At 33.5% G+C, this 72,089-nt stretch overlaps 2 pseudogenes; both read left to right on the top strand.

The window, feature by feature from the left end:
- Nucleotides 1-22,459: 22,459 nt before the first annotated feature.
- Nucleotides 22,460-26,955, top strand: LOC141700955 (potassium channel AKT2/3-like; annotated as a pseudogene).
- A 15,615-nt stretch (nucleotides 26,956-42,570) lies between these two features.
- LOC141700956 (potassium channel AKT2/3-like) lies at nucleotides 42,571-53,003 on the top strand (annotated as a pseudogene).
- The last annotated feature ends 19,086 nt before the right edge of the window (nucleotides 53,004-72,089 follow it).

Here is a 72,089-nt window from a genome sequence, read left to right on the forward strand (position 1 = left end):
GATTATGACATTTGGTCTCAAGAATGCAGGAGCCACTTACCAATGGTTGGTGAATAAGATTTTTAAGGATCTCATCGGAAAGATCATGGAGGTCTACGAAGATGACAATGTTAGTCAAGAGCCTTCTAAAGGTTGATCATATAGCCCATTTGAGGGAAACTTTTGAGGTTTTGAGATATCACAAGATGATGTTGAATTTCGCCAGGTGTTTCTTTTGGTGTAGGATCTGGAAAGTTTTAGGATTAATGGTCTCCAAGAGGGGAATTGAGGCCAATCCTAACATGATAAAGGCCATCCTGGATATGGAACATCCACGCTCTGTAAAGGACATTCAGAAACACAATGAAATGATTACTGCTTTGGGACGGTTCATCTCCAAGTCCGGAGACAAGTGCCAGCCATTCTTCAAATCTTTAAAGAAAGTAAAAGATTTTTCCTGGACCGATGAATGTCAGATGTCGTTTAAGGAATTATAGAAATACAAGGTTCAAGCCCCGTTGTTGGCCAAACCAGTTCAGAATGAAACTCTGTATTTGTACTTGGTTGTTTTTCAAAGAGCCTTGAGCGTTGTATTGGTAAAAAAGGAAGCCAAAACCCATAAACATATCTATTATGTCAACAAGATTCTACACGCAGCTGAGTTGAACTATTTAACTATAGTAAAGTTTGCTTTGGCCTTGGTCATGACTTTAAGAAAGTTACGTCCCTACTTCCAAGCACATAAAATCGAAGTGTTAAAATATAAGCCTTTGAGAAACATCATCCATAGTTCTAAGGTCAGTGGAAGGCTGATCAAATGGGCCATAGAGCTTGAAGAATTTGATATTAAGTATAAGCCTAGAACATCGATCATAGCTCAGGTCTTGACTGACTTCGTGGTTAAATGTACTATCGACAACCAAGAATTCGGGGGCAGGAAGATATAACTCAAGGCATGGATGGCCAAGATGGAGAAAAGATAGTTGAGAACAAAAAGTTCTGAGTGCTCTATTTAATGGGGCATTGAAAAAATTCAAGTGGAGCTGGGATGGTTTTACAAAGCCTCGATGATGTCTTGATTGAGTATAATATAAAGTAAGATTTTCCTACCACAAATAATAAGGCGGAATATGAAGCCCACATTGCAGGAGTTGGCTTAGCTGGAACCTTGAGGGTTAAAAACTTGAAGGTCTGTGGAGACTCGAAACTTGTGGTGTCCCAGGTCAATGGAGAATTTGAGGCGAGAGATGAGACCATGGCCATATATGTGCGACTTGTGAGAGCTGTGATGACTTAGTTTGATGAATGTCATATTTCTATGGGACAAGTAAAAAGCCAATCAACTAAAGCATGGTGGTAAAACTAGTTTTTATGGCACTTATCGGTATTTCTTGGAACCAGATAAACCGTTGAGAATGATTATAAAGTTTGGAAGAACTGAAGCACCTTTAGTTACATGTTGTTATTTAGGATCGCTAGTGTGGAGTCTTTGTGAGGATATGCAGTTTCCTCCTTCAGGAAAGACGTCTCAAACAAAATGGAAGAACTATGGTGTGACACATTTATATGTCTATCTCTGTAAAACACCTAATAGAATACCAGGAAAGTTGTTTATTGCCTTGAAGATATAGACTTAGTAAATTAGCTTCAAAGCTACGTCACAAATTTAACGCAAATAATTATTCAATATAAATTTACTATGGTTTATCTTTGTAAAACACCCGATGAACAAATAATTAGTTAAGAGTAAAATTTTATAATATGCCAGAGAACCTTTGTGTCTACTATATATGAATTTTTTTTAGTGAATTTAAAAAAAAGTACTTGCACATTTTTCAGAAGCAAGGAAGTTTTTATTTTTTTAATAGTAATCATATTTTGTACTTTAAATTTGTTCAAAACTTGTCGCTTTTATAAACTCGACCAACTCAAATGGAGTCATATTTATAATTTTGACCAAAAGTAACCTAGTCAAATTTATAAAATTGATTGATTTTAACTCGTTGGCCGACACATTTGTAACAACGGGCGGGAAATTCAATTTTTATCGAAATTTTTGATGACAAAAAGTCAAAATATAAAATTGACTGTTCGAAGGTCAATTTTAGTCTATCAAAATTGAAAAATTGAGCGTAAATATGAATTTTTACTTCTTATTTCACATGATTATATATATGAATTATTTTTTCACTTATTTTTAATTAACTTATGTTGATATTTTTATTTTATAAATGCGAACATGATAAAAAAATACAATGTACATTTAAGATCAATATAAGTTTGAAATTAATCACATATACTCATATAAGAATAACAATAATAATAATAATAATAATAATAATAATAAAATTTATGAATAATAGCAACAACAATAAAAACAACAACAAGAATTATAATGATAATAATAATAATAATAATAATAATAATAATAATAATAATAATAATAATAATAATAATAATAATAATAATTCTAAACTTCGTATATTATAGGATTACTAGTCATTTTTCTGCTCCAAGATAAGTACAACATTAGTTAGCCAACATTAGTTAGTCATTGACAACAAATGTTAGAGAAGTTTCTCTGGGCCTTGGCTACAAATGTAACATATTAGGTTTAATTAATTCAATATTATTTATGCTTGTAGGCTAATTTGAAAGAATGTCCAGAATACCCCATTTTCCAGCCCCAACTGCCAAAAATACCCAGATGCGCGCGGACTGCCCAAAATACCGACTGATTACGCTTTACATTACTGCGTATACAACCTTCAGTTTTTTTGTAAAGGACACGCATGTGGGCTATGCATACTCACTTTTTGGAAAAACAAGGAATACACATTTCACACATGCGTATTCCCTAAAAACAAAAAAATGAATACACATTTCGCATTTCACATATGTGTATCCTTTATAAATTTTAAAAAACGAAATTCGCATGTTGGACATGCGTATTCAACAGGTAATTTGGACACTCCGTCCCGCCAAATGGTATTTTGGGTACTAAGCCCCCAAATGGTGGGTATTTTGGTTTTTCACCCGGCTAATATTTCAAAAATATTTAGAGGATTAAAAATAAGAAGTATTTTTTAAAAAATCTAGTTTTCTAAAATATAATTTAATGATTCAACATAAAAGTTTGTAAATAGTGGTGACAAATAAAAATAAAAACTAATACTGTCATATTATTTTTTTAGTTATAGTCATTACTATAAGAATTTTGTTATGATTATGTATAATTGATTGCTATAAAAATAATAATAATTTGGATTTTATTCTTAATTCATTTTGTTTATTGAAAGTTAAATCTGCTTTTATTGTATGTAAATTTTAATCATGCTTTAGGAGTTTGATAGTCTCTTCCAATGTTCTAAAAATCGGTCTAGGTGACCGTCTAGGCGGTTCTTATGCCTTAGGCGGTAGTAAAATGCCCTGACTAGGACCTAGGTGGTGATTTATGCCTTTTTGCTGAAAATCGGGTCAAAATCAGAATTAGGCGGGCTAAGCGGTCATAGACGGTCTGGTTGAAAAATAATTAAAAATCATTGTTTTTTACCTTTTTATGATTTTAACTCATTAATTTGATAATTTTACACAATATCATGCCAATTTCTAATATAAAGTATTGGTAAAAAGTAATAAGTAATCTAACATATTTATTTTCCCACTTGAAATATAAAATGACATATTGTAATTAGCTTAGAAGTGTGAATTAAAATATTAGTTAATATGGTAAACTCAATAATTAGTAAATAACGAATGTCAAATGTGTAGATATTGTTTAATACCATTCTAATTTCTTTTGTCAAATAAATATCTGACATATTTATCATTTTATAATAATAAAAGTTAAAAATAATATTTATATTCTCCCTATTAATGTTCCGATTAATCAGTTCGATTAATGTTCCAATTAATGGCTCTCATTAATTTTTAGGGGCTCAAAATTTGAGTGTTGTGCACTACATAGTTGTGGTTTCTACTATCTAATCTAATTTGTAAGATTTCATAGCAGTTATTAGTGAACACTTTACTTTTGTTATATCTATCTATGTACTATTCCTTAAATAGAGACCACTGACTTCATCAAACCATAAACGTGGTTCCTTTTGTATATAAGGTTACCAAAATTTATTATATATTTTGGTTATCATTTCTTCCCTTACAATTTTTCCCATAAAATCAGATCATATGGTTGCTAGGTTTAAAACTCAAGCATTAAATTAATTGTTTTTGTAATAAAATAACGATCACTATTTCTTGATGAGATCATATGTTACAATTTTTTTTATTTATGTTAAAATGTAAATAATTGTAAAGACAACTAAAGTGTAATAATGTGTAAGGTATATTTCAAGTATTCTTCAACTAAAAGCAAATAATAATCACAAGAAGTGTTCTAAAAATCTCCAATTTAACCAATTAATTCACGATTAATCCCGCGCAAGGTATCCAACAGATTCAATTTTTGAAATCCGATTAGTCCTTAGAAATTTTTCTGTATTGGAGTATATATAATTATTTAATAAAATTAAAATTATTATATTCATTTAAATATGAATAAATATAAAAATTAAGATATAACAAATATATATTTGTTAATAAATAACTAATATAATCATAATAGTATATTAAATATAATTTAATATTATAATACATCCGTTTTTTACTACGATTAATCTCCTGTTTCAATTAATCCCAAATTGGTAGCACCACCGATCTTCCCCGATTCCCGATTTTTACAAATCACAAGTAACAAATTAAATTATTTATTGGAACTGATATTTTTTTTTGAACCGAGGAAGGCATTGACCATACTTATTGATATATATTATTTTAGTAAATTTAATTGACAATATTATATACTTTCTTATTTCATATTTCACATTCCAATAATTTTTTGATAATTAAATTGTAATTCACTTTTAATAGAACTTTAAATAAAATATATTGCTTCTTTTCTAATCAAATATCAATAATAAAATGTCTATTGTTTCAAAATAAGTAAACAAGATACTCAAATTTAATTTAACCATATGTTCTATAAGATTTTTCCTATCTAACAATTTGCTTGTAGGTGAACTTTTGGTATAGGTTGGAACATTTTTTCCAATACTCTAAGAGAAAATATTTTTACATTATATTTAATTTGTAATATATTGAATCCCTTTGTTTTTTTACCCCAATAATAACTCATTTAATAAAATTTTGGATTTAATTGTTAAATTACTCTAACAATGACTTTGGTAACATACATTATAAATTTATAGTTAAATACCTAAAATTACTACTTGGACAATACCCAAAATTAATTTTTTTTTCTGCTAAGGTTCACTTTCAGAGAAATAGAATTACCTTTACTTCTTGTAATTCTAAAGTCAATTTATCTCATTAATTTAGATGCAAAGTTAACAAGATTATTAAGATAGAAGGTAAGAAGCATGAATATTGTAAAAATTAGCTACAAACTTTCTGGTTTGAAATGATAACAAATCCTAGCAAATCAAGATCATCATTATCCCGATCTTAAAAGACTAAATTTCAAAAGTTGTTTAATTAATTATCTTAAATAACAAAGAGAAAATAAAATAAAATATAAAAGACTAAATTTAAGATATGACATAATCACCTTTGTGGGTGATAACTAAAAATGAAAAAAAATTAAAAGAGATTAAATTCTACATGTGACATAACCACCTTTTTTAGGAGATAAATAATTATAACATCTCAAGGATCACTTATCTTTTTTAGGAGATAAATAATTATAACATCTCAAGGATCACTTATCTAATGATTATGAAGATCATTCTGATCATTGAACCATCCACCCTCATTTGCTACGTCATTTCCCTGCAGCAGTGACATAAAGAACTCTGAATTATCAAACTCAATGCCAGGTAGCTCAGGAAGCCCAGCATTTTCTTGTGGCATTATATAAGATTCAGGAACAACAGTTGTTGGTACTACCCCCATGCCAGACTGAGCCATTCCAATATTTTGCTGAGGCACCATGTATGATCCATATGCTGGCACAAGATCAACCATTGTAGGAGAAACCATTCCCCTTGGGGACGGAACCCGCATTGTTGACCCCGTTAGCATGGTAGGTATAGGACGGTTCAGTGCAGGTCCCACAAAAGATTCATGTGAAGATGCCAAGCCACACATTAATGTTTGCACCAAGACAGGACCAGGAGGTGTCACAGTGAGGGTTGAAGTAGCACTTATTGGTGCAAAGGAGGATGGTGAAGACATGGGTAGACTCATAGTTGAAAAGGAGGATGGTAGAGACACGGGGAGACTTGGCTTCCAAGTAGCATTTACGGGTGCAAAGGAGGATGGTGGAGACATGGGGAGATTCATGGTCGAAGTATCAAAGGAGCACAGGGGAGATAGGGGGAGACTCATGGTTGAAGTAGCAAAGGAGGACAACGGAGACAGGGGGATACTCATGGTTGAAGTAGCACTTACAGGTGCAAAGGAGGATGGAGGAGACATGGGGAGACTCAGGGACCGTGTTGATTCAGGGACATCAGGCATTGATCCGGTACCTGGATAACGCCTGATAGCAAGCTCAGCTTCACGGAGAAGCCATTCAATGGTTTGCCCATCATTGTTGTGACCTAGTTCCTGTGTCAATTGAAAATTTTTTGCAGCTGTTATTATTGGAAGTCTGACTCTGGGTTCTCGGCCATACACCTTTTTGTGCCCAGAATTCTTAACCATCTTTGATTATTTTTAACCGACTTGGTGTTCAGAGTAAAGTGCTGGACTACAGAGGATCAGTAATACCATATTTATACAATATCAGTTATGTATTTATGAATTATGGTGAACTGTCTTCCACACCTAAATGTTTACTTAACAACCACTTACTAATACCAGTGAGCAGTGAAATTTTAATTATAATCATATAAAAGTACAAAATTTCACAAACGGTTATATATTTGATGCCAAATTTACATGCATATAGTTACTGGACTTTTAAATGTGCTCTGTCCTGTACATGTTTAATATGGATAAATTTAAAATAAAACATGTGTGGATAGTTATTTTTTACCATTTTTCTATCTTAAAAAATATTGTTAATTTTAATAAATTTTAGTTAGTCAATATTTTTTATTTGTTGCACAAATTTTGTACTAGGAGAAAGGGTACCGAGTGATATAAGATTTTAAATCTTAGATAATACATAAACATAAGCACTTTAAATTCAATTTATTATTGATGTAAAAATGTCCTATGTCAATAACCTCATATATTTTCTTTTTCAATTAATTTGCTGATAAAAGTCCTATGTTCTTTTTTTTCTTAAAAGACTTAATGGTTTCCTTACTTTTCTTTCTTTGAGTTTTTATCATTTACCAGTTCTTCTTGTGATACTGATGTTGAACCCTTTTCAAAAGTAGATTTGGGTTCATCAGCTTCTGATGAAATAACCTTAACAGGAGTTTTAAGGGAAATTTTATATTCAGTGTCAACATCCTTAATTCCATCTTTATAGCCTAGGCATTCTTTCCAGGTTTTCTTTGAGATCATCTCATGAACCTTTTTTCCTGAATCAGTCCAGGCTTTAATGGTTTTTCTCTCATTCTCTAGATTCTTTTCTAACATACTGTATCTAGCCTCAAGAATCTTAACTGTATGTTTAGCTCTCTTACATTCTTTCTTCAAATCTATCTGATGTATCAAGTCAGACTCTAACTGATCATTCCTAGATTTCAATGTCTTAATTTCAGTTATAAGTCTATCATTTTCTAAAGTCTTATTCTTAAAACTACCATGCAAAGATTTAAGAATAGATTTCAATTCAGATATATTTTCAGTATCAAAAGTGAAGAATGAGTTTTATACCTTAGGCTCAGAAGCAGCAGGATCATCAAGACTGTCCATCAGTGCATATCATGTATTTTCATCTTCAGAGTCAGAGGAGTCCACCCAATTCTTACTTGAAGTGATCAGGGCTTTGCTCTTCCCTTGATCATGCTTTGTTTTCTTGCACTCTGAGGCAAAGTGACCAGGTTCATCACAGTTGTAGCACTTGATCTTTGTCCTGTCTAGCTTCCCAGCTTTAGAGTCATTTCCATCTTTTCTCCCAATTGACTTCTTTTCACCTCCAATGAACTTCTTCCTGAAGCTTCTGTTGTTCCTAGACTTCCTGAATTGCATTCTCCTGAAGCCCTTAACCAGTAATGCAGCCATTTGCATGACATCAGAATTTGTCATGTTCTCATCAGTTTCAGAATCAGTATCATCATCAGGAATATGATGATGAATCATCAGTATCTAATTCTGGTAATTTGTTTCTTCTTTCGTACAGCTCCAACAAACTTTTCTTTGAAGCTTTATTATTAACTTTCAAGGCAACAGATTTCCCTTTGCTGCTTTCCTCTCTCTCCTTTGGTGAACCTCCAAATTATGAGTTCTTAGCATGCCATATACTTCATCCAGAGTAATTACGTCCAAATCATACTGATATCGTATGATTGAAGTCTGAGTCTCCCATTCTTCACTTAATGCTCTTAAAAACTTGGTGTTTGAATCCTCTCGATCATACACCTTTCCTACCAAAGACAGATTGTTGAGTAGAGTCATAAATCTGTCATAGATATCAGTGAGACTTTCATCAGGGTTTGGCCTCAAAGTGTTCATATTCTTGAATCAGAACATCCCTTTGTTCTTCTTGATGGCCATGGTTCCTTGACATTGAGTTTCAAGAGCATCTCATATTTCTTTGGCAGTCTTGTAGGCTATGACCCTATTTGACATCACAGAATTAAGACTGTTATGCAAACTGTTTCTTACCTTTGCATCTTTCAGCACAACTATTTCTCTTCTGGTGGTCCATGTCTGTCTTCTCCTTCAGTTGATAGTGTTCAGCAACCGAAGGAGTGCAGGCACCAGTTTTGTTGGCATGAAGGGTCCATCATTGATTACATCTAGATAATCTAGATCTGTAGCTTCCAGGTACATGAGCATCTTCACCTTCCATGTTGGATATTCAGTCTTTTAGAATGGGAATTTTAATACTTTCATACTTGTTCAGAGACATGTTTAGATCGTTTCTGATTATAAATTTATCAGGTGCTCTGATACCAATTGTTTCCCAGTAAAGATACAATTGTTCAAGGGGGGGGGGGTTTGATACAATTGTATAAATATTTCGAACAAGTAATAAAATATAACAGCTTTTATATTTATGATAAAAAACTGTTACAAAATCCTCTCAAGAAATATCGATGTTCTTGAGAGCTGCTAGGTCGAATGATCCTCGAGTGTTGTTCACTAGTGATGACCTAAACTGTGTTTATATACTACACAACTACAACATATTAATCTAAGATATACATTATCAAAAACTACCGAAACTGATACATATCTTAAACTAAACAGATAAAGGTCCTATCTCTCAGACGTAACAGATATCTGCTCCACATTATAAGGAACAGAACAAATACTCTAATGCTGACTGTCTTCAAATACTGATGTCATACAAATCCTGATGACATACCAAATCCGACGGTACATCAGATCCCGATGACATCTGAACAGCCAGATCCTGAGCTTCTCTGATCATTGAGAATTCAATATATAACAAGCCAACGAAAGATTTAATCCCAATTCCCTTGACTCCCAGCGACCTGAAAAAGATGACTTTTATTGGAGCTTCTTTAAAGGAACCCCTGACGTGATAAAGTTCTGACAAGAGAACAATGACATTTTTGCGTGGTCAGCAGTTGATATGCCGAGCATTGTTTTTGATTGATAACTCATAAGGCTAAATATCGACCCTAACCGACATACAGTGTAAAGCAAAAAGAAAATGAGTTTTGCTTTGAAAAGAAAAGGAGGCCATAAAACATGAGGTAAAGAAAGCTCTTAGCGGTGGGGTTCAATTGAAGGAAATACAATTCATGGAATAGGTTGGCTAATCCGGTGATGGTGAAAAAAGCTAATGGAAAGTGGAGGATGTATGTTGACTTCACTAACCTGAACGATGCATGTCCAAAGGATAATTTTCCTTTCCCACAGATAGACACTTTGATAGATTCCACTGGAGGGCATGAGATGCTGAGTTTCATGGATGGATTTAGCGGCTATAATCAAATCAAAATGCATAAAAATGACAATCCAAAAGGTATTATTCATCACCAACTTTGGTATTTTTTATTATCTTGATTATGGCATTTGGTCTCAAGAATGCAGGAGCCACTTACCAATGGTTGGTGAATAAGATATTTAAGGATCTTATTGGAAAGATCATGGAGGTCTACGAAGATGACATGTTAGTCAAGAGCCTTCTAAAGGTTGATCATATAGCCCATTTGAGGTTTTGAGATATCACAAGAATGTTGAATTTCGCCAGGTGTCTTTTGGTGTAGGATCTGGAAAGTTTTTAGGATTAATGGTCTCCAAGAGGGGAATTGAGGCCAATCCTAACATGATAAAGGCCATCCTGGATATGGAACATCCACGCTCTGTAAAGGACATTCAGAAACACAATGAAATGATTACTGCTTTGGGACGGTTCATCTCCAAGTCCGGAGACAAGTGCCAGCCATTCTTCAAATCTTTAAAGAAAGTAAAAGATTTTTCCTGGACCGATGAATGTCAGATGTCGTTTAAGGAATTAAAGAAATACAAGGTTCAAGCCCCGTTGTTGGCCAAACCAGTTCAGAATGAAACTCTGTATTTGTACTTGGTTGTTTTTGAAAGAGCCTTGAGCGTTGTATTGGTAAAAAAGGAAGCCAAAACCCATAAACATATCTATTATGTCAACAAGATTCTACACGCAGCTGAGTTGAACTATTTAACTATAGTAAAGTTTGCTTTGGCCTTGGTCATGACTTAAGAAAGTTACGTCCCTACTTCCAAGCACATAAAATCGAAGTGTTAAAAAAGCCTTTGAGAAACATCATCCATAGTTCTAAGGTCAGTGGAAGGCTGATCAAATGGGCCATAGAGCTTGAAGAATTTGACATTAAGTATAAACCTAGAACATCGATCATAGCTCAGGTCTTGACTGACTTCGTGGTTGAATGTACTATCGACAACCAAGAAGTCGGGGGCAGGAAGATATAACTCAAGGCATGGATGGCCAAGATGGAGAAAAGATAGTTGAGAACAAAGAGTTCTGAGTGCTCTATTTAATGGGGTATTGAAAAAATTCAAGTGGAGCTGGGATGGTTTTACAAAGCCTCGATGGTGTCTTGATTGAGTATAATATAAAGTAAGATTTTCCTACCACAAATAATGAGGCAGAATATGAAGCCCACATTGCAGGACTTGGCTTAGCTAGAACCTTGAGGGTTAAAAACTTGAAGGTCTGTGGAGACTCGAAACTTGTGGTGTCCCAGGTCAATGGAGAATTTGAGGCGAGAGATGAGACCATGGCCATATATGTGCGACTTGTGAGAGCTGTGATGACTTAGTTTGATGAATGTCATATTTGTATGGGACAAGTAAAAAGCCAATCAACTAAAGCATGGTGGTAAAACTAGTTTTTATGGCACTTATCGGTATTTCTTGGAACCAGATAAACCGTTGAGAATGATTATAAAGTTTGGAAGAACTGAAGCACATTCAGTTACATGTCGTTATTTAGGATCGCTAGTATGGAGTCTTTGTGAGGATATGCAATTTCCTCCTTCAGGAAAGACGTCTCAAAGAAAATGGAAGAACTATGGTGTGACACATTTATATGTCTATCTCTGTAAAACACCTAATAGAACACCAGGAAAGTTGTTTATTGCCTTGAAGATATAGACTTAGTAAATTAGCTTCAAAGCTACGTCACAAATTTAACACAAATAATTATTCAATAAATTTACTATGGTTTATCTTTGTAGAATACCTGATAAACAAATAATTAGTTAAGAGTAAAATTTTACAATATGCTAGAGAACATTTGTGTCTACTATGTATGAAATTTTTTTAGTGAATTTTAAAAAAAGTACTTGCACATTTTTCAGAAGCAAGGAACTTTTTATTTTTTTAATAGTAATCATATTTTGTACTTTAAATTTGATCAAAATTTGTCGCTTTTATAAACTCGACCAACTCAAATGGAGTCATATTTATAATTTTGACCAAAAGTAACCTAGTCAAATTTATAAAATTGATTGATTTTAACTCGTTGGCCGACATATCTGTAACAATAGGCGGGAAATTCAATTTTTATCAAAATTTTTGATGACAAAAGTCAAAATATAAAATTGACTATTCGAAGTCAATTTTAGTCTATCAAAATTGAAAAACTGAGCAATCATATTTAGTCCGTCAAATTTAACTAAATTTGACCTATTTAGCTAAATTTGACCGGCCTAGTACGTCAAATTTAATTAAATTTGACCTTTTTAGCTAAATTTGACCATCCTAATAATGACCGATACAATTCAGTCATATTTAACTTAATTTGACCACTGGCGGTCATTTTTGCTTAAATATGACCAAACATTTTGATCAAATTTAGCCAATATTTCTCCGTAACAATATAAAAGTTAAAGGAAGTTTAAAGATACAACGCTATTATTTTAGCTTTATTAAGCCTATTTAAAAATAGTAGTACTTTTTATTTTTATCTTAATGACACTATATGATTAATTGATAACTTTTCTTTAGTGTTAATATAGGAAATATGAAAATTTAGCTGAATATTGCTCTTTTCACTTTGATTACACCATACAAAATGTATAGAATAATATATTTATGGGTAAATATTGTATTTAGTGTATGTGTGTGAATTCGAATATATATGTACAAAAAGCATATTATATATACAGATTTCTATAATATTGTGCGTAAATATGAATTTTTACTTCTTATTTCACATGATTATATATATGAATTATTTTTTCACTTATTTTTTAGTTAACTTATGTTGATATTTTTATTTTATAAATGCGAACATGATAAAAAAAATACAATGTACATTTAAGATCAATATAGGTTTGAAATTAATCACATATACTCATATAAGAATAACAACAACAACAACAACAACAATAATAATAATAATAATAATAATAATAATAATAATAATAATAATAATAAAAATAATAATAATAATAATAACATTTAATAATTATAACAACAACAATAAAAACAACAACAAGAATTATAATGATAATGATAATGATAATAATAATAATAATAATAATAATAATAATAATAATAATAATAATAATAATAATAATAATAATAATAATAATAATAATAATAATAATAATAATAATAATAATAATAGTGGAAGTTTACTTAATTCTAAACTTCGTATATTATAGGATTACTAGTCATTTTTTTGCTCCAAGATAAGCACAACATTAGTTAGCCAACATTAGTTAGCCATTGGCAACAAATGTTAGAGAAGTTTCTATGGGCCTTGGCTACAAATGTAACATATCAGGTTTAATTAATTCAATATTATTTATGCTTGTAGGCTAATTTGAAAGAATGTCCAGAATACCCCATTTTCCAGCCCCAACTGCCAAAAATACCCAGATGCGCGGGGACTGCCCAAAATACCGACAGATTACGCATTACATTACTGCGTATACAACCTTCAGTTTTTTTGTAAAGGACACGCATGTGGGCTATGCGTACTCACTTTTTGAAAAACAAGGAATACGCATTTCACACATGCGTATTCCCTAAAAACAAAAAAATGAATACGCATTTCACATATGCGTATCCTTTATAAATTTTTAAAAAATGAAATTCGCATGTTGGACATGCGTATTCAATAGGTAATTTGGACACTCCGTCCCGCCAAATGGTATTTTGGGTACTAAGCCCCCAAATGGTGGGTATTTTGGTTTTTCACCCTGCTAATTTCAGGCCCATATTAGTTTGACTAAATGATAATATATATTTCAAAATATTTAGAGGATTAAAAATATGAAGTATTTAATAAAAACTTATTTTTCTAAAATACAATTTAATGATTCAACATAAAAGTTTGTAAATAGTGGTGACAAATAGAAATAAAAACTAATACTGTGATGTTATTTTTTTAGTTATAGTCATTACTATAAGAATTTTGTTATGATTGTGTATAATTGATTGCTACAAAAATAATAATAATTTGGATTTTATTCTTAATTCATTTTGTTTATTAATAGTTAAATCTGCTTATATTGTATGTAAATTTTAATCATGCTTTAGGAGTTTGATAGTCTCTTCTAATGTTCTAAAAATTGGTCTAGGTGACCGTGTAGGCGGTTCATAGGCGTTAGGCTGACTCGGACCTAGGTGGTGATTTAGGCCTTTTTGCTGAAAATCGGGTCAAAATCACAATTAGGCGGGCTAAGTGGTCATAGGTGGTCTCATCGAAAAATAATTAAAAATCATTGTTTTTTTTTACCTTTTTGATTTTAATTCATTAATTTGATAATTTTACAGAATATCATGCCAATTTCTAATATAAAGTATTGGAAAAAGTAATAAGTAATCTAACATATTTATTTTCCCACTTTAAATATAAAATGACATATTGTAATTAGTTTAGAAGTATAAATTAAAATATTAGTTAATATTGTAAACTCAATAATTAGTAAATAACGAATGTCAAATGTGTAGATATTGTTTAATACCATTCTAATTTCTTTTGTCAAATAAATATCTGACATATTTATCATTTTATAATAATAAAGTTGAAAATAATATTTATATTCTCCCTATTAATGTTCCGATTAATCAGTCCGATTAATCACTCCGATTAATGGCTCTCATTAATTTTTAGGGCGTGGGAAATTTGAGTGATGTGCACTACATAGTTGTGGTTTCTACTATCTATTCTAATTTGTCAGATTTCATAGCAGTTATTAGTGAACACTTTACTTTTGTTATATCTATCTATGTACTATTCCTTAAATACAAACCACTACTTCATCAAACCTTAAATCGTGGTTCCTTTTGTATATAAGGTTACCAAAATTAATTATATATTTTAGTTATCATTTCTTCCCTTATAATTTTCCCATAAAATCAGATCATATGTTGCTAGGTTTCAAACTCAAGCATTAAAGTAATTGTTTTTGTAATAAAATTACGATCACTATTTCTTTATGAGATCATATGTTACATTTTTTTTTTTATGTTAAAATGTAAATAATTAAAAGACAACTAAAGTGTAATAATGTGTAAGATTATTTCAAGTATTCTTCAACTAAAAGAAAATAATAATCACAAGATGTGTTCTAAAAATCTCCAATTTAACCAATTAATTCGCGATTAATCCACCGCAAGGTATCCAACAGATTCAATTTTTGAAATCCGATTAGTCCTTAGGAATTTTTCTGTATTGGAGTATATATAATTATTTAATAAAATTAAAATTATTATATTCATTTAAATATGAATAAATATAAAAATTAAGATATAATAAACATATATTTGTTAATAAATAACTAATATAATCATAATAATATATTCAATATAATTTAATATTATAATACATCCGTTTTTTACTACGATTAATCTCCTGTTTTTAAATTTTCAATTAATCCCAAATTGGTAGCACCACTCCCCGATTCCCGATTTTTACAAATCACAAGTAACTAAATTTAAATTATTTCTATTTTTTTGGTTTGAAAATTTAACAAATTAAATTATTTATTGGAACTGATAATTTTTTTGGACCGAGGAAGGCACTGACCATACTTATTGTATATATTATTTTAGTAAATTTAATTGAAAATATTATATACTTTCTTATTTCATATTTCACATTCCAATAATTTTTTGATAATTAAATTGTAATTCACTTTAAATAGAACTTTAAATAAAATATATGCATCTTTTCTTATCAAATATCAATAATAAGATGTCTATTGTTTCAAAATAGTAAACAAGACACTCAAATTTAATTTAACCATATGTTCTATAAGATTTTTCCCATCTAACAATTTGCTTGTAGGTGAACTTTTGGTATGGGTTGGAACATTTTTTCTATACTCTAAGAGAAAATATTTTTACATTATATTTAATTTGTAATATTATTGATCCCTTTGTGTTTTTTACCCCAATAATAACTCATTAATAAAATTGGGATTTAATTGTTAAATTACTCTAACAATGACTTTGGTAACATACATTATTAAATTATAGTTAATACCTAAAATTACTACTTGGACAATGTCCAAAATTAATTTTTTTTTATGCTAAAGTTCACTTTGAGAGAAATAGAATTACCTTTACTTCTTGTAATTCTAAAGTCAAATTATCTCATTAATTTAGATGCAACGTAACAAGATTATTAAGATAGAAACGTAAGAAGCATGAATATTGTAAAAATAAGCTACAAACTTTCTCGTTGAAATGATAACAAATCCTAAGAATTGCCAATCAAGCATCATTATCCAATCCTAAGGATCACTTATCTAATGATTATGAAGATCATTCTGATCATTGAACCATCCCCCCTCATTTGCTACTCATTTTCACTGCAGCAGGACATAAAGAACTCTGAATTATCAAACTCAATGCCAGGTAGCTCAGGAAGCCCAGCATTTTCTTGTGGCATTATATAAGATTCAGGAATAAAAGTTGTGGGTACTACCCCCATGCCAGACTGAGCCATTCCAATATTTTGCTGAGGCACCATGTATGATCCATATGCTGGCACAAGATCAACCACTGTAGGAGCAACCATTCCCCTTGTGGACGGAACCCGCATTGTTGACCCCGTTAGCATGGTAGGTATAGGACGGTTCAGTGCAGGTCCCACAAAAGATTCATGTGAAGATGCCAAGCCACACATTAATGTTTGCACCAAGACAGGACCAGGAGGTGTCACAGTGAGGGTTGAAGTAGCACTTATTGGTGCAAAGGAGGATGGTGAAGACATGGGTAGACTCATAGTTGAAAAGGAGGATGGTAGAGACACGGGGAGACTCGGCTTCCAAGTAGCATTTACGGGTGCAAAGGAGGATGGTGGAGACATGGGGAGATTCATGGTCGAAGTATCAAAGGAGCACAGGGGAGATAGGGGGAGACGCATGGTTGAAGTAAGCCAAGGAGAGACAACGAGAGACAGGGGGGATACTCATGGTTGAAGTAGCACTTACAGGTGCAAAGGGAGGATGGTGAGACATGGAGAGATTCATGGTCGAAGGTAATCAAAGGAGCCAGGGGAGATAGGAGGGAGAAACCTCATGGTTGAAGTAGCAAAGGAGGACAACGGAGAACAGGGGGATACTCAGGGTTGACGTAGGCACTATACAGTGCAAAGGAGGATGGTGGGAGACATGGGGAGACTCCAGGGACCGAGTTGATTCAGGGACATCAGGCATTGATCCGGTACCTGTATAACGCCTGATAGCAGGCTCAGCTTCACGGAGAGAAGCCATTCAATGGTTTGCCCATCATTGTTGTGACCTAGTTCCGTTGTCAATTGAAAAAAATCTTGGCAGCTGTTATTATTGGAAGTCTGACTCTGGGTTCTCGGCCATACACCTTTTTGTGCCCAGAATTCTTAACCATCTTTGATTATTTTTAACGGACTTGGTGTTCAGAGTAAAGTGATGGACTACAGAGGATCAGTAAGACCATATTTATACAATATCAGTTATGTATTTATGAATTATGGTGAACTGTCTTCCACACCTAAATGTTTACTTAACAACCACTTACCAATACCAGTGAGCAGTGAGCAGTGAGCAGTGAGATTTTAATGATAATCATATAAAAGTACAAAATTTCACAAACAGTTATATACTTGATGCCAAATTTACATGCATATAGTTACTGGACTTTTAAATGTGCTCTGTCGTGTACATGTTTAATATGGATAAATTTAAAATAAAACATGTGTGGATAGTTATTTTTTACCAATTTTTCTATCTTAAAAAATATTGTTAATTTTAATAAATTTTAATTAGTCAATATTTTTTATTTGTTGCACAAATTTTGTACTAGGAGAAAGGGTACCGAGTGATATAAGATTTTAAATCTTAGATAATACATAAACATAAACACTTTAAATTCAATTTATTATTGATGTAAAATGTATGGAAGAGGCTATCAAATTTATCTTCTCTTAAAACATGATTCAAATTTAGATAACAATAAAAGTAGATTAACTTTCAAAAAATAAAATGAAACTTTACTTACAACCACTTACTAGTCAGCGGTAATAAGACCTTAATTAGAATCATACAAAAGTACAAAATTTCACAAAGTGTATATTTGACTCCAAATTTACATGCATATACTTGCTGGACATTTTTAATATGCTATGTCCTCTGACTTTTGACCAATATAGTGGTCGGTTAACTGCATGGACATTTTATTCAAATGTGGGGTCACTGTGTACACGTGTTGCCACGTCACTAAGTCATAACCGACCATAGGTGGTCGGTTATGTTTGTTTTTAAAAAGTTGACTGAAACTCATGACCGACCGTGGTCAAAGTGTGCACATCGGTTAGTTTTATATCAGAAGCTAACTTAATGTCATAACCGACCGTCCTAAATGTCATATTCGGTTTTCTGGGTTTTGTAATGGTCAAAAGTGGTCGGTTATGCCTATTGTCGGTCGGTTTTAAGGTCTGATTTTAAAAAAAATTGCAGGTTTTTCTGCAGTCCCTATACAAAACCAAATCAAAACAATATTCACAACCAAACAATATTCACAACCAAATATCCAATCCAATCAATAACCTATACTACTCAAAATCATTCCACCAAACTAGTAAATTTAATGATTAAACAATAGTAATTAAATCCAACGAAATCATTTACAAACTCCGATAACCGGAGGATTAAACCATATCATTACATAATAACCAATCTTAAATAACCGACAAAGTATCAAACCATAACAACGTATTAAATTTACATCCCATAACCATAAAAGTAGCAAATTACAATAGTCATAAAACCGATCAAGCATTCTAACTTGCGACCAGGGAGCCTTGGAGTGAACTTTGCCTTAGCTAAATTCATGAGTTGCGATCTCTAGTCCCTTGTAGGGCTTACTTGCGACCTCTTCATGCTCTAGGGAGTGAATTTGCCTTAGTTTTATTCCGGAAAAACCTAAATGGCGACCACACCACCTAGGGGAAGTAGTTGCCTTAGAAAAAATCCTACGTTGCGATCCATCTCTCTAGTATAGATTTTACTTGCGACCAAGGTTCACTAGTACGCACTTTTGACTTAGTTTAAATCCCAAGTTGCGACCAAGGAAGCCTAGGGTCAAAACCAATTCCTGTACTTAGGGTATGAGTTATAATTCAATGTTCTTGCTCTTGCTAAGCAGTAAAATGATCTCAGTGACTCTTACTACAAGGTAGTGATCACTTTGACTTAGTTTCTGTAGAACGCTTTAACCCTTAAATGGTCCCGTCTTCAACTGGACTTCCTTTGTCCTGAAGAATCATTCTTCTTGGAATGTTGAACTTGTTGAGCAGTAGAAGCAATTTAAACATCTGTAACTGGATTATTCTTATCACCATCACCATCAATATCTTTATCCTTTGTCTGAATAGAATATGGTGTACATTTTGTAGCAACTATCTTCTCCCCCTTTTTGGCATCAGTATTTGAAAGAAGAGAAAACAGAGCATCCAGTTTGTCACTTATAGAACAAACCTTGTCTTCCAAGGAGGAAAATCTAGAGGCCATGCTGTCTGGAGATTTAACATCTTTGATGGTATTTTTCACACTTTTGATTTCAGCTGAGTTAGGTGTGTGAAGCACAAATCCATCAATTTTTCTCTTTGACACCAGCATGAGACTTCTTCATTTCATCAAGTTCAGAGTAAATTCCTTTAACAGAAAAAGTTGTGGCCTTAAGATGCAACTTCAGATCAGGAGTTTGAATTTCATCATAAGCACGATGAATATGTTACAGGCTAACAGCAGATGAGATAGAAGAATTTGCAAGTCTCCATTTGTAATTCCATTCTGTCTGTCTGAAATACTCAGCATCAGGATTGTAATAAGAAAGATTTTCAGTGAAGTGCGAAGAAGAACCAACATTTGACTTCTTAGATGCATCACTATCATTGTCAAAGTCAGACAAGCGAGCAGGAGAATGTGCAGAATCAAACAAAACTTCCTTCCCTTTATCCAGATTCTTTGCAAGAGATGTCTGTGGCTGATATGATCCTGAAACAGAAACATAGTAACACCTAAATCTCTATGTTCTTTTCAAGTGATCTCATCACTTCTCACACAATATATCACTTTTAAGAGTAATATTATTCTCATAGAAGAAACTTTATAAGTAAAGAAAAACTTATAAGATTCTTGTCTCAAAACTACCTCTCCTTTTACCAGTACAGGAGATTGCCACTCAAAATATTTTTCTCTCTTTTTTTATTATTATTTTCACACAGTCTCACAGAAAGGCTCCATCACACATATAGCAAAGAAATAAGAGATGGCTAAGAAGATTTTATGCTTGTCATATAAATAGAGGTAACCTCAAATAAGAGACTATTTATAATCATACAAATATGAGAATATATGAGAAATTAACAATACCTGAAGGTGATTCCTCAAGTGGAAGTGATGAAAGTGGAGGAACAAACAGTACAGCAGAATGCTTTTTCAAACTAGCAACTAGTAATGAATCATCAATTGTAGCTAGTTCAGTTGAATGATGATTCTCAGTAGGAGCTGATGCATCATCAGGATTTGATCTGTCAGGAGAAGTTGAAAGACCAGCATCAGTACTTTGAACTGATGGTTCTTGTGGAGTCTGAGGCATGTGAGCTGCTTCAGCAATGCTTGGTGAAGGTTCTTGTATGCTCTTCTCAAAAATAGGATCATCAATGATTGCATCAACTCGTGATAGTATCTCCTGATGAGTTTGCTTTTCCTGAAGTTGGTGAACAAAATCTGTAAGAAGATCACTTTGAGCAATATTAACAATGATTTGTGTAGCCTCAATGTCTGTATCTTCCCTTTGAGAAGATGGTTCTTGTGTGACTGGATGTGTTGCAGTTGTTAAATCTCTTTGAGACCTAGGTTCTTGTGTACTAACATCCTTGTCAAGAGGCTGAGTCTTCTTCTTCTTTCTGATATATCCAACTACTTCTTTACTTCTTCTTTTCAACTGACTCTTTGCAGTTCAACAGTTGCTTAAATTACTGGAAACTTGTCAAGCAGAGCACTAGCACCAGTAGTTGGCTCCTTGATTCCAGTAGTGTCAATCAAGTCATTAGGATTTTGATCAATTGACTTCTTGATTTTTGACAGGGACCCTATTGGCATCTGATCATCTAATTCAGAATCTTCTTGAATGATCAGTCTTATTTTCTTGATAGGAAAGCAGTCTTCTTTCTTCTCACTCTCACTCAGTGAGACTTGTTTAGCTTTCTGTCCAGATGTGACAGATTTCTTAAACAACCTTTTCTTTGTTACAACTGATGTCTTTTGAGAGACAACAGAGAAGGCTAATTTAGAGGCTTGTTGTATTTGCTGTTTGGAAGAAGAAATGCTTGGGTTAGAAACAAGATGGGTGATTTCTTGAGTCTTAGCATCAGGAACTGTGACAGAGGTGCCATAATCAGGATTTGCAGGCACTTGTGTAGGAGTAGGTCTATTTCTCAACAGAAATTGCCTAACCTCTCTAAGAAGAATGTGTGGTCCTGAAAATTATTCTTTTCATCCCTTTTGATATGATCAGTGATTGCATTTTCAGAAATTTGAAAAACAGGGAGTAATTCATCATCATCAAAAATATCATTAGGGGCATAGATAAGTGAAAATCAGTTGTAAAAATCTAGTATACCCTATTACTCCTGAAGCATCTGCTATCCTAGCAATTATGAACTGTAATATAGTATTACTATAATCAAAATTACCAGAGTTAAGAAGAGAGTACCCAATTCTCAGGGAGGTGGACGGAAGTGCATCAAAGTTTGTTGTCTTATTCAAGAAACATCTACTGATGCAGTCAAAGAAAAAGTTCCACTCTCTTTTCAGTTTGCATCTGACCAGTTTTCCAATGGTTGTGATTTCTCTTTGATAGCCTAAAGTCCTTAGCATATCAAACATCTGCTCATTGGTGTGAGTATCAAGAGCACCATCAAGAGCAGGCAATCTCAAGGCTTAAAGCAGAATGTCAACATCAACTTTATATCTTTGGTCCTTATACTCAAAAGAAAAACCAGTATGTGTTGAATTTACCACTGCTATATTCCAGACCTGCATGATAGCCCTGTATGACACCTTAACAAGATTTGTGAGAGCATATCCAATTGGACATAGAAAGAGAAAATCCCGAATATCATGAAAAGATGATGGTAGCTGCTGATGTGTGAGCAGACACTAGTACAAAAAGTACTTTCTGCAACGTAGTTTTAGCGTCGGTTCTTTAATGAACCGACGCCTAAAGGTATTTCCTGCGTCAGTTGCAAGATTGACCGACGCAAATAGGTATATGTGCACGACATTTGGTGTCGGTTATTAATTTAACCGACGCTAAAAGTGTTAATAGCGTCGGTTCTGTAAGTAACAGTCGCTTAAAAGTATTTATGGCGTCGCCGTTTATAACCGATGCTAAAAAGTATGCTTTGTGCTACGGGCTTCTAGTTGGTCGACGCTATAAATTTCTGCTTTATGCTACGGGCTTTAATTTAACCGACGCTAAAAGTATTAGAGTAAAAAATTAATTGGACCAGGGATGTCACGATACTGAAGGGGTTCTTTTAAATTTTTTTATTTTGTATAATTATTTTCTAATCACATATTTATCTATTTATCATATGTATCTCACAATCTTTTTTAATTTGAGTTATGATATATTTGCTAAAGTTAAAAGACTTCCAAAAATAATATTTTTTTTGTTTTTTTATATCGAAATGTTAAATAAAATAGAAGTAATAATATTTCTATGTTGTTGATATTCACACAATATTGAATTTTGTTTACTACGTTTCAAAAATAAATGTCCACTTTTATGAAAAAAAAATTGTTTCAAATTAGTTGACTACTTCAACTTTTCAATTAATTTTCGAACACTAATTACTCTTTTTCGTCGACAATTATATAACCGACGTATATAATATAGCCTTTTACATCGGTCCTTTTTTAACCGTCATATATTATACCCTTTTACATCAGTCTTATCTTGACCGTCGTATATATTATTATTAAAATCAAACCATCAATTTTTTACCTTATAAATCTATATGGCAGCTTTTATTAATTTAAAAAACATCAAATTAAAAAAACATACTCATTACATCATTTGGTTTACAATCCATCCTATAGTTAGTAGTTCATCCCCAAATTAGTTTCTCTCCACGGTGCCCTACATCTACATCTTCTCTATGATAGTTCCCGATTGAAGAGCTTGAAACTTCCGCACTCCTTCTCAGGTCTCTCTCTCCCGCACTCTCCCTCTCTCTCGCACTCTCCCTCTCTGGCACTCCCCTATATATACCTATATACACGCTCATATTACTTTTTTATTCATTTTCAGAGCCTATTTACCTAATTGAATTCGTATCTTCTCCTGTGTTAGCCCTGCTTCACGGTAATCGGTAATCTCCTCCCTCTCTCCCGGTCTGTCTCTCCTTCTTCTCTCCCTCTCATTTTTTATTTTCATTTTTTAATTTATTTATTTTCATTAACAATATAAATTTTGAGATTTGTTATTATTTTAGTTCAGCTTATTTTCTCTAAATATATTGCCATACATTTGTATAACATAATTAGATTAAATTTACTGTGTTTGCTAATCTTGGTTCACCAAGGATATTAATTTAATACATAAATTTGTTGGTTTATAAAATTTAAAGTACAAGTGTGGCCTAAATTGATTATATCTTCCTTTTACTTTTTGTGATATGTGTTAGCATTACTTGTGACTTTTTGTGTTGATCTTGATTAACACTGCTTTATTTCTGGTAGTAAAATGAGTTGCTCTATTATTTAGAATCAGTTGCTCTCTTAACCGGAAACATATATAAAGTTTTAAATTCTTCTTCATCTCAGTAGTTAAGTATGAATACTAAGAACAAGACAAACTTTATAATTTTATCTTCAATCAGCTTTGGGACATTGAAACTTGTAGCTAAGAGTGATGTTGATGCATCGAATTTAACAGCTTACATTATTGGCAAACACACACACATGTACACAATAATCAGCTGTGTACATGCTCATCAACCTTGGCTTAACAGCTTACATTATTGGTAATATGACAAATTTAGTCGTTGAAGGCACTAGTCGTACCATGGAATTTGTAAGCCTCCTTTTTATCTCTTCTATCTTGCATCGCAAGATGTTATGAGTCTAGTTGTCTAGGCTTAAATCAAGTTCAGAATTCAGGAAATTTTCTTGTGCTTGTTTTGTAGAGGAATAACATTGAAGCAACGTCAAACTTTGTGAGCAGAAACCACTTGCCGGTCAGACTCAGGGAGCAGATACTAGCTTATATGTGCTTGAGATTCAAGGCTGAGAGCTTGAACCAGCAGCAACTGATTGAACAACTACCAAAACCATTATCAAAAGCATTAGTCAGCATTTATTTATTCCAACCGTCAAGGGAAACTCTCTTGCTCTTGGTATGATCATCGACATATGCTTTTTCACGTGATTAAAAACATGCGCCTTTTACTAGCTTTACTTCATAAGTTTCCCAACCTCGGAAAGTTCAGAAATGACAGTCTCATTGGACTTCTTGATTCTCATGTGCATATGACACTATTTTTATCTGATTAAATAATTTAAAACTGTCTAACACAGGAAGTGTATATAATATAAGACAGGTATTTAATGTAATGACATTGTCTATTTTTCATCAGGCTGTGGATATGAAGGCTGAATATATACCACGTAGAGAGGATGTGATATTGCAGAATGAAGCACCTGATGATGTTTATATAATAGTGTGAGGGGAAGTGGAATTAATTGATCACTCTGAGATGGACTAGAAAGAGGAAATTGTTGGGATTTTGCAACCTGGAGATATGTTTTGAGAAATAGATGCACTGTGCTGCAGGCCACATGCTGTTACATATCGAACCAAGACTCTTTCATAGCTCTTAAAGATGAAAACTAGTGCTCTTATTGAAGAAATGCAAAGTAAACAAGAAGACTATGTTGCCATTCTCAAAAACTTCCTTCAGGTAATTATGTCATATGTTCAGCTTCAATGTTGTTTCAAACTCCTTCAGAGAGGAGAAAATTCTCTCAAATATATAATTGATCTTCTCCCATCCATCCTACAATGAATTAGATATTTAAGTAGTTCCTAAAGTAAGTGTTTGCAATTAAAATCATCACAGGTGAACATAAACTGCACCATATTAAAATGAATGACTTAGACTAAATTACTATGTGCGATTAATTTTCAGCATCATAAAAGGCTGAAGGAGTTTAATATAGGGGACTTGATAGTGGATAGTGGGAATCAAGAAGATGATAATCCTTATATGTCGATCAACTTATTAACAGTTGCCGGCACAGGAAATGCTGCTTTCCTTGACGAACTTCTCAAGGCAAGATTAGACCTCGACATAGGAGATTCAAAGGGAAGAACACCACTGGTAAAATACTTATACTTACTAGTTTATAACTATAGACTGCAAACACAATCCCAAGTAAGGATACACATATCTGCCATTCAAATATGAAATCTGTTTCGCTTTCTCTGTTGTGCATCAGCATATTGCAGCATCAAAGGGGCATGAAGAATGTGTATTGGTACTCCTCAAACATGCATGTAACATACACCTAAGAGGTAGATATTTTTAGCAGGCTTATAATTTTTGTTCATCTGTTAAGAGAAAATAACTTTTCTCAAGTTTCGGTGTCAATCATAGGTATCAAGATCACACTCTAATTATTGACTAGGTATCAACACAGTAAGCCAGGAGTAGCTAAAATGTTCACCAATCTAATTTTTCAAGAATGATATTATCATAATGGTTTAAGAGAACAAAGTGTCATTTTATTTTCTCAGTTTATTTGTAATCATAGTAACATTCATATATGCATGGCAGATGTAGAAGGTAACACTGCAATGTGGGATGCCATAGCAGCAAAATACCACTCCATATTCAGAATACTTTACCACTGGGCTTCCATCTCGGATCCATGCACTGCAGGGTACCTCTTAACCATAGCTGCAAGGAGGAATGATGTAGCTGTCATGAAAGAACTCCTGAAGCACGGTTTGATTGTAGATTCAAAAGATTGTCATGGATTAACATATATCCAAATCACGATGGAGGAAAACCATTCGGAAATGGGCGAGCTTCTTGTGATGAATGGTGCAGATGTCAACACTGAAGATGTACATAAATCTAATAACAAGTTTTTATCTTCTTTAAATCTGGATGAAATGTTGCAAAAAAGAGAAGTAGGCCATCAGATAAGCATGCTTGACAGCGTCGTGGACAAAAGGATTGTAAAGAAATTGGAGGATAAAGATCCAGCTGAAGAGATTAAGAAGCAAAAATCATCAAAAGGAATAATATGTTCTATTAGAGCTAGTATATATAGAGGACATCCTGTAAAGAGGAGAAAATTTTTGCACTGAAGCTGGCAGACTAATTACACTGCCTTTGTCACTAGAAGAACTCAAATCTATAGCAGGTACTTTGTTATATGTAGATAAAAGATGTTAGGACTTGTTTGTGCATTACTATTAGAATTACGAGCAAAATTACACGTTTCTTGAAATAATATTCTAAGAGATATGTTAGCAGTAAATCACATGTTTTTAAGTAGAAACTCATAGTTCTGTTTGTTGTAAACCTTTTTACAGGTAAGAAGTTTGGAAACATGTGTGTGTGTTTTTAAGCAGAAATATGTGTGTGTGTTTGTGATTTTGGCTCACCTTTCTTATGTCCAAACAGAGTGGAGAAGAAACAACCTGGGTGGTAATTATTTCTACAGAACAACTTTTATACACATTTTACTATTACAAGTCTACAATAGGTTTTGAAATCAACAAAATACTTCTACTTCTTCCTGACTTGTTGATCTTTATATTGTTGTAGGTAATTGCTATGGATAAAGATAATGCAGACTCCAGTTTCAAGAAAAGGACCAGAGGTCCCACATTGTGCAAAAAAATTAAAAGAGAGCTTGAGACCTACTTTAATTTCAATTTGATTCCTAGTTAATTTGATTATTCAGTTATATTTGTGGGAATGCTGGTATTTGTAAAAAGCAGGTTCAGGATATCAATAAAAACGTAAAGAATATTTATTTTTTTTACAGTACTTTAGGCGTCGGTGTTATTGAATAACCGACGCCTATAACATACACATATAGCGTCGGCTTTTTCAATGACCAACGCCTTTAACATAAACATATAGCGTCGGTAATTTTAACAACCGACGCCTTTAATATTAACTCTCAGCGTCGGTTTTTTGATAAACCGACGCATCTAATTACAACTTCTAGCGTCGGCACTTTATTGGACCGATACAATTGTCCAAGCAAGAGCGTCGGTTAATGGCAATTTTGAGTCGGTCATCTAACCGACGCTAAAAATGTTTAGTGTCGCCTAATTACCCGACACAAAAAGAATATACCTTTAGCGTCCCCTGCATATACAACGCTAAAAAACCGACGCTAAAGGCCTATTTTGACCGTGGCTAAAAGTCATTTTTGTACTAGTGAGAGCTAAGTAATTGTTAGTGCCAAATGTGTTTCCATGAATGATTGTGGTTTGACTGTAGATTGGTGAAACTTCAGAAGTTGTTATGATGTGAATAGCTTGTGCGAGAGAGTAAGTGTGAGATGTGTTCAGTGAAACTATGTGTATGATGAATTGTGTCACTATTCAGAAATATGTTTAATACACTTGTATGAAGAAGGTAACCTAGCGAATTTCACTTCGAACATGAAATAATATCTGAGTAATTGATTTTAATGTTGGAGGAAATTGTGGAAGTAAATACAAAATACATACAGTTATATCAAGACACAACTGTAGAAATTTGTTTATCTGATAATCCACCAATTATCATTAATTAAGTGGGACACTTAATTGAAACAATAAAGCTTACTCAGAGATTGATTAACACTAATAATCCAAATTAGAACATGCTGACCTGTTATCAGGATTTGAGACCTTTCTTCTGTCAGGATTTGACTAACTCAGGATATGTCGATTCAAATTCAACATTTGTTTGTCAAAGCATCATAAATTATTAGCAACCACAATGCTAATCAAAACATTCATCAAGAATTACAGTTCAAGTAGATGAAGTAAAGATTAACAAGCTTTAATAAGAACATTCACATACACATAATACGAGATAAACAAAGACTAAATCTTGCAATCAAAAGAAATTTTATTAATATATCAAAAGAGTACATTTTATGAAATTTGTAGATTACATGCAAAAGATTACAAGATAATCCTAGTCTAAGATGATAAACATCAACAGCTTTGGTCTAAGAAGCCTGACAAAGCTGATGAGAATGAGAAAGGGGGGAAAGGGAGATAAATCAGGAAGACAAAAGAATGGATGGATGTTCAGAGTCTTTTCTTCCTGTCTTCAACAAAGAGCACAACAAGACGAATAATTTGTTCTTGCTGACGGATGGCTTCCGAACGATCTTCTTCCATACGAACCAGATGGTGATAGTAATCTCTCCGGAAAATCAAGAGATCAGTGTAGATATCTTGTGGAACCCAACTCCAAATCTCATCAGGAATGGCAGAGATGTGCCACTCCTGTTCCCACTCATCGCAACAAAACTCGATTGTAAATGTCGGATAATCAAAGAACATGTTGAAGAAGCTCATGTTTTTGATAGAAAAAATATGATAAGGGATAGAGATTTAGAGAGTTTGTGTTTCAGAATATTGAGAAGTTGGTAATAACCAAATAGTTGGTAATAGAGAGGGACTCTAGGTTTCGGTAAAGAAAATTAACTCTTGAGTTAGCTTAAAACTTTAACCAAAGAATATCTTTTTAAGGCGCGTCTCCCTAGACCGATGTGTAATGATGACAGTGATATATTTATTCGGACAGACACAATTAACAAATAAAATCACTTAATTTTTCATGCATATAAAATAGAATACATCAAATATTTCTGGCTTAATATCACAGCATTTAGGACATATCAGGATTTGATCAATATACATCAAGATTTGATCAAATAGATAAAATAAAAATTTACTTATCCCAGTTAACCATACCAAGTTCATTCACAAGCTTTGTAAATGTTGCTTCAGGTAATGGCTTTATGAAGATATCAGCCAGCTGCTGTTCAGTAGGAACAAATAAAGCTCTATGGTTCCTTCCATGATATGCTCTCTTATGAAGTGATATCTGATACTGATGTGCTTTGTAAGAGAGTGTTGCACTGGATTTCCTGTCATATTAATAGCACTTTGATTATCACAATAAATAGAAATTTTTCAGAATGATAATCCATAGTTCATGAGTTGATTTCTCATCCATAACAACTGAGCACATCAACTCCCAGCTGCTATATATTCAGCCTCAATAGTTGAAGTAGAAATAGATTTCTGCTTCTTGCTGAACCTTGAGACTAATCTGCCTCCCAAGAACTGACAGCTTCCTGATGTACTTTTCCTGTCTATTTTGTATCTAGCAAAATCAGTATCTGAATAACCACATAATGCAAAATTAGCTTCTCTTGCATACCAAAGTCCAAGAGACATAGTACCCTTGAGGTATCTGAAAATTCTCTTTACTGCAATAAGATGTGGCTCCCTTGGATTTGCCTGAAATCTTGCACACAAACAAGTGGCAAACATAATGTCTGGCCTGCTAGCAGTTAGATATAACAGAGATCCAATCATACCTCTGTGGCTTGTCACATCAACTGCTGTACCTTCATTTGGATCAAGTTTTGTAGTAGGTTCCATAGGAGTACTTGCAGTTGCACTTTCTTGCATATTAAACCTCTTCAGTTGATTTCTTGTGTACTTGGACTGATTGATATAGATGCCATTATCAGTTTGTTTAATCTGCAAGCCTAGGAAGTAACTCATCTCGCCAATCATACTCATTTGATATCTTGATTGCATCAACTTTGAAAACTTATTACACAGTATTTGATTAGTTGATCAAAAAATGATATCATCAACATAAATTTGAACTAAAAACAAATCTTTACCTTTATTTAGATAAAACAGGGATTTATCTATTGTATCTCTTTTGAATGAACTTTCAAGTAGAAACTGAGCAAGGGTTTCATACCATGTTCTAGGTGTTTGCTTCAGTCCATAGAGTGCTTTATCAAGTTTGTAAATATAATCAGGATGTTTAGGATCGACAAATCCTGGTGGTTGTTCAACATAGACTTCTTCTTCAAGTTCTCCATTGAGAAATGCACTCTTGATATCCATCTGGAAGACTTTGAACTTCTTGTGAGTAGCATATGCCAAGAAGATTCTGATTGCTTCCAACCTAGCAACAGGAGCAAATGTCTCATCATAGTCAATACCTTCCTGTTGAGAATATCCTTTTTCCACCAATCTTTCCTTGTTTCTGATGATTGTTCCATCGAGATCAGTCTTATTTCTAAAGACCCACTTTGTGCCCAAAATTGACCTGTTCTTAGGTCTAGGTACCAGCTTCCACACTTCATTTCTTTTGAACTCATTCAATTCTTCTTGCATGGCCATGACCCAATCTGCATTCTTGAGTGCATCTTCTACTTTCTTTGGCTCTTTTTTTGAAAGTAGATTATGATATAAACATTCATTCTGAGTTGCACTTATTGTCTTTACACCATCATCAGGATTTCCAATGATCAGATCAGGAGTATGATTCTTAGTCCATTTTATGGCACTGGGAAGTATCCTTCTGGAACTAGATGCTCCCCCTGAATTGTATGCCTCATCAAATCCATTTGAGGCTCCCCCTGAATCTGTTGGGTTGTTTCCTGATGAATTATTGGGACTTGACTCATGTTCTTCTGATATTGAATCAACATTTTATTGAGAAGAACTTTGAGATGATTCTTCAGTGTTAGTATCATCAGCTGACCTTCGCTGTTGCTCCCCCTCAACTTGTGCAGGCTCATTAGCACAATGATTATCTTCAGAATCTGAAGGAGTGTCAGGATTTGGATCATCAGGATTTGACAGTTCATTAGAGTTTGATCCAGATTCCAACAATGCTTTTTCATTTGCAAATATTAGACTTTCATGAGTGTCTTCTTCAAAACCAGGAATCTTCTTATCATCAAAAAATATATTGATGGAGATTACTACAGTGTGTATTCTTAGATTGAACACTCTGTAAGCTTTTGATGGTGAATATCCAACAAAGATTCCTTCATCAGCCTTTGATTCAAACTTTCCAAGCTGTTCAATATGAGTTCTCAAAATAAAGCACTTACATCCAAATAAATGAAAATGTTTGAGACTGAGCTTCTTTTCTTTTAGCATTTGATAAGGATTAACACCATGTCTATTTATCAGAGTGACATTCTGAGTATACCATGCTGTGTTTACTGCTTCAGCCCAGAAGTAAGTGGGTAGTTTTGCTTCTTCTAGCAGAGTTCTGTCAGCTTCAATTAGGTTCTGTTTTTCCTCTCAACAACACCATTTTGTTGAGGTGTACCGGGAGCTGACAATTGTTGCTCTATGCATTTGTACTTGCAGAATTCCTCTATCTTTGAGTTTTTGAGTTTGCCATTCTCACTTCTCAGGATTCAGTGTCATTCTCACTTCTCACGATTTTCACTTTGTAGGTAGATCCATTTTCAATTTGCCTTATGTGATCCAGAAGAATTTCTGGAGCTTCATCTTTCCTATGTAGAAAATAGACCCATGTATATCTAGTGAAATCATCAACAATTACAAGTGTGTACCTTTTCTTGTTGATGGACATTATGTTTACTAGTCCAAAAAGGTCCAGGTGCAACATGTGATATGGCTCAGAGATAGAGAATTCTGTTTTGGTTTTGAAAGATACTCTTCTTTGTTTAGACTTTTGGCAAGCATTACAAAGACCATCACTTGAGTATAACATGTTTGGCAATCCTCTTACAAGCTCCTTCTTGGCAAGTTGATTGATTGAGTTGAAATTGAGATGTGAGAGCTTCTTATGCCAGTTCCAGCTCTCATCTACTGATGCCTTAGAGATAAGGCAAGTAGCTTCCTTTTCAAGACTTTCATGTAGCCTTGCTTCATAAATATTACCATGTCTGTATCCTATCAAGACAATTTTCTTTGACTTTTTATGAACAACTTCGTAGTGTGAGTCTTAGTATATAACATGCTAACCTTTGTCAGTGATTTGACTGATGCTCAGAACATTATGCTTCAGTCCTTCCACTAGAGCTACATTCTCTATTGCTACCTTTCCAATTATCAAGTTGCCATATCCCAGAGTATGTCCTACATTTCCATCTCCATAAGATACATCTGGGCCAACCTTCTTCTCAAATTCTGACAGCAGGGATTTATTTCCAGTCATGTGTCCTGAAAATCCACTATCCAAGATAAGTGTATTTTTCTTGTTACCCTGCAATCAGAAGAATAATCAATTAGAAGGACTTTTAAGGACCCACACTTGTTGGGCCCTCTTTTTGGACAACTTAAGCCTTTGTGTGTCAGGAGTACTTCTGACAGTCTTTCTATTTTCAGGATTTGTCTTGTCAGAAGCAAGTTTAGTAAAACTAACAGAATTAATCACACAAGCAACTTTATTAAACTTAGGCAAAGGTTCATAGTAATTGTGATATAACTTGTGATAAGAACTACAAGTATAAATCGAATGCCAACTACTACCACAATGAAAACAAAGATTTTGTGGTTTATAAAATACTGATCTACCCCTAACATCAGACTCAGGAATAGCAGTTTTTCTTTTCTTATTCCTCTTGTAATCAATAGCAAGATAATTAGTATTTCCACAGTTAAAACAAGTTTTCCTAGGAGCACTGGCAACAACCTTGTAAATTGAATCCTTAGAAATACCTTGCTTACCATTCCTGTTTCTCTTAAGACTTTTTGCTTGAGGTTTGTCAATAACCTCAGATATTATCTTTTTCAATTAATTTGCTGACAAAAGTCCTATGTTCTTTTTTTTCTTAACAGACTTAATGGTTTCCTTGCTTTTCTTTCTTTGAATTTTATCATTTACCAGTTCTTCTTGTGATACTGATGTTGAACCCTTTTCAAAAGTAGATTTGGGTTCATCAGCTTCTGATGAAATAAACTTAACAGGAATTTTAAGGGAAATTTTATTTTCAGTGTCAACATCCTTAATTCCATCTTTGTAGCCTAGGCATTCTTTCCAATTTTTCTTTGAGATCATCTCATGAACCTTTTTTCCTGAATCAGTCCAGGCTTTAAGGGTTTTTCGCTCATTCTCTAGATTCTTTTCTAACATACTGTATCTAGCCTCAAGGATCTTAACTGTATGTTTAGCTCTCTTACATTCTTTCTTCAAATCTATCTGATGTATCAAGTCAGACTCTAACTGATCATTCCTAAATTTCAATGTCTTAATTTCAGTTATAAGTCTATCATTTTCTAAAGTCTTATTCTTAAAACTACCATGCAAAGATTTAAGAATAGATTTCAATTCAGATATATTTTCAGTATCAAAAGTGAAGAAAGGAGTTTGTACCTTAGGCTCAGAAGTAGCAGGATCATCAAGACTGTCCATCAGTGCATATCATGTATTTTCATCTTCAGAGTCATAGGAGTCCACCCAATTCTTGCTTGAAGTGATCAGGGCTTTGCTCTTCCCATGATCATGCTTTGTTTTCTTGCACTCTGAGGCAAAGTGACCAGGTTCATCACAGTTGTAGCACTTGATCTTTGTCCTGTCTAGCTTCCCAGCTTTAGAGTCCTTTCCATCTTTTCTCCCAATTGACTTCTTTTCACCTCTGATGAACTTCTTCTTGAAGCTTCTGTTGTTCCTAGACTTCCTGAATTGCATTCCCCTGAAGCCCTTAACCAGTAATGCAACCATTTGCATGACATCAGAATTTATCATATTCTCATTAGTTTCAGAATCAGTATCATCATCAGGATATGATGATGAATCATCAGTATCTAATTCTGGAAATTTGTTCTTCTTTCATATAGCTCCAACAGACTTTTCTTTTGAAGCTTTATCATTAACTTTCAAAGCGACAGATTTCCCTTTGCTGCTTTTCCTCTCTCTCCTTTGCTGAACCTCCAAATTATGAGTTCTTAGCATGCCATAGACTTCATCCAGAGTAATTACGTCCAAATCATACTGATATCGTATGATTGAAGTCTGAGTCTCCCATTCTTCGCTTAATGCTCTTAAAAACTTGGTGTTTGAATCCTCTCGATCATACACCTTTCCTACCAAAGACAGATTGTTGAGTAGAGTCAGAAATCTGTCATAGATATCAGTGAGACTTTCATCAGGCTTGGCCTCAAAGTGTTCATATTCTTGAATCAGAACATCCCTTCTGTTCTTCTTGATGGCCATGGTTCCTTGACATTGAGTTTCAAGAGCATGCCATATTTCTTTGGCAGTCTTGTAGGCTATGACCCTATTTGACATCACAGAATTAAGACTGTTATACAAAATGTTTCTTATCTTTGCATCTTTCAGCACAACTACTTTCTCTTCTGGTGTCCATTCTGTCTTCTCCTTCAGTTGATAGTGTTCACAAACCGAAGGAGTTGCAGACACCAGTTTGTTGGCATGAAGGGTCCATCATTGATTACGTCTAGATAATCTGGATCTGTAGCTTCCAGGTACATGAGCATCTTCACCTTCCATGTTGGATATTCAGTCTTTTTCAGAATGGGAATTTTAATACTTTCATACTTGTTCAGAGACATGTTTAGATCGTTTCTGATTATAAATTTATCTGTGTGCTCTGATACCAATTGTTTCCCAGTAAAGATACAATTGTTCAAGGGGGGGTTGGATACAATTGTATAAATATTTTGAACAAGTAATAAAATATAACAGCTTTTTATATTTATGATAAAAACTGTTACAAAATCCTCTCAAGAAATACCGATGTTCTTGAGAGTTGCTAGGTCGAATGATCCTCGAGTGTTGTTCACTAAGTGATGACCTAAACTGTGTTTATATACTACACAGCTACAACAGATTAATCTAAGATATACATTATCAAAAACTAACTGAAACAGATACATATCTTAAACTAAACAGATAAAGTCCTTTCTCTCAGATGTAACAGATATCTGCTCCATATTATAAGGAACAAAACAAATCCTCTAAAGCTGACTATCTTCAAATACTGATGTCATACAAATCCTGATGACATACCAAAACCTGACGGTACATCAGATCCCGATGACATTTGAACAGCCATATCCTGAGCTTCTTTTGATCATTGAGAATTCAATATATAACAAAGCCAACGAAAGATTTAATCCCAATTCTCTTGACTCTCAGCGACCCGAAAAAGATGACTTTTATTGGAGCTTCTTTAAAGGAACCCCTGACGTTGATAAAGTTCTGACAAGAGAATAATGACATTTTTGTGTGGTCAGCAGTTGATATGCCGAGCATTGTTTTGAATTGATAACTCAAAAGCTAAATATCGACCCTAATCGAAATACAGTAAAGCAAAAGAAAATGAGTTTTGCTTTGAAAAGAAAAGAGGCCATAAAACATGAGGTAAAAAAGCTCTTAGAGGTTGGGTTCAATGAGGAAATACAATTCATGGAATGGTTGGCTAATGCGGTGATGGTGAAGTAAGCTAATAGAAAGTGGAGGATGTATGTTGACTTCACTAACCTGAACGATGCATGTCCAAAGGATAATTTTCCTTTCCCACAGATAGACACTTTGATAGATTCCACTGGAGGGCATGAGATGCTGAGTTTCATGGATGGATTTAGCGGCTATAATCAAATCAAAATTCATAAAAATGACAATCCAAAAGGTATTATTCATCACCAACTTTGGTATTTTTTATTATCTTGATTATGGCATTTGGTCTCAAGAATGCAGGAGCCACTTACCAATGGTTGGTGAATAAGATTTTTAAGGATCTTATTGGAAAGATCATGGAGGTATACGAAGGTGACATGTTAGTCAAGAGCCTTCTAAAGGTTGATCATTTAGCCCATTTGAGGTTTTGAGATATCACAAAATGTTGTTGAATTTCGCCAGGTGTTCTTTTGGTGTAGGATCTGGAAAGTTTTTAGGATTAATGGTCTCCAAGAGGGGAATTGAGGCCAATCCTAACATGATAAAGGCCATCCTGGATATGGAACATCCACGCTCTGTAAAGGACATTCAGAAACACAATGAAATGATTACTGCTTTGGGATGGTTCATCTCCAAGTCCGGAGACAAGTGCCAGCCATTCTTCAAATCTTTAAAGAAAGTAAAAGATTTTTCCTGGACCGATGAATGTCATATGTCGTTTAAGGAATTAAAGAAATACAAGGTTCAAGCCCCGTTGTTGGCCAAACCAGTTCAGAATGAAACTCTGTATTTGTACTTGGTTGTTTTTGAAAGAGCCTTGAGCGTTGTATTGGTAAAAAAGGAAGCCAAAACCCATAAACATATCTATTATGTCAACAAGATTCTACACGCAGATGAGTTGAACTATTTAACTATAGTAAAGTTTGCTTTGGCCTTGGTCATGACGTTAAAAAAGTTACGTCCCTACTTCCAAGCACATAAAATCGAAGTGTTAAAAAATAAGCCTTTGAGAAACATCATCCATAGTTCTAAGGTCAGTGGAAGACTGATCAAATGGGCCATAGAGCTTGAAGAATTTGACATTAAGTATAAACCTAGAACATCGATCATAGCTCAGGTCTTGACTGACTTCGTGGTTGAATGTACTATCGACAACCAAGAAGTCGGGGGCAGGAAGATATAGCTCAAGGCATGGATGGCCAAGATGGAGAAAAGATAGTTGAGAACAAAGAGTTCTAAGTGCTCTATTTAATGGGGCATTGAAAAAATTCAAGTGGAGCTGGGATGGTTTTACAAAGCCTCGATGGTGTCTTGATTGAGTATAATATAAAGTAAGATTTTCCTACCACGAATAATGAGGCGGAATATGAAGTCCACATTGCAGGACTTGGCTTAGCTGGAACCTTGAGGGTTAAAAACTTGAAGGTCTGTGGAGACTCGAAACTTGTGGTGTCCCAGGTCAATAGAGAATTTGAGGCGAGAGATGAGACCATGGCCATATATGTGCGACTTGTGAGAGCTGTGATGACTTAGTTTGATGAATGTCATATTTGTATAGGATAAGTAAAAAGCCAATCAACTAAAGCATGGTGGTAAAACTAGTTTTTATGGCACTTATCGGTATTTCTTGGAACCAGATAAACCGTTAAAAATGATTATAAAGTTTGGAAGAACTGAAGCACATTCAGTTACATGTCGTTATTTAGGATCGCTAGTATGGAGTCTTTGTGAGGATATGCAGTTTCCTCCTTCAGGAAAGACGTCTCAGAGAAAATGGAAGGACTATGGTGTGACACATTTATATGTCTATCTCTGTAAAACACCTAATAGAACACCAGGAAAGTTGTTTATTGCCTTGAAGATATAGACTTAGTAAATTAGCTTCAAAGCTACGTCACAAATTTAACACAAATAATTATTCAATATAAGTTTACTATGGTTTATCTTTGTAGAACACCTGATAAACAAATAATTAGTTAAGAGTAAAATTTTACAATATGCTAGAAAACCTTTGTGTCGACTATGTATGAAATTTTTTTAGTGAATTTTAAAAAAAGTACTTGCACATTTTTCAGCAGCAAGGAACTTTTTATTTTTTTAATAGTAATCATATTTGTACTTTAAATTTGATCAAAATTTGTCGCTTTTATAAACTCGACCAACTCAAATGGAGTCATATTTATAATTTTGACCAAAAGTAACCTAGTCAAATTTATAAAATTGATTGATTTTAACTCGTTGGCCGACACATCTGTAACAATAGGCGGGAAATTCAATTTTTATCAAAATTTTTGATGACAAAAGTCAAAATATAAAATTGACTGTTCGAAGTCAATTTTAGTCTATCAAAATTGAAAAACTGAGCAATCATATTTAGTCCGTCAAATTTAACTAAATTTGACCTATTTAGCTAAATTTGACCGGCCTAGTACGTCAAATTTAATTAAATTTGACCTTTTTAGCTAAATTTGACCATCCTAATAATGACCGATACAATTCAGTCATATTTAACTTAATTTGACCACTGGCGGTCATTTTTGCTTAAATATGACCAAAACATTTTGATCAAATTTAGCCAATATTTCTCCGTAACAATATAAAGTTAAAGGAAGTTTAAAGATACAACGCTATTATTTTAGCTTTATTAAGCCTATTTAAAAATAGTAGTACTTTTTATTTTTATCTTAATGACACTATATGATTAATTGATAACTTTTCTTGAGTGTTAATATAGGAAATATGAAAATTTAGCTGAATATTGCTCTTTTCACTTTGATTACACCATACAAAATGTATAGAATAATATATTTATGGGTAAATATTGTATTTAGTGTATGTGTGTGAATTCGAATATATATGTACAAAAAGCATATTATATATACAGATTTCTATAATATTGTGCGTAAATATGAATTTTTACTTCTTATTTCACTTGATTATATATATGAATTATTTTTTCACTTATTTTTTAGTTAACTTATGTTGATATTTTTATTTTATAAATGCGAACATGATAAAAAAAATACAATGTACATTTAAGATCAATATAGGTTTGAAATTAATCACATATACTCATATAAGAATAACAACAACAACAACAACAACAATAATAATAATAATAATAATAATAATAATAATAATAAAATAAAAATAATAATAATAACATTTAATAATTATAACAACAACAATAAAAACAACAACAACAAGAATTATAATGATAATGATAATGATAATAATAATAATAATAATAATAATAATAATAATAATAATAATAATAATAATAATAATAATAATAATAATAATAATAATAATAATAATAATAATAGTGGAAGTTTACTTAATTCTAAACTTCGTATATTATAGGATTACAAGTCATTTTTTTGCTCCAAGATAAGCACAACATTAGTTAGCCAACATTAGTTAGCCATTGGCAACAAATGTTAGAGAAGTTTGTGTGGGCCTTGGCTACAAACGTAACATATCAGGTTTAATTAATTCAATATTATTTATGCTTGTAGGCTAATTTGAAAGAATGTCCAGAATACCCCATTTTCCAGCCCTAACTGCCAAAAATACCCAGATGCGCGGGGACTGCCCAAAATACCGACAGATTACGCATTACATTACTGCGTATACAACCTTCAGTTTTTTTGTAAAGGACACGCATGTGGGCTATGCGTACTCACTTTTTTGAAAAACAAGGAATACGCATTTCACACATGCATATTCCCTAAAAACAAAAAATGAATACGCATTTCACATATGCGTATCCTTTATAAATTTTTTAAAAAATGAAATTCGCATGTTGGACATGCGTATTCAATAGGTAATTTGGACACTCCGTCCCGCCAAATGGTATTTTGGGTACTAAGCCCCCAAATGGTGGGTATTTTGGTTTTTCACCCTCCTAATTTCAGGCCCATATTAGTTTGACTAAATGATAATATATATTTCAAAAATATTTAGAGGATTAAAAATATGAAGTATTTAATAAAAAACTTATTTTTTTAAAATACAATTTAATGATTCAACATAAAAGTTTGTAAATAGTGGTGACAAATAGAAATAAAAACTAATACTGTCATGTTATTTTTTTAGTTATAGTCATTACTATAAGAATTTTGTTATGATTGTGTATAATTGATTGCTACAAAAATAATAATAATTTGGATTTTATTCTTAATTCATTTTGTTTATTAAAAGTTAAATCTGCTTATATTGTATGTAAATTTTAATAATGCTTTAGGAGTTTGATAGTCTCTTCCAATGTTCTAAAAATTGGTCTAGGTGACCGTGTAGGCGGTTCTTAGGGGTTAGGCGGTGGTAAAACGCCCTGACTCGGACCTAGGTGGTGATTTAGGCCTTTTTGCTGAAAATTGGGTCAAAATCACAATTAGGCGGGCTAAGCGGTCATAGGTGGTCTCGTCGAAAAATAATTAAAAATCATTGTTTTTTTTACCTTTTTATGATTTTAATTCATTAATTTGATAATTTTACAGAATATCATGCCAATTTCTAATATAAAGTATTGGTAAAAAGTAATAAGTAATCTAACATATTTATTTTCCCACTTTAAATATAAAATGACATATTGTAATTAGTTTAGAAGTATAAATTAAAATATTAGTTAATATTGTAAACTCAATAATTAGTAAATAACGAATGTCAAATGTGTAGATATTGTTTAATACCATTCTAATTTCTTTTGTCAAATAAATATCTGACATATTTATCATTTTATAATAATAAAAGTTGAAAATAATATTTATATTCTCCCTATTAATGTTCCGATTAATCAGTCCGATTAATCACTCCGATTAATGGCTCTCATTAATTTTTAGGGCCTGGGAAATTTGAGTGATGTGCACTACATAGTTGTGGTTTCTACTATCTATTCTAATTTGTCAGATTTCATAGCAGTTATTAGTGAACACTTTACTTTTGTTATATCTATCTATGTACTATTCCTTAAATACAAACCACTACTTCATCAAACCTTAAATCGTGGTTCCTTTTGTATATAAGGTTACCAAAATTAATTATATATTTTAGTTATCATTTCTTCCCTTATAATTTTCCCATAAAATCAGATCATATGGTTGCTAGGTTTCAAACTCAAGCATTAAAGTAATTGTTTTTGTAATAAAATTACGATCACTATTTCTTGATGAGATCATATGTTACATTTTTTTTTATTTATGTTAAAATGTAAATAATTATAAAGACAACTAAAGTGTAATAATGTGTAAGATATATTTCAAGTATTCTTCAACTAAAAGCAAATAATAATCACAAGATGTGTTCTAAAAATCTCCAATTTAACCAATTAATTCGCGATTAATCCACCGCAAGGTATCCAATAGATTCAATTTTTGAAATCCGATTAGTCCTTAGGAATTTTTCTGTATTGGAGTATATATAATTATTTAATAAAATTAAAATTATTATATTCATTTAAATATGAATAAATATAAAAATTAAGATATAATAAACATATATTTGTTAATAAATAACTAATATAATCATAATAATATATTCAATATAATTTAATATTATAATACATCCGTTTTTTACTACGATTAATCTCCTGTTTTTAAATTTTCAATTAATCCCAAATTGGCAGCACCACTCCCCGATTCCCGATTTTTACAAATCACAAGTAACTAAATTTAAATTATTTCTATTTTTTTGGTTTGAAAATTTAACAAATTAAATTATTTATTGGAACTGATAATTTTTTTTGGACCGAGGAAGGCACTGACCATACTTATTGATATATATTATTTTAGTAAATTTAATTGAAAATATTATATACTTTCTTATTTCATATTTCACATTCCAATAATTTTTTGATAATTAAATTGTAATTCACTTTAAATAGAACTTTAAATAAAATATATTGCATCTTTTCTTATCAAATATCAATAATAAGATGTCTATTGTTTCAAAATAAGTAAACAAGATACTCAAATTTAATTTAACCATATGTTCTATAAGATTTTTCCCATCTAACAATTTGCTTGTAGGTGAACTTTTGGTATGGGTTGGAACATTTTTTCTATACTCTAAGAGAAAATATTTTTACATTATATTTAATTTGTAATATATTGAATCCCTTTGTTTTTTTACCCCAATAATAACTCATTTAATAAAATTTGGGATTTAATTGTTAAATTACTCTAACAATGACTTTGGTAACATACATTATAAATTTATAGTTAAATACCTAAAATTACTACTTGGACAATGTCCAAAATTAATTTTTTTTATGCTAAAGTTCACTTTCAGAGAAATAGAATTACCTTTACTTCTTGTAATTCTAAAGTCAAATTATCTCATTAATTTAGATGCAAAGTTAACAAGATTATTAAGATAGAACGTAAGAAGCATGAATATTGTAAAAATTAGCTACAAACTTTCTCGTTTGAAATGATAACAAATCCTAAGAATTGCAAATCAAGATCATCATTATCCCAATCCTAAAAGATTAAATTTGAAAAGTTGTTTAATTAATTATCTTAAATAACAAAGAGAAAATAAAATAAAATGTAAAAGACTAAATTTAAGATATGACATAATCACCTTTGTGGGTGATAACTAAAAATGAAAAAAAATTAAAAGAGATTAAATTCTACATGTGACATAACCATCTTTTTAGGAGATAAATAATTATAACATCTCAAGGATCACTTATCTAATGATTATGAAGATCATTCTGATCATTGAACCATCCACCCTCATTTGCTACGTCATTTCCCTGCAGCAGTGACATAAAGAACTCTGAATTATCAAACTCAATGCCAGGTAGCTCAGGAAGCCCAGCATTTTCTTGTGGCATTATATAAGATTCAGGAACAACAGTTGTGGGTACTACCCCCATGCCAGACTGAGCCATTCCAATATTTTGCTGAGGCACCATGTATGATCCATATGCTGGCACAAGATCAACCATTGTAGGAGAAACCATTCCCCTTGTGGACGGAACCCGCATTGTTGACCCCGTTAGCATGGTAGGTATAGGACGGTTCAGTGCACGTCCCACAAAAGATTCATGTGAAGATGCCAAGCCACACATTAATGTTTGCACCAAGACAGGACCAGGAGGTGTCACAGTGAGGGTTGAAGTAGCACTTATTGGTGCAAAGGAGGATGGTGAAGACATGGGTAGACTCATAGTTGAAAAGGAGGATGGTAGAGACACGGGGAGACTCGGCTTCCAAGTAGCATTTACGGGTGCAAAGGAGGATGGTGGAGACATGGGGAGATTCATGGTCGAAGTATCAAAGGAGCACAGGGGAGATAGGGGGAGACTCATGGTTGAAGTAGCAAAGGAGGACAACGGAGACAGGGGGATACTCATGGTTGAAGTAGCACTTACAGGTGCAAAGGAGGATGGTGGAGACATGGAGAGATTCATGGTCGAAGTATCAAAGGAGCACAGGGGAGATAGGGGGAGACTCATGGTTGAAGTAGCAAAGGAGGACAACGGAGACAGGGGGATACTCATGGTTGAAGTAGCACTTACAGGTGCAAAGGAGGATGGTGGAGACATGGGGAGACTCAGGGACCGAGTTGATTCAGGGACATCAGGCATTGATCCGGTACCTGTATAACGCCTGATAGCAGGCTCAGCTTCACGGAGAAGCCATTCAATGGTTTGCCCATCATTGTTGTGACCTAGTTCCTGTGTCAATTGAAAAATTCTTGCAGCTGTTATTATTGGAAGTCTGACTCTGGGTTCTCGGCCATACACCTTTTTGTGCCCAGAATTCTTAACCATCTTTGATTATTTTTAACGGACTTGGTGTTCAGAGTAAAGTGATGGACTACAGAGGATCAGTAAGACCATATTTATAGAATATCAGTTATGTATTTATTAATTATGGTGAACTGTCTTCCACACCTAAATGTTTACTTAACAACCACTTACCAATACCAGTGAGCAGTGAGCAGTGAGATTTTAATGATAATCATATAAAAGTACAAAATTTCACAAACTGTTATATACTTGATGCCAAATTTACATGCATATAGTTACTGGACTTTTAAATGTGCTCTGTCGTGTACATGTTTAATATGGATAAATTTAAAATAAAACATGTGTGGATAGTTATTTTTTACCAATTTTTCTATCTTAAAAAATATTGTTAATTTTAATAAATTTTAATTAGTCAATATTTTTTATTTGTTGCACAAATTTTGTACCAGGAGAAAGGGTACCGAGTGATATAAGATTTTAAATCTTAGATAATACATAAACATAAGCACTTTAAATTCAATTTATTATTGATGTAAAAATGTATGGAAGAGGCTATCAAATTTATCTTCTCTTAAAACATGATTCAAATTTAGATAAGAATAAAAGCAGATTTAACTTTCAAAAAATAAAATGAAACTTTACTTAACAACCACTTACTAGTCAGCGGTAATAGGACCTTAATTAGAATCATACAAAAGTACAAAATTTCACAAAGTATATATTTGACTCCAAATTTACATGCATATACTTGCTGGACATTTTAATATGCTATGTCCTCTGACTTTTGGTCAGGTTTAACCCTCATAACCGACCAATATAGTGGTCGGTTAACTGCATGGATATTTTATTCAAATGTGGGGTCACTGTGTACACGTGTTGCCACGTCACTAAGTCATAACCGACCGTAGGTGGTCGGTTATGTTTGTTTTTAAAAAGTTGACTGAAACTCATGACCGACCGTGGTCAAAGTGTGCACATCGGTTAGTTTTATATCAGAAGCTAACTTAAATGTCATAACCGACCGTCCTAAATGTCATATTCGGTTTTCTGGGTTTTGTAATGGTCAAAAGTGGTCGGTTATGCCTATTGTCGGTCGGTTTTAAGGTTTGATTTTAAAAAAAATTGCAGGTTTTTCTGCAGTCCCTATACAAAACCAAATCAAACAACCAAACAACCAAACAATATTCACAACCAAGCAATATTCACAACCAAATATCCAATCCAATCAATAACCTATACTACTCAAAATCATTCCACCAAACTAGTAAATTTAATGATTAAACAATAGTAATTGAATCCAACGAAATCATTTACAAACTCCGATAACCGGAGGATTAAACCATATCATTACATAATAAGCAATCTTAAATAACCGACAAAGTATCAAACCATAACAACGTATTAAATTTACATCCCATAACCATCAAAGTAGCAAATTACAATAGTCATAAAACCGTCAAGCATTCTAACTTGTGACCAGGGAGCCTTGGAGTGAACTTTGCCTTAGCTAAATTCATGAGTTGCGATCTCTAGTCCCTTGTAGGGCTTACTTGCGACCTCTTCATGCTCTAGGGAGTGAATTTGCCTTAGTTGCATTCCGGAAAAACCTAAATGGCGACCACACCACCTAGGGGAAGTAGTTGCCTTAGAAAAAATCCTACGTTGCGATCCATCTCTCTAGTATAGATTTTACTTGCGACCAAGGTTCACTAGTATGCACTTTTGACTTAGTTTAAATCCCAAGTTGCGACCAAGGAAGCCTAGGGACCTTTACTTGTGACCCCTTCATCCTATTAAGGTATTTTGCCTTAGAAAAATCTCTCACTTGTGACTAGAGTGTAGAATAAACATTTCTTAATTAGTTTCTTTTCTCATTTCTTCCCTGTTGCTCCTACTAGGTCAAAACCAATTCCTGTACTTAGGTTATGAGCTATAATTCAATGTTCTTGCTCCTGCTAAGCAGTAAAATGATCTCAGTGACTCCTACTACAAGGTAGTGATCACTTTGACTTAGTTTCTGTAGAACGCTTTAACCCTTAAACGGTCCCGTCTTCAAGTGGACTTCCTTTGTCCTGAAGAATCATTCTTCTTGGAATGTTGAACTTGTTGAGCAGTAGAAGCAATTTGAACATCTGTAACTGGATTATTCTTATCACCATCACCATCAATATCTTTATCCTTTGTCTGAATAGAATATGGTGTACATTTTTTAGCAACTATCTTCTCCCCCTTTTTGGCATCAGTATTTGAAAGAAGAGAAAACAGAGCATCCAGTTTGTCACTTATAGAAGAAACCTTGTCTTCCAAGGAGGAAAATCTAGAGGCCATGCTGTCTAGAGATTTAACATCTTTGATGGTATTTTTCACACTTTTGATTTCAGCTGAGTTAGGTGTGTGAAGCAAAATTCCATCAATTTTTCTCTTTGACACCAGCATGAGACTTCTTCATTTCATCAAGTTCAGAGTTAATTCCTTTAACAGAAAGAGTTGTGGCCTTAAGATGCAACTTCAGATCAGGAGTTTGAATTTCATCATAAGCACGATGAATATATTACAGGCTAACAGCAGATGAGATAGAAGAATTTGCAAGTCTCCATTTGTAATTCCATTCTGTCTGTCTGAAATACTCAGCATCAGGATTGTAATAAGAAAGATTTCCAGTGAAGTGCGAAGAAGAACCAACATTTGACTTCTTAGATGCATCACTATCATTGTCAGAGTCAGACAAGCCAGCAGGAGAATGTGCAGAATCAAACAAAATTTCCTTGCCTTTATCCAGATTCTTTGCAAGAGATGTTTGTGGCTGATATGATCCTAAAACAGAAACATAGTAACACCTAAATCTCTATGTTCTTTTCAAGTGATCTCATCACTTCTCACACAATATATCACTTTTAAGAGTAATATTATTCTCATAGAAGAAACTTTATAAGTAAAGAAAAACTTATAAGATTCTTGTCTCAAAACTACCTCTCCTTTTTCCAGTACAGGAGACTGCCACTCAAAATATTTTTCTCTCTTTTTTATTATTATTTTCACACAGTCTCACAGAAAGGCTCCATCACACATATAGCAAAGAAATAAGAGATGGCTAAGAAGATTTTATGCTTGTCATATAAATAGAGGTAACCTCAAATAAGAGACTATTTATAATCATACAAATATGAGAATATATGAGAAATTAACAATACCTGAAGGTGATTCCTCAAGTGGAAGTGATGAAAGTGGAGGAACAAACAGCACATCAGAATGCTTTTTCAAACTAGCAACTAGTAATGAATCATCAATTGTAGCTAGTTCAGTTGAATGATGATTCTCAGTAGGAGCTGATGCATCATCAGGATTTGATCTGTCAGGAGAAGTTGAAAGACCAGCATCAGTACTTTGAACTGATGGTTCTTGTGGAGTCTGAGGCATGTGAGCTGCTTCGGCAATGCTTGGTGAAGGTTCTTGTATGCTCTTCTCAAAAATAGGATCAACAATGATTGTATCAACTCGTGATAGTATCTCCTGATGAGTTTGCTTTTCCTGAAGTTAGTGAACAAAATCTGTAAGAAGATCACTTTGAGCAATATTAACAACGATTTGTGCAGCCTCAATATCTGTATCTTCCCTTTGAGAAGATGGTTCTTGTGTGACCGGATGTGTTGCAGTTGTTAAATCTCTTTGAGACCTAGGTTCTTGTGTACTAACATCCTTGTCAAGAGGCTGAGTCTTCTTCTTCTTTCTGATATATCCAACTACTTCTTCACTTCTTCTTTTTAACTGACTCTTTGCAGTTCAACAGTTGCTTAAATTACTGGAAACTTGTCAAGCAGAGCACTAGCACCAGTAGTTGGCTCCTTGATTCCAGTAGTGTCAATCAAGTCATTAGGATTTTGATCAATGGACTTCTTGATTTTTGACAGGGACCCTATTGGCATCTGATCATCTGATTCAGAATCTTCTTGAATGATCAGTCTTGTTTTCTTGATAGGAAAGCAGTCTTCTTTCTTCTCACTCTCACTCAGTGAGACTTGTTTAGCTTTCTGTCCAGATGTGACAGATTTCTTAAACAACCTTTTCTTTGTTACAACTGATGTCTTTTGAGAGACAACAGAGGAGGCTAATTTAGAGGCTTGTTGTATTTGCTGTTTGGAAGAAGAAATGCTTGGGTTAGAAACAAGATGGGTGATTTCTTGAGTCTTAGCATCAGAAACTGTGACAGAGGTGCCATCATCAGGATTTGCAGGCACTTGTGTAGGAGTAGGTCTATTTCTCAACAGAAATTGCCTGACCTCTCTAAGAAGAAAGGGTGGTCCTGAAAATTATTCTTTTCATCCCTTTTGATATGATCAGTGATTGCATTTTCAGAAATCTGAAAAATAGGGAGTAATTCATCATCATCAAAAATATCATTAGGGGCATAGATAAGTGAAAATCAGTTGTAAAAATGTAGTATACCCTATTAGTCCTGAAGCATCTGCTATCCAAGCAATTATGAACTGTAATATAGTATTACTATAATCAAAATTACCAGAGTTAAGAAGAGAGTACCCAATTCTCAGGGAGGTGGATGGAAGTGCATCAAAGTTTGTTGTCTTATTCAAGAAACATCTACTAATACAGTCAAAGAAAAAGTTCCACTCTCTTTTCAGTTTGCATCTGACCAGTTTTCCAATGGTTGTGATTTCTCTTTGATAGCCTAAAGTCCTTAGCATATCAAACAGCTGCTCATTGGTGTGATTATCAAGAGCACCATCAAGAGCAGGCAATCTCAAGGCTTGAAGCAGAATGTCAACATCAACTTTATATCTTTGGTCCTTATACTCAAAAGAAAAACCAGTATGTGTTGAATTTACCACTGCTATATTCCAGACCTGCATGATAGCCCTGTATGACACCTTAACAGGATTTGTGAGAGCATATCCAATTGGACATAGAAAGAGAAAATCCCGAATATCATGAAAAGATGATGGTAGCTGCTGATGTGTGAGCAGACACTAGTACAAAAAGTACTTTCTGCAACGTAGTTTTAGCGTCGGTTCTTTAAAGAACCGACGCCTAAAGGTATTTCCTGCGTCAGTTGCAAGATTGACCGACGCAAATAGGTATATGTGCATGACATTTGGTGTCGGTTATTAATTTAACCGACGCTAAAAGTGTTAATAGCGTCGGTTCTGTAAGTAACAGTCGCTTAAAAGTACTTATGGCGTCGCCGTTTATAACCGATGCTAAAATGTATGCTTTGTGCTACGGGCTTCTAGTTGGCCGACGCTATAAATTTCTGCTTTATGCTACGGGCTTTAATTTAATCGACGCTAAAAGTATTAGAGTAAAAAATTAATTGGACCAGGGATGTCACGACACTGAAGGGGTTCTTTTAAATTTTTTATTTTTGTATAATTATTTTCTAATCACATATTTATCTATTTATCATATGTATCTCACAATCTTTTTTAATTTGAGTTATGATATATTTGCTAAAGTTAAAAGACTTCCAAAAATAATTTTTTTTTGTTTTTTTATATCGAAATGTTAAATAAAATAGAAGTAATAATATTTCTATGTTGTTGATATTCACACAATATTGAATTTTGTTTACTCCGTTTCAAAAATAAATGTCCACTTTTATGAAAAAAAAATTGTTTCAAATTAGTTGACTACTTCAAATTTTCAATTAATTTTCAAACACTATTTACTCTTTTTCGTCGACAATTATATACCCGACGTATATAATATAGCCTTTTACATCGGTCCTTTTTTAACCGTCATATATTATACCCTTTTACATCAGTCTTATCTTGACCGTCGTATATATTATTATTAAAATCAAACCATCAATTTTTTACCTTATAAATCTATATGGCAGCTTTTATTAATTTAAAAAACATCAAATTAAAAAAACATACTCATTACATCATTTGGTTTACAATCCATCCTATAGTTAGTAGTTCATCCCCAAATTAGTTTCTCTCCACGGTGCCCTACATCTACATCTTCTCTATGATAGTTCCCGATTGAAGAGCTTGAAACTTCCGCACTCCTTCTCAGGTCTCTCTCTCCCGCACTCTCCCTCTCTCTCGCACTCTCCCTCTCTGGCACTCCCCTATATATACCTATATACACGCTCATATTACTCTTTTGTTCATTTTCACAGCCTATTTACCTAATTGAATTCTTATATTCTCCTGTGTTAGCCCTGCTTCACGGTAATCGGTAATCTCCTCCCTCTCTCCCGGTATGTCTCTCCTTCTTCTCTCCCTCTCATTTTTTATTTTCATTTTTTAATTTATTTATTTTCATTAACAATATAAATTTTGAGATTTGTTATTATTTTAGTTCAGCTTATTTTCTCTAAATATATTGCCATACATTTGTATAACATAATTAGATTAAATTTACTGTGTTTGCTAATCTTGGTTCACCAAGGATATTAATTTAATACATAAATTTGTTGGTTTATAAAATTTAAAGTACAAGTGTGGCCTAAATTGATTATATCTTCCTTTTACTTTTTGTGATATGTGTTAGCATTACTTGTGACTTTTTGTGTTGATCTTGATTAACACTGCTTTATTTCTGGTAGTAAAATGAGTTGCTCTATTATTTAGAATCAGTTGCTCTCTTAACCGGAAACATATATAAAATTTTAAATTCTTCTTCATCTCAGTAGTTAAGTATGAATACTAAGAACAAGACAAACTTTATAATTTTATCTTCAATCAGCTTTGGGACATTGAAACTTGTAGCTAAGAGTGATGTTGATGCATCGAATTTAACAGCTTACATTATTGGTAAACACACACACATGTACACAATAATCAGTTGTGTACATGCTCATCAACCTTGGCTTAACAGCTTACATTATTGGTAATATGACAAATTTAGTCGTTGAAGGCACTAGTCGTACCACGGAATTTGTAAGCCTCCTTTTTATCTCTTCTATCTTGCATCGCAAGATGTTATGAGTCTAGTTGTCTAGGCTTAAATCAAGTTCAGAATTCAGGAAATTTTCTTGTGCTTGTTTTTTAGAGGAATAGCATTGAAGCAACGTCAAACTTTGTGAGCAGAAACCACTTGCCGGTTAGACTCAGGGAGCAGATACTAGCTTATATGTGCTTGAGATTCAAGGCTGAGAGCTTGAACCAGCAGCAACTGATTGAACAACTACCAAAACCATTATCAAAAGCATTAGTCATCATTTATTTATTCCAACCGTCTAGAGGGTCTATCTTTTCCAGAATGTATCAAGGGAAACTCTCTTGCTCTTGGTATGATCATCGACATATGCTTTTTCACGTGATTAAAAAAATGCGCCTTTTACTAGCTTTACTTCATAAGTTTCCCAACCTCGGAAAGTTCAGAAATGACAGTCTCATTGGACTTCTTGATTCTCATGTGCATATGACACTATTTTTATCTGATTAAATAATTTAAAACTGTCTAACACGGGAAGCGTATATAATATAAGACAGGTATTTAATGTAATGACATTGTCTATTTTTCATCAGGCTGTGGATATGAAGGCTGAATATATACCACGTAGAGAGGATGTGATATTGCAGAATGAAGCACCTGATGATGTTTATATAATAGTGTCAGGGGAAGTGGAATTAATTGATCACTCTGAGATGGACTAGAAAGAGGAAATTGTTGGGATTTTGCAACCTGGAGATATGTTTGGAGAAATAGATGCACTGTGCTACAGGCCACATGCTGTTACATATTGAACCAAGACTCTTTCACAGCTCTTAAAGATGAAAACTAGTGCTCTTATTGAAGAAATGCAAAGTAAACAAGAAGACTATGTTGCCATTCTCAAAAACTTCCTTCAGGTAATTTTGTCATATGTTCAGCTTCAATGTTGTTTCAAACTCCTTCAGAGAGGAGAAAATTCTCTCAAATATATAATTGATCTTCTCCCATCCATCCTACAATGAATTAGATATTTAAGTAGTTCCCAAACTAAGTGTTTGCAATTAAAATCATCACAGATGAACATAAACTGCACCATATTAAAATGAATGACTAAGACTAAATTACTATGTGCGATTAATTTTCAGCATCATAAAAGGCTGAAGGAGTTTAATATAGGGGACTTGATAGTGGATAGTGGGAATCAAGAAGATGATAATCCTTATATGTCGATCAACTTATTAACAGTTGCCGGCACATGAAATGCTGCTTTCCTTGACGAACTTCTCAAGGCAAGATTAGACCTCGACATAGGAGATTCAAAGGGAAGAACACCACTGGTAAAATACTTATACTTACTAGTTTATAACTATAGACTGCAAACACAATCCCAAGTAAGGATACACATATCTGCCATTCAAATATGAAATCTATTTCGCTTTCTCTGTTGTGCATCAGCATATTGCAGCATCAAAGGGGCATAAAGAATGTGTATTGGTACTCCTCAAACATGCATGTAACATACACCTAAGAGGTAGATATTTTTAGCAGGCTTATAATTTTTATTCATCTGTTAAGAGAAAATAACTTTTCTCAAGTTTCGGTGTCAATCATAGGTATCAAGATCACACTCTAATTATTGACTAGGTATCAACACAGTAAGCCAGGAGTAGCTAAAATGTTCACCAATCTAATTTTTCAAGAATGATATTATCATAATGGTTTAAGAGAACAAAGTGTCATTTTATTCATATATGCATGGCAGATGTAGAAAGTAACACTACAATGTGGGATGCCATAGCAGCAAAATACCACTCCATATTCAGAATACTTTACCACTGGGCTTCCATCTCGGATCCATGCACTGTAAGGTACCTCTTAACCATAGCTGCAAGGAGGAATGATGTAGCTGTCATGAAAGAACTCCTGAAGCACGGTTTGGTTGTAGATTCAAAAGATTGTCATGGATTAACACATATCCAAATCGCGATGGAGGAAAACCATTCGGAAATGGGCGAGCTTCTTGTGATGAATGGTGCAGATGTCAACACTGAAGATGTACATAAATCTAATAACAAGTTTTTATCTTCTTTAAATCTGGATGAAATTTTGCAAAAAAGAGAAGTAGGCCATCAGATAAGCATGCTTGACAGCGTCGTGGACAAAAGGATTGTAAAGAAATTGGAGGATGAAGATCCAGCTGAAGAGATTAAGAAGGAAAAATCATCAAAAGGAATAACATGTTCTATTAGAGCTAGTATATATAGAGGACATCCTGTAAAGAGGAGAAAATTTTTGCACTGAAGCTGGCAGACTAATTACACTGCCTTTGTCACTAGAAGAACTCAAATCTATAGCAGGTACTTTGTCATATGTAGATAAAAGATGTTAGGACTTGTTTGTGCATTACTATTAGAATTACGAGCAAAATTACATGTTTCTTGAAATAATATTCTAAGAGATATCTTAGCAGTAAATCACATGTTTTTAAGTAAAAACTCATAGTTCTGTTTGTTGTAAACCTTTTTACAGGTAAGAAGTTTGGAAACATGTGTGTGTGTTTTTAAGCAGAAATATGTGTGTGTGTTTGTGATTTTGGCTCACCTTTCTTATGTCTAAACAGAGTGGAGAAGAAACACCCTGGGTGGTAATTATTTCTACAGAACAACTTTTATACACATTTTACTGTTACAAGTCTACAATAGGTTTTGAAATCAACAAAATACTTGTACTTCTTCCTGACTTGTTGATCTTTATATTGTTGTAGGTAATTACTATGGATAAAGATAATGTAGACTCCAGTTCCAAGAAAAGGACCAGAGGTCCCACATTGTGCAAAAAATTTAAAAGAGAGCTTGAGACCTACTTTAATTTCAATTTGATTCCTAGTTAATTTGATTATTCAGTTATATTTGTGGGAATGCTGGTATTTGTAAAAAGCAGGTTCAGGATATCAATAAAAACGTAAAGAATATTTTTTTTTAAGTACTTTAGGCGTCGGTGTTATTGAACAACCGACGCCTATAACATACACATATAGCGTCGGCTTTTTTAACGACCAACGCCTTTAACATAAACATATAGCGTCGGCAATTTTAACAACCGACGCCTTTAATATTAACTCTCAGCGTCGGTTTTTTGATAAACCGACGCATCTAATTACAACTTCTAGCGTCGGCACTTTATTGGACCCATACAATTGTCCAAGCAAGAGCGTCGGTTAATGGCAATTTTGAGTCGGTCATCTAACCGATGCTAAAAATGTTTAGTGTCGCCTAATTACCCGACGCAAAAAGAATATACCTTTAGCGTCCCCTGCTTATACAATGCTAAAAAACCGACGCTAAAGGCCTATTTTGACCGTGGCTAAAAGTCATTTTTGTACTAGTGAGAGCTAAGTAATTGTTAGTGCCAAATGTGTTTCCATGAATGATTGTGGTTTGACTGAAGATTGGTGAAACTTCAGAAGTTGTCATGATGTGAATAGCTTGTGCGAGAGAGTAAGTGTGAGATGTGTTCAGTGAAACTATGTGTATGATGAATTGTGTCACTATTCAGAAATATGTTTAATACACTTGTATGAAGAAGGTAACCTAGCGAATTTGACTTCGAACATGAAATAATATCTGAGTAATTGATTTTAATGTTGGAGGAAATTACGGAAGTAAATACAAAATACATACAGTTATATCAAGACACAACTGTAGAAATTTGTTTATCTGATAATCCACCAATTATCATTAATTAAGTGGGACACTTAATTGAAATAATAAAGCTTACTCAGAGATTAATTAACACTAATAATCCAAATTAGAACATGCTGACCTGTTATCAGGATTTGAGACCTTTCTTCTGTCAGGATTTGACTAACTCAGGATATGTCGATTAAAATTCAACATTTGTTTGTCAAAACATCACAAATTATTAGCAACCACAATGCTAATCAAAACATTCATCAAGAATTACAGTTCAAGTAGATGAAGTAAAGATTAACAAGCTTTAATGAGAACATTCACATACACATAATACGAGATAAACAAAGACTAAATATTGCAATCAAAAGAAATTTTATTAATATATCAAAAGAGTACATTTTATGAAATTTGTAGATTACATGCAAAAGATTACAAGATAATCCTAGTCTAAGATGATAAACATCAACAGCCTTGGTCTAAGAAGCCTGACAAAGCTGATGATAATGAGAAAGGGGGGAAAGGGAGATAAATCAGGAAGACAAAAGAATGGATGGATGTTCAGAGTCTTTTCTTCCTGTCTTCAACAAAGAGCACAGCAAGACGAATAATTTGTTCTTGCTGATGGATGGCTTCCGAACGATCTTCTTCCATACGAACCAGATGGTGATAGTAATCTCTCCGGAAAATCAAGAGATCAGTGTAGATATCTTGTGGAACCCAACTCTAAATGGCAGAGATGTGCCACTCCTGTTCCCACTCATCGCAACAAAACTCGATTGTAAATGTTGGATAATCAAAGAACATGTTGAAGAAGCTCATGTTTTTGATAGAAAAAATATGATAAGAGATAGAGATTTAGAGAGTTTGTGTTTCAGAATATTGAGAAGTTGGTAATAACCAAATAGTTGGTAATAGAGAGGGACTCTAGGGTTCGGTAAAGAAAATTAACTCTTGAGTTAGCTTAAAACTTTAACCAAAGAATATCTTTTTAAGGCGCGTCTCCCTAGACTGATGTGTAATGATGACAGTGATATATTTATTCGGACAGACACAATTAACAAATAAAATCACTTAATTTTTCATGCATATAAAATAGAATACATCAAATATTTCTGGCTTAATATCACAGCATTTAGGACATATCAGGATTTGATCAATATACATCAAGATTTGATCAAATAGATAAAATAAAAATTTACTTATCCCAGTTAACCATACCAAGTTCATTCACAAGCTTTGTAAATGTTGCTTCAGGTAATGGCTTTATGAAGATATCAGCCAGCTGCTGTTCAGTAGGAACAAATAAAGCTCTATGGTTCCTTCCATGACATGCTCTCTTATGAAGTGATATCTGATACTGATGTGCTTTGTAAGAGTGTGTTGCACTGGATTTCCTGTCATAGAAATAGCACTTTGATTATCACAATAAATAGAAATTTTTGACAATGATAATCCATAGTTCATGAGGTGATTTCTCATCCATAACAACTGAGCACATCAACTCCCAGCTGCTATATATTCAGCCTCAACAGTTGAAGTAGAAATAGATTTCTGCTTCTTGCTGAACCTTGAGACTAATCTGCCTCCCAAGAACTGACAGCTTCCTGATGTACTTTTCCTGTCTATTTTGTATCTAGCAAAATCAGTATCTGAATAACCACATAATGCAAAATTAGCTTCTCTTGCATACCAAAGTCTAAGAGACATAGTACCCTTGAGGTATCTGAAAATTCTCTTTACTGCAATAAGATGTGGCTCCCTTGGATTTGCCTGAAATCTTGCACACAAACAAGTGGCAAACATAATGTCTGGCCTGCTAGGAGTTAGATATAACAGAGATCCAATCATACCTCTGTAGCTTTTCACATCAACTGCTGTACCTTCATTTGGATCAAGTTTTATAGTAGTTGCCATAGGAGTACTTGCAGTTGCACTTTCTTGCATATTAAACCTCTTCAGTAGATTTCTTGTGTACTTGGACTGATTGATATAGATGCCATTATCAGTTTGTTTAATCTGCAAGCCTAGGAAGTAACTCATCTCGCCAATCATACTCATTTGATATCTTGATTACATCAACTTTGAAAACTTATTACACAGTATTTGATTAGTTGATCAAAAAATGATATCATCAACATAAATTTGAACTAAAAACAAATCTTTACCTTTATTTAGATAAAACAGGGATTTATCTATTGTATCTCTTTTGAATGCACTTTCAAGTAGAAACTGAGCAAGGGTTTCATACCATGCTCTAGGTGCTTGCTTCAGTCCATAGAGTGCTTTATCAAGTCTGTAAATATAATCAGGATGTTTAGGATCGACATATCCTGGTGGTTGTTCAACATAGACTTCTTCTTCAAGTTCTCCATTGAGAAATGTACTCTTGATATCCATCTGGAAGACTTTGAACTTCTTGTGAGTAGCATATGCCAAGAAGATTCTGATTGCTTCCAACCTAGCAACAGGAGCAAATGTCTCATCATAGTTAATACCTTCCTGTTGAGAATATCCTTTTTCCACCAATCTTTCCTTGTTTCTGATGATTGTTCCATCGAGATCAGTCTTATTTCTAAAGACCCACTTTGTGCCCAAAATTGACATGTTCTTAGGTCTAGGTACCAGCTTCCACACTTCATTTCTTTCGAACTCATTCAATTCTTCTTGCATGGCCATGACCCAATCTGCATTCTTGAGTGCATCTTCTACTTTCTTTGGCTCTTTTTTTGAAAGTAGATTATGATATAAACATTCATTCTGAGTTGCACTTATTGTCTTTACACCATCATCAGGATTTCCAATGATCAGATCAGGAGTATGATTCTTAGTCCATTTTATGGCACTGGGAAATATCCTTCTGGAACTAGATGCTCCCCCTGAATTATATGCCTCATCAAATCCATTTGAGGCTCCCCCTGAATCTGTTGGGTTATTTCCTGATGAATTATTGGGACTTGACTCATGTTCTTCTGATACTGAATCAGCATTTTATTGAGAAGAACTTTGAGATGATTCTTCAGTGTTAGTATCATCAGCTGACCTTCGCTGTTGCTCCCCCTCAACTTGTGCAGGCTCATTAGCACAATGATTATCTTCAGAATCTAAAGGAGTGTCAGGATTTGGATCATCAAGATTTGACAGTTCATTAGAGTTTGATCCAGATTCCAACAATGCTTTTTTATTTGCAAATATTAGACTTTCATGAGTGTCTTCTTCAAAACCAGGAATCTTCTTATCATCAAAAAATATATTGATGGAGATTACTACAGTGTGTGTTCTTAGATTGAACACTCTGTAAGCTTTTGATGGTGAATATCCAACAAAGATTCCTTCATCAGCCTTTGATTCAAACTTTCCAAGTTGTTCAATATGAGTTCTCAAAATAAAGCACTTAACATCCAAATAAATGAAAATGTTTGAGACTGAGCTTCTTTTCTTTTAGCATTTGATAAGGATTAACACCATGTCTATTTATCAGAGTGACTTTCTGAGTATACCATGTTGTGTTTACTGCTTCAGCCCAGAAGTAAGTGGGTAGTTTTGCTTCTTCTAGCAGAGTTCTGTCAGCTTCAATTAGGTTCTATTTTTCCTCTCAACAACACCATTTTGTTGAGGTGTACCGGGAGCTGACAATTGTTGCTCTATGCATTTGTACTTGCATAATTCCTCTATCTTTGAGTTTTTGAGTTTGCCATTCTCACTTCTCAGGATTCAGTGTCATTCTCACTTCTCAAGATTTTCACTTTGTAGGTAGATCCATTTTCAATTTGCCTTATGTGATCCAGAAGAATTTCTGGAGCTTCATCTTTCCTATGTAGAAAATAGACCCATGTATATCTAGTGAAATCATCAACAATTACAAGTGTGTACCTTTTCTTGTTGATGGATATTATGTTTACTAGTCCAAAAAGGTCCAGGTGCAACATGTGATATGGCTCAGAGATAGAGAATTCTGTTTTGGTTTTGAAAGATACTCTTCTTTGTTTAGACTTTTGGCAAGCATTACAAAGACCATCACTTGAGTATAACATGTTTGGAAATCCTCTTACAAGCTCCTTCTTGGCAAGTTCATTGATTGAGTTGAAATTGAGATGTGAGAGCTTCTTATGCCAGTTCCAGCTCTCATCTACTGATGCTTTAGAGATAAGGCAAGTAGCTTCCTTTTCAAGACTTTCATGTAGCCTTGCTTCATAAATATTACCATGTTGGGCCCTCTTTTTGGACAACTTAAGCCTTTGTGTGTCAGGAGTACTTTTGACAGTCTTGCCTTTTTCAGGATTTGTCTTGTCAGAAGCAAGTTTAGTAAAACCAACAGAATTAATCACACAAGCAACTTTATTAAACTTAGGCAAAGGTTCATAGTAATTGTGATATAACTTGTGATAAGAACTACAAGTATAAATCGAATGCCAACTACTACCACAATGAAAACAAAGATTTTGTGGTTTATAAAATACTGATCTACCCCTAACATCAGACTCAGGAATATCAGTTTTCCTTTTCTTATTCCTCTTGTAATTAATAGCAAGATAATTAGTATTTCCACAGTTAAAACAAGTTTTCCTAGGAGCACTGGGAACAACCTTGTAAATTGAATCCTTAGAAATACCTTGCTTACCATTCCTGTTTCTCTTAGGACTTTTTGCTTGAGGTTTGCCAATAACCTCAGATATTATCTTTTTCAATTAATTTGCTGACAAAAGTCCTATGTTCTTTTTTTTCTTAACAGACTTAATGGTTTCCTTGCTTTTCTTTCTTTGAATTTTATCATTTACCAGTTCTTCTTGTGATACTGATGTTGAACCCTTTTCAAAAGTAGATTTGGGTTCATCAGCTTCTGATGAAATAAACTTAACAGGAATTTTAAGGGAAATTTTATTTTCAATGTCAACATCCTTAATTCCATCTTTATAGCCTAGGCATTCTTTCCAATTTTTCTTTGAGATCATCTCATGAACCTTTTTTCCTGAATCAGTCCAGGCTTTAAGGGTTTTTCACTCATTCTCTAGATTCTTTTCTAACATACTGTATCTAGCCTCAAGAATCTTAACTGTATGTTTAGCTCTCTTACATTCTTTCTTCAAATCTATCTGATGTATCAAGTCAGACTCTAACTGATCATTCCTAAATTTCAATGTCTTAATTTCAGTTATAAGTCTATCATTTTCTAAAGTCTTATTCTTAAAACTACCATGCAAAGATTTAAGAATAGATTTCAATTCAGATATATTTTCAGTATCAAAAGTGAAGAAAGGAGTTTGTACCTTAGGCTCAGAAGCAGCAGGATCATCAAGACTGTCCATCAGTGCATATCATGTATTTTCATCTTCAGAGTCAGAGGAGTCCACCCAATCCTTGCTTGAAGTGATCAGGGCTTTGCTCTTTCCATGATCATGCTTTGTTTTCTTGCACTCTGAGGCAAAGTGACCAGGTTCATCACAGTTGTAGCACTTGATCTTTGTCCTGTCTAGCTTCCCAGCTTTAGAGTCCTTTCCATCTTTTCTCCCAATTGACTTCTTTTCACCTCCAATGAACTTCTTCTTGAAGCTTATGTTGTTCCTAGACTTCCTGAATTGCATTCTCCTGAAGCCCTTAACCAGTAATGCAGCCATTTGCATGACATCAGAATTTATCATATTCTCATCAGTTTCAGAATCAGTATCATCATCAGGATATGATGATGAATCATCAGTATCTAATTCTGGAAATTTGTTCTTCTTTCATATAGCTCCAACAGACTTTTCTTTTGAAGCTTTATCATTAACTTTCAAAGCAACAGATTTCCCTTTGCTGCTTTTCCTCTCTCTTCTTTGCTGAACCTCCAAATTATGAGTTCTTAGCATGCCATAGACTTCATCTAGAGTAATTACGTCCAAATCATACTGATATCATATGATTGAAGTCTGAGTCTCCCATTCTTCACTTAATGCTCTTAAAAACTTGGTGTTTGAATCCTCTCGATCATACACCTTTCCTACCAAAGACAGATTGTTGAGTAGAGTCAGAAATCTGCCATAGATATCAGTGAAACTTTCATCAGGCTTGGCCTCAAAGTGTTCATATTCTTGAATCAGAACATCCCTTCTGTTCTTCTTGATGGCCATGGTTCCTTGACATTGAGTTTCAAGAGCATCCCATATTTCTTTGGCAGTCTTGTAGGCTATGACCCTATTTGACATCACAGAATTAAGACTGTTATGTAAAATGTTTCTTACCTTTGCATCTTTCAGCACAACTACTTTCTCTTCTGGTGTCCATTCTGTCTTCTCCTTCAGAGTATAGTGTTCACAAACCGAAGGAGTTGCAGGCACCAGTTTGTTGGCATGAAGGGTCCATCATTGATTACGTCTAGATAATCTGGATCTGTAGCTTCCAGGTATATGAGCATCTTCACCTTCCATGTTGGATATTCAGTCTTTTTCAGAATGGGAATTTTAATACTTTCATACTTGTTCAGAGACATGTTTAGATCGTTTCTGATTATAAATTTATCAGTGTGCTCTGATACCAATTGTTTCCCAGTAAAGATACAATTGTTCAAGGGGGTTAGATACAATTGTATAAATATTTTGAACAAGTAATAAAATATAACAACTTTTTATATTTATGATAAAAACTGTTACAAAATCCTCTCAAGAAATACCGATGTTCTTGAGAGCTGCTAGGTCGAATGATCCTCGAGTGTTGTTCACTAAGTGATGACCTAAATTGTGTTTATATACTACACAGCTACAACAGATTAATCTAAGATATACATTATCAAAAACTAACTGAAACAGATACATATCTTAAACTAAACACATAAAGTCCTATCTCTCAGATGTAACAGATATCTGCTCCACATTATAAGGAACAAAACAAATCCTCTAAAGCTGACTATCTTCAAATACTGATGTCATACAAATCCTGATGACATACCAAAACCTGACGGTACATCAGATCCCGATGACATCTGAACAGCCAGATCCTGAGCTTCTTTTGATCATTGAGAATTCAATATATAACAAAGCCAACGAAAGATTTAATCCCAATTCTCTTGACTCCCAGCGACCCGAAAAAGATGACTTTTATTGGAGCTTCTTTAAAGGAACCCCTGACGTTGATAAAGTTCTGACAAGAGAATAATGACATTTTTGCGTGGTCAGCAGTTGATATGCCGAGCATTGTTTTGAATTGATAACTCATAAGCTAAATATCGACCCTAATCGAATTACAGTAAAGCAAAAGAAAATGAGTTTTGCTTTGAAAAGAAAAGAGGCCATAAAATATGAGGTAAAAAAGCTCTTAGAGGTTGGGTTCAATAAGGAAATACAATTCATGGAATGGTTGGCTAATGCGGTGATGGTGAAGTAAGCTAATGGAAAGTGGAGGATGTATGTTGACTTCACTAACCTGAACGATGCATGTCCAAAGGATAATTTTCCTTTCCCACAGATAGACACTTTGATAGATTCCACTGGAGGGCATGAGATGCTGAGTTTCATGGATGGATTTAGCGGCTATAATCAAATAAAAATTCATAAAAATGACAATCCAAAAGGTATTATTCATCACCAACTTTGGTATTTTTTATTATCTTGATTATGGCATTTGGTCTCAAGAATGCAGGAGCCACTTACCAATGGTTGGTGAATAAGATTTTTAAGGATCTTATTGGAAAGATCATGAAGGTATACGAAGGTGACATGTTAGTCAAGAGCCTTCTAAAAGTTGATCATTTAGCCCATTTGAGGTTTTGAGATATCACAAAATGTTGTTGAATTTCGCCAGGTGTTCTTTTGGTGTAGGATCTGGAAAGTTTTTAGGATTAATGGTCTCCAAGAGGGGAATTGAGGCCAATCCTAACATGATAAAGGCCATCCTGGATATGGAACATCCACGCTCTGTAAAGGACATTCAGAAACACAATGAAATGATTACTGCTTTGGGACGGTTCATCTCCAAGTCCGGAGACAAGTGCCAGCCATTCTTCAAATCATTAAAGAAAGCAAATGATTTTTCCTGGACCGACGAATGTCATATGTCGTTTAAGGAATTAAAGAAATACAATGTTCAAGCCCCGTTGTTGGCCAAACCAGTTCAGAATGAAACTCTGTATTTGTACTTGGTTGTTTTTGAAAGAGCCTTGAGCGTTGTATTGGTAAAAAAGGAAGCCAAAACCCATAAACATATCTATTATGTCAACAAGATTCTACACGCAGATGAGTTGAACTATTTAACTATAGTAAAGTTTGCTTTGGCCTTGGTCATGACGTTAAAAAAGTTACGTCCCTACTTCCAAGCACATAAAATCGAAGTGTTAAAAAATAAGTCTTTGAGAAACATCATCCATAGTTCTAAGGTCAGTGGAAGGCTAATCAAATAGGCCATAGAGCTTGAAGAATTTGACATTAAGTATAAACCTAGAACATCGATCATAGCTCAGGTCTTGACTGACTTCGTGGTTGAATGTACTATCGACAACCAAGAAGTCGTGGGCAGGAAGATATAGCTCAAGGCATGGATGGCCAAGATGGAGAAAAGATAGTTGAGAATAAAGAGTTCTAAGTGCTCTATTTAATGGGGCATTGAAAAAATTCAAGTGGAGCTGGGATGGTTTTACAAAGCATCGATGGTCTCTTGATTGAGTATAATATAAAGTAAGATTTTCCTACCATAAATAATGAGGCGGAATATGAAGCCCACATTGCAGGACTTGGCTTAGCTGGAACCTTGAGGGTTAAAAACTTGAAGGTCTGTGGAGACTCGAAACTTGTGGTGTCCCAGATCAATAGAGAATTTGAGGCGAGAGATGAGACCATGGCCATATATGTGCGACTTGTGAGAGCTGTGATGACTTAGTTTGATGAATGTCATATTTGTATAGGACAAGTAAAAAGCCAATCAACTAAAGCATGGTGGTAAAACTAGTTTTTATGGCACTTATCGGTATTTCATGGAACCAGATAAACCGTTGAGAATGATTATAAAGTTTGGAAGAACTGAAGCACATTCAGTTACATGTCGTTATTTAGGATCGCTAGTATGGAGTCTTTGTGAGGATATGCAGTTTCCTCCTTCAGGAAAGACGTCTCAGAGAAAATGGAAGGACTATGGTGTGACACATTTATATGTCTATCTCTGTAAAACACCTAATAGAACAACAGGAAAGTTGTTTATTGCCTTGAAGATATAGACTTAGTAAATTAGCTTCAAAGCTACGTCACAAATTTAACACAAATAATTATTAACACAAATAATTATTCAATATAAGTTTACTATGGTTTATCTTTGTAGAACACCTGATAAACAAATAATTAGTTAAGACTAAAATTTTACAATATGCTAGAAAACCTTTGTGTCTACTATGTATGAAATTTTTTTAGTGAATTTTAAAAAAAGTACTTTCACATTTTTCAGAAGCAAGGAACTTTTTATTTTTTTAATAGTAATCATATTTTGTACTTTAAATTTGATCAAAATTTGTCGCTTTTATAAACTCGACCAACTCAAATGGAGTCATATTTATAATTTTGACCAAAAGTAACCTAGTCAAATTTATAAAATTGATTGATTTTAACTCGTTGGCCGACATATCTGTAACAATAGGCGGGAAATTCAATTTTTATCAAAATTTTTGATGACAAAAGTCAAAATATAAAATTGACTATTCGAAGTCAATTTTAGTCTATCAAAATTGAAAAACTGAGCAATCATATTTAGTCCGTCAAATTTAACTAAATTTGACCTATTTAGCTAAATTTGACCGGCCTAGTACGTCAAATTTAATTAAATTTGACCTTTTTAGCTAAATTTGACCATCCTAATAATGACCGATACAATTCAGTCATATTTAACTTAATTTGACCACTGGCGGTCATTTTTGCTTAAATATGACCAAAACCTTTTGATCAAATTTAGCCAATATTTCTCCGTAACAATATAAAAGTTAAAGGAAGTTTAAAGATACAACGCTATTATTTTAGCTTTATTAAGCCTATTTAAAAATAGTAGTACTTTTTATTTTTATCTTAATGACACTATATGATTAATTGATAACTTTTCTTTAGTGTTAATATAGGAAATATGAAAATTTAGCTGAATATTGCTCTTTTCACTTTGATTACACCATACAAAATGTATAGAATAATATATTTATGGGTAAATATTGTATTTAGTGTATGTGTGTGAATTCGAATATATATGTACAAAAAACATATTATATATACAGATTTCTATAATATTGTGCGTAAATATGAATTTTTACTTCTTATTTCACATGATTATATATATGAATTATTTTTTCACTTATTTTTTAGTTAACTTATGTTGATATTTTTATTTTATAAATGCGAACATGATAAAAAAAATACAATGTACATTTAAGATCAATATAGGTTTGAAATTAATCACATATACTCATATAAGAATAACAACAACAACAACAACAATAATAATAATAATAATAATAATAATAATAATAATAATAATAATAATAAAAATAATAATAATAATAACATTTAATAATTATAACAGCAACAATAAAAACAACAACAACAAGAATTATAATGATAATGATAATGATAATAATAATAATAATAATAATAATAATAATAATAATAATAATAATAATAATAATAATAATAATAATAATAATAATAATAATAGTGGAAGTTTACTTAATTCTAAACTTCGTATATTATAGGATTACTAGTCATTTTTTTGCTCCAAGATAAGCACAACATTAGTTAGCCAACATTAGTTAGCCATTGGCAACAAATGTTAGAGAAGTTTCTATGGGCCTTGGCTACAAATGTAACATATCAGGTTTAATTAATTCAATATTATTTATGCTTGTAGGCTAATTTGAAAGAATGTCCAGAATACCCCATTTTCCAGCCCCAACTGCCAAAAATACCCAGATGCGCGGGGACTGCCCAAAATACCGACAGATTACGCATTACATTACTGCGTATACAACCTTCAGTTTTTTTGTAAAGGACACGCATGTGGGCTATGCGTACTCACTTTTTTGAAAAACAAGGAATACGCATTTCACACATGCGTATTCCCTAAAAACAAAAAAATGAATACGCATTTCACATATGCGTATCCTTTATAAATTTTTAAAAAATGAAATTCGCATGCTGGACATGCGTATTCAATAGGTAATTTGGACACTCCGTCCCGCCAAATGGTATTTTGGGTACTAAGCCCCCAAATGGTGGGTATTTTGGTTTTTCACCCTGCTAATTTCAGGCCCATATTAGTTTGACTAAATGATAATATATATTTCAAAAATATTTAGAGGATTAAAAATATGAAGTATTTAATAAAAAACTTATTTTTCTAAAATACAATTTAATGATTCAACATAAAAGTTTGTAAATAGTGGTGACAAATAGAAATAAAAACTAATACTGTCATGTTATTTTTTTAGTTATAGTCATTACTATAAGAATTTTGTTATGATTGTGTATAATTGATTGCTACAAAAATAATAATAATTTGGATTTTATTCTTAATTCATTTTGTTTATTAATAGTTAAATCTGCTTATATTGTATGTAAATTTTAATCATGCTTTAGGAGTTTGATAGTCTCTTCTAATGTTCTAAAAATTGGTCTAGGTGACCGTGTAGGCGGTTCATAGGCGTTAGGCCTGACTCGGACCTAGGTGGTGATTTAGGCCTTTTTGCTGAAAATCGGGTCAAAATCACAATTAGGCCGGCTAAGCGGTCATAGGTGGTCTCATCGAAAAATAATTAAAAATCATTGTTTTTTTTACCTTTTTATGATTTTAATTCATTAATTTGATAATTTTACAGAATATCATGCCAATTTCTAATATAAAGTATTGGTAAAAAGTAATAAGTAATCTAACATATTTATTTTCCCACTTGAAATATAAAATGATATATTGTAATTAGTTTAGAAGTATGAATTAAAATATTAGTTAATATTGTAAACTCAATAATTAGTAAATAACGAATGTCAAATGTGTAGATATTGTTTAATACCATTCTAATTTCTTTTGTCAAATAAATATCTGACATATTTATCATTTTATAATAATAAAAGTTAAAAATAATATTTATATTCTCCCTATTAATGTTTCGATTAATCAGTCCAATTAATCAGTCCGATTAATGGCTCTCATTAATTTTTAGGGCCTGGGAAATTTGAGTGATGTGCACTACATAGTTGTGGTTTCTACTATCTATTCTAATTTGTCAGATTTCATAGCAGTTATTAGTGAACACTTTACTTTTGTTATATCTATCTATGTACTATTCCTTAAATACAAACCACTACTTCATCAAACCTTAAATCGTGGTTCCTTTTGTATATAAGGTTACCAAAATTAATTATATATTTTAGTTATCATTTCTTCCCTTATAATTCTCCCATAAAATCAGATCATATGGTTGCTAGGTTTCAAACTCAAGCATTAAAGTAATTGTTTTTGTAATAAAATTACGATCACTATTTCTTGATGAGATCATATGTTACATTTTTTTTTATTTATGTTAAAATGCAAATAATTATAAAGACAACTAAAGTGTAATAATGTGTAAGGTATATTTCAAGTATTCTTCAACTAAAAGCAAATAATAATCACAAGATGTGTTCTAAAAATCTCCAATTTAACCAATTAATTCGCGATTAATCCACCGCAAAGTATCCAACAGATTCAATTTTTGAAATCCGATTAGTCCTTAGGAATTTTTCTGTATTGGAGTATATATAATTATTTAATAAAATTAAAATTATTATATTCATTTAAATATGAATAAATATAAAAATTAAGATATAATAAACATATATTTGTTAATAAATAACTAATATAATCATAATAATATATTAAATATAATTTAATATTATAATACATCCGTTTTTACTACGATTAATCTCCTATTTTTAAATTTTCAATTAATCCCAAATTGGCAGCACCACTCCCCGATTCCCGATTTTTACAAATCACAAGTAACTAAATTTAAATTATTTCTATTTTTTGGTTTGAAAATTTAACGAATTAAATTATTTATTGGAACTGATAATTTTTTTTGGACCGAGGAAGGCATTGACCATACTTATTGATATATATTATTTTAGTAAATTTAATTGAAAATATTATATACTTTCTTATTTCATATTTCACATTCCAATAATTTTTTGATAATTAAATTGTAATTCACTTTAAATAGAACTTTAAATAAAATATATTGCATCTTTTCTTATCAAATATCAATAATAAAATGTCTATTGTTTCAAAATAAGTAAACAAAATACTCAAATTTAATTTAACCATATGTTCTATAAGATTTTTCCCATCTAACAATTTGCTTGTAGGTGAACTTTTTGTATAGGTTGGAACATTTTTTCTATACTCTAAGAGAAAATATTTTTACATTATATTTAATTTGTAATATATTGAATCCCTTTGTTTTTTTACCCCAATAATAACTCATTTAATAAAATTTTGGATTTAATTCTTAAATTACTCTAACAAAGACTTTGGTAACATACATTATAAATTTATAGTTAAATACCTATAATTACTACTTGAACAATGCCCAAAATTAATTTTTTTTATGCTAAAGTTCACTTTCAGAGAAATAGAATTACCTTTACTTCTTGTAATTCTAAAGTCAAATTATCTCATTAATTTAGATACAAAGTTAACAAGATTATTAAGATAGAAGGTAAGAAGCATGAATATTGTAAAAATTAGCTACAAACTTTCTGGTTTGAAATGATAACAAATCCTAAGAATTGCAAATCAAGATCATCATTATCCGGATCTTAAAAGATTAAATTTGAAAAGTTGTTTAATTAATTATCTTAAATAACAAAGAGAAAATAAAATAAAATGTAAAAGACTAAATTTAAGATATGACATAATCACCTTTGTGGGTGATAACTTAAAATGAAACAAAATTAAAAGAGATTAAATTCTACATGTGACATAACCATCTTTTTAGGAGATAAATAATTATAACATCTCAAGGATCACTTATCTAATGATTATGAAGATCATTCTGATCATTGAACCATCCACCCTCATTTGCTACGTCATTTCCCTGCAGCATTGACATAAAGAACTCTGAATTATCAAACTCAATGCCAGGTAGCTCAGGAAGCCCAGCATTTTCTTGTGGCATTATATAAGATTCAGGAACAACAGTTGTGGGTACTACCCCCATGCCAGACTGAGCCATTCCAATATTTTGTTGAGGCACCATGTATGATCCATATGCTGGCACAAGATCAACCATTGTAGGAGCAACCATTCCCCTTGTGGACGGAACCCGCATTGTTGACCCCGTTAGCATGGTAGGTATAGGACGGTTCAGTGCAGGTCCCACAAAAGATTCATGTGAAGATGCCAAGCCACACATTAATGTTTGCACCAAGACAGGACCAGGAGGTGTCACAGTGAGGGTTGAAGTAGCACTTATTGGTGCAAAGGAGGATGGTGAAGACATGGGTAGACTCATAGTTGAAAAGGAGGATGGTAGAGACACGGGGAGACACGGCTTCCAAGTAGCATTTACGGGTGCAAAGGAGGATGGTGGAGACATGGGGAGATTCATGGTCGAAGTATCAAAGGAGCACAGGGGAGATAGGGGGAGACTCATGGTTGAAGTAGCAAAGGAGGACAATGGAGACAGGGGATACTCATGGTTGAAGTAGCACTTACAGGTGCAAAGTGTTGTAAATCTCACTAACAAATATAGCAACATAGAAGCAAGTGTATAAAGAATTTAGCAAGTTTAGGCCAAGACCACAGTTAACAAAACAAAACATGCAGGTAAACAAAATCAGTAACTGAAATAACGAGGAGAGAAAGAAAGATGTACCCGAAACCATAGCTTTTAACAATGACTGAAATAAAGGTTCACAGATACAAAATGCCAAGAAAAATGATCACAGCTGAGTCACCAGGCCTTGCTCGAAGTCCTGGCTGCTCTTGAAGAGAATATTGCCCCTACCTGCTGTATTTGGGATGCGCATAATATCTCCAGCAGGATAAAACAACTCGGAGTTTATGTTAACAGCAGCAACAAAAGCTCCACTTCAACCAGCACCTCAGTCGCTGGAAAATATCAGTACTTCAGGACTTTTGGGAGAGAAATGCAGAGAGGTTGAAGAGAAGAGAAGAGAATGTAGTGTGTATATTACTTATACATTCAGTTTAGCCTCTATTTATAGGAGAGGAAAAATGAAACTGTCAACACACTTAATGTCTGAATTAAACTGCTTCATTAATGAAAAAATCAAAACTGGTCAGATTTTGAATTTAAATTATTTGTAACAGCTTTTCACATTAACACCCACATTATTATCAGAACTTAAGTTAAGTTCTGATGTGATTCATCAGTACTTAAGTTTTGATTCTGATATCAGAACTTGTTAAGTTCTGATTTTATTCATCAGTTCTTAAGTTCTGATTCTGATATCAAAACTTATTACAGATCAGATTATTTGCAGGTTCAATTTAGACTAAGCCCACTAACAAAGTGACTTAGCCTATTTCAGTACCCAGCCCAATAATCCAGTCACCGATAAATAAATTCGAATTAAAATAATTCTCAAATAAATAAAATCCTCGCCCAGGTCGCCTCGCGTACGCGAGACGTCGAGACATTCTCCCAAATCACCCTTCGACCCGGTCCGGTCAGGTGCGGTGCGGTGCGTGGCGTGGCGGGGCGGGGCGCGCGGGTGTGTGTGTGTGCGCGTGAAGCACACAACAACACAATGGACCATCACACACCTTAGTAGTTGTATACTACTCATGTGGGTAATACCATATAAAGCACACAACCCCCTTTATTTATTTTAATGTGGGACAAACATTCTCAAGTTTTCCAAGCTTTTCCAAGCTACTTTCAACTCTCAATTCATATGGATTTCATTAAGAAAATTCTTAAAACCATACATGAAAATTTAAGTTCAAATATCGTTGAACAATTTCCAATCATTAGATTTTAGGATTAACATCAAGAACATAATTAAATTAAGCTCTAAAATCCTAATTTTCTAACAATCCCCCACAAATCCATACAGAAATGCGATCAATTTCCCATCATGACTTGTTTTTCAGAGTCGGTACCCTTCCGGGTTTGAACCCTCCTAATTCCTCTACTTCAATGGCTATCGGACTCAGATGGAATGTTTCACCTTGAATCTTAATCCGTTTAGTATAACCATATTCCATAGACGACGACAAGTCAAAGGTTATGGTGCCAATCTACGACTTTGAGACATTAATGGTCATGTCTTGATCCTGTTCGTCGAATGCTTCAAGGATTAACGCTATCCTCTAATTGCGACCACACAATTACATTCGCTTAGCTGGGCATCTCCAGAGATATACTGCCTCTATCTCGTCAAATGACTTGATCCCATTCAGAGTTTTAACACTCTTGCTTTTCTGGCAGTGTTAGTACCTTCTAGGTTTACAGGGGATAGACTCAGATACTATAGTATCATCTATGTAGCAAAGGTACTACCAACTCATCCTTACAGCTTGTTATTACCCATTGAATACACTTCGAGGGATCTCCTCTCATGTGTATTGGGTTCCCACTGTTGATGAATTATGATGGGTTGACAGTCCCATCCCCAACCTTGACTTAAGGACCACTGCAGGTTCCAGTCCTTTAGTAAGAGGATCAGCTATATTATTCTGAGTTCCTATGAACTCTATAGCTATGATCCTATCAGTCACTAAACCCCTTATAGACTTGAATCTAACTTGGATGTGTCTCTTAGTTTTAGCATTATGCTTTTTACTGCTAATCTTGTCGATAGTTGTTCGACTATCACAGTGAATAGCAAGAGCAGGAAGCGGTCTGCTTACTACAGGTATTGCAGACATAAGTCCGTGTAACCATTCAGCCTCCGTCCCTGTGGCGTTAAGTGCACACAACTCAGCCTCAAAAGTAGACCGAGTAACAATAGTCTGTCTGCTTGACTTCCAGGATATTGCTCCACCAGCCAAGGTGAACACGTATCCAGTCACTCCATTGGAACCAGACTTCTTAGCTATCACCAGGAAATCTCCTGTAGTGTAAACTAAGGTACATTGTGCCTTTTAGATATCTAAGTACTCTATCAAGAGCATCCCAATGAGTTCTGTTTGGACAGCTTGTATATCTAGCCAATTTAGACACAGAATATGAAATATCTGGTCTAGTACAGTTAGCAAGATACTGCAAGCTCCCAATAATCTGAGAATACCTTAACTGAGACGCAGGCACTCCTGAAGTATTCTTGACAAGGGAAACTTTCGAATCATAAGGTGTACTAGCGATTCTACACTGTGAATAACCATATTTCTCAAGTATAGATTTCTCTATATAATGAGATTGAGTCAAGGTTATTCCTTCAGTGGACTGAATCAGTTTGATTCCAAGAATCACACTTGCCTCACCCATATCCTTTATTTCAAAATGCCTTTTCAAGAATTCTTTAGTCTCGTTAATAATCTCAATATTGGTTCCAAACAATAAAATGTCATCCACATATAGGCACAAAATAACACACTCATTACCTTTAACTTTAGTGTAGACACACTTATCACTTTCATTAATCTTATAACTGAAAGGCAATATAGTTTCATCAAACTTTTTATGCCAATCTCTAGGAGCTTGTTTCAAGTCATAGATGGACTTGATCAACTTACATACTTTCCTTTCATTTCCTGATGCAACAAATCCATCAGGCTGATCCATATAAATCTCTTCCTCAAGTTCACCATGAAGAAAAGCCGTCTTTACATCCATCTGATGGATGATAAGACCATGGACTGAAGCCAATGCTATAAGCATTCGGATTGTTACCATTCTTGCAACCGGAGAGTATGTATCAAAATAATCAATTCCTTCCTTTTGCTTAAAACCCTTAGCTACCAGTCTAGCTTTGTACTTATCTATTGAGCCGTCAGGGTTCAACTTCCTTTTAAAGACCCATTTGCACCCAATAGTAGAACACCTAGGAGGGAGATCAACCAACTCCCATGTTCCATTAGAAACAATAGAGTCAATTTCACTCTTGACAGCGCCCTTCCAGTGCCTTGACTCAGAAGAATCCATAGCTTGCCGGAAAGTTAAAGGTTCGTCCTCGATATTGTAAGTGATGAAATCACCTCCAAAATCCTTGACTACCTTTGCACGCTTACTTCTCCTTGG

The sequence above is a fragment of the Apium graveolens genome, unplaced genomic scaffold (genome assembly GCF_009905375.1).
Source record: "Apium graveolens cultivar Ventura unplaced genomic scaffold, ASM990537v1 ctg312, whole genome shotgun sequence".
Taxonomy (NCBI): Eukaryota; Viridiplantae; Streptophyta; class Magnoliopsida; order Apiales; family Apiaceae; genus Apium; species Apium graveolens.